Source organism: Nelumbo lutea, chromosome 3 (assembly GCF_056320005.1).
Source record: "Nelumbo lutea isolate HS-2025 chromosome 3, American lotus-T2T, whole genome shotgun sequence".
In the NCBI taxonomy this organism is placed as follows: Eukaryota; Viridiplantae; Streptophyta; class Magnoliopsida; order Proteales; family Nelumbonaceae; genus Nelumbo; species Nelumbo lutea.
Genome location: NC_142686.1, coordinates 48,083,470 through 48,150,000, shown reverse-complemented (window position 1 = coordinate 48,150,000; position 66,531 = coordinate 48,083,470). Strand labels below are relative to the sequence as shown.

At 35.9% G+C, this 66,531-nt stretch overlaps 5 protein-coding genes and 1 non-coding gene across 7 annotated transcripts; 3 read left to right on the top strand and 3 right to left on the bottom strand.

The window, feature by feature from the left end:
- Positions 1–791: 791 nt before the first annotated feature.
- Positions 792–4,018, top strand: LOC148864792 (RNA-binding protein). 2 transcript variants are annotated; one of them, XM_088981599.1, is made up of 5 exons: positions 792–1,741; positions 1,871–1,991; positions 2,072–2,333; positions 3,293–3,415; positions 3,727–4,018. In XM_088981599.1, the coding sequence occupies exons 1-5, from the start codon at positions 1,644–1,646 to the stop codon at positions 3,846–3,848; spliced, it is 726 nt and encodes a 241-aa protein (XP_088837725.1). In that variant the 5' UTR covers positions 792–1,643; the 3' UTR covers positions 3,849–4,018. The 2 variants fall into 2 exon arrangements, with proteins under 2 accessions (XP_088837725.1, XP_088837726.1); XM_088981600.1 differs by having other exon boundaries at positions 1,147–1,741; positions 2,072–2,255.
- Positions 4,019–5,066: 1,048 nt separating this feature from the next.
- LOC148864790 (guanine nucleotide-binding protein-like NSN1) lies at positions 5,067–19,195 on the bottom strand. The gene is made up of 9 exons (XM_088976189.1): positions 18,795–19,195; positions 18,364–18,608; positions 16,051–16,186; positions 15,778–15,951; positions 15,437–15,654; positions 7,484–7,751; positions 6,354–6,533; positions 6,011–6,222; positions 5,067–5,697 (listed from the first exon to the last, which is right to left on the bottom strand). Exons 1-9 carry the CDS (start codon positions 18,811–18,813, stop codon positions 5,320–5,322), a joined length of 1,830 nt encoding a protein of 609 aa, XP_088832315.1. The 5' UTR covers positions 18,814–19,195; the 3' UTR covers positions 5,067–5,319.
- Positions 18,867–19,006, bottom strand: LOC148864791 (small nucleolar RNA snoR77). The gene has a single exon (XR_016112012.1). It is a non-coding gene; the product is annotated as a small nucleolar RNA snoR77 (small nucleolar RNA).
- Positions 19,196–36,547: 17,352 nt separating the features above from the next.
- LOC148864789 (protein RESTRICTED TEV MOVEMENT 3-like) lies at positions 36,548–41,442 on the top strand. Its single transcript, XM_088981000.1, has 6 exons — positions 36,548–36,607; positions 36,711–36,840; positions 37,543–37,712; positions 38,943–39,228; positions 39,830–39,993; positions 41,167–41,442. Exons 1-6 carry the CDS (start codon positions 36,592–36,594, stop codon positions 41,328–41,330), a joined length of 930 nt encoding a protein of 309 aa, XP_088837126.1. The 5' UTR covers positions 36,548–36,591; the 3' UTR covers positions 41,331–41,442.
- A 7,423-nt stretch (positions 41,443–48,865) lies between these two features.
- LOC148864788 (uncharacterized) lies at positions 48,866–56,672 on the bottom strand. Its single transcript, XM_088981496.1, has 6 exons — positions 56,620–56,672; positions 56,311–56,440; positions 52,004–52,173; positions 50,942–51,239; positions 50,658–50,824; positions 48,866–49,195 (listed from the first exon to the last, which is right to left on the bottom strand). Exons 1-6 carry the CDS (start codon positions 56,654–56,656, stop codon positions 49,032–49,034), a joined length of 966 nt encoding a protein of 321 aa, XP_088837622.1. The 5' UTR covers positions 56,657–56,672; the 3' UTR covers positions 48,866–49,031.
- A 2,165-nt stretch (positions 56,673–58,837) lies between these two features.
- Positions 58,838–63,650, top strand: LOC148864787 (MATH domain and coiled-coil domain-containing protein At2g42480-like). Its single transcript, XM_088980436.1, has 6 exons — positions 58,838–58,958; positions 59,068–59,197; positions 59,826–59,995; positions 61,246–61,531; positions 62,087–62,250; positions 63,397–63,650. The coding sequence occupies exons 1-6, from the start codon at positions 58,943–58,945 to the stop codon at positions 63,558–63,560; spliced, it is 930 nt and encodes a 309-aa protein (XP_088836562.1). The 5' UTR covers positions 58,838–58,942; the 3' UTR covers positions 63,561–63,650.
- The last annotated feature ends 2,881 nt before the right edge of the window (positions 63,651–66,531 follow it).

The following is a 66,531-nucleotide window of genomic DNA, read 5'->3' as shown; positions in this document are numbered from 1 at the left end:
ATTGTATTGAAGGGTATTTTGGTAATTTGGTATGCTTTTGGGTTGAGATTTGGGTTCTTGAAGAAGTTATGATGGTCTGATGGGTGTTCGAGTGCGAATTGGGGGTTTGAAAGGAAGACTAAGCAAAAATCGCGTGTTAATACTCTCCTCTCCAAACACAAAAGCATATGCCTAAGAGAGGGTGACACTACACTATCCCAAAAAAGAATATGTTGTCATGCAATGGCATATTCTAGATTGAGTCTTGCCAAAAACCCAAACACTCTATTCTTTCCTACCAATTCCTAATAAATGGTTGCATCCTTGCTCTCTAAATGATCTATCTCCTACCATAAGGTTTTGAGGGCTGAAAAATAAAGCACAACAGTCTTATCTCCCTATTTAGTAGCAATCACCCGATTCCTCAACTGTTAGGCTCTAGTAACATTCTCACTCTGTGAATGAATCTCTACTACTCTAGATAGGGTTTAAGCCAATTAACTAGAATCTTGGATATTTGTGCACCACATTACATAGGCTAGTCGGCCTAAAATCATTGACATATTCTGGATTTTTCTTTTCAATGATGAGAATTATGAATGTTCTATTAATGGCTCTATTCATTTGCCCTAAATAGAAGAAAGCCTTTACAACGGTAGAGATAGATTCTTTAATTATGGACCAGAATTTTTTGATAAGTAAAGCATTCAATCCATTGGGCCTAGGTGCTTTGAGATCTTGAATTGATTGGAGAGTACTAAAAATTTCATCATCAAGACATCTTTAATAAGCTTCATATTGATTTCATTTGAGATACAAGGGTTACTCTCACCAATAAACTCTTCAACCCCATTGATGCCTTCAGATCTAAATCTATTCTCAAAGAAACAAGAAAAATAATTCATAATGTTTGTTTGATCGTGAATCCAAGTTCTTCTCAAACAAGTACTTTAGTTAGCTGATAATGCAGTGCTATTTCCAAGTTTGCCAAGGACATAATGGTATGCTCTTCCATCATGCATTTTTGGGCATCTTCAATCTAGCCAAGCTTGCTTTTTTCAGACTTAGATTCCCAAAATTATTTTTAATTGACATTCCAATCCCAAGCCCCCTTAACCACCTCCTCCAGACTAGTGTCAAGACACCACATAGCCTCAAGCAGAAAAGGCTTGGGGCCAAAACTGAAACTAGGGTTTGTTTCTAGCAAAATGGGGGTGTGATCAAATGCTAAAAATGGTAAATTCACAAGGTTCCCATTTGGGAATTCACACCACCACACACACATCATTGACCAGAACCCAATCAATCCTCTCTTTAGTGGTGGAATTCCTCCATGTATATTGTAAACCTTTCATATCTAAATCAATTAGATTACAATAGTGAATAAAATCATTGAAATCTCGTCTTCAAATCAACCCCCGATTGCCCCCCACAACGTCCCACAGCGTCCCATAGCTGATACTTTTCGCCTTTGAATTTGAATTGAATGATGTGGCGTAAGAGCCGTGATTTCACGTTTTAGCCTCTTGCTTTATATTCCAATACAGATATTATCGACCGGGAAAGGTATTTGAGCTTTAAAATGGTTGGCGTTTTGGCGCCAAAACCAAAAGAGAGTGGTTAAGAAATGCAGGCAGTGAAAGAGAGGAGAAGAAGTAAGAAGAATGAACTCAAAAGGGCCTTCTTCCAACGCGATCAGGGGATTTGGGCAGCGCTCCATTTCCTCATCTTTCGCCTTTCGCTCTCAGAGTGCGGATGCAAAGTATAAAGCCTCCTTTCTCCTTCCATTTTATTTGCTCTTTGATATGTTTTTTCTGGTTTGTTTGTTTTTTTTTTTTTTTCTAATAAATACCCTCTGTTTGTGGGTTGTCGTATCCGTGAACTAAACCAGTTCCAAACAATCGAATGAGGATGTGCAAGCCAAATCATCCAAGAAGAATTCCTGCATATCCCTCTCTGAATTTCTAGACCGGAAGCTCGAGAAGACTTCCAAGCCGGCTAAAACAGTTCAGGTATCTTGCATTTGGAAATCTGAGTTCTTTTTGTTTTGGGGACTTGATTTACTGAAATTCAAGAACCCAATTGTTAATAGGGCAAGCAGAGGCCGTTTTCTTCGCTGGTTGGAGGTGGAAATGATGCCAATGGGTCCACCGCTGAACGGGTTGAGGTCAGAAAAGGGGGAGATGCAGATAATGGTTTTATCGGTGAAGCTGCGTTTGAACAGTTCAAGTGTGCTAGAAAAGATAAAGAAGATTGTGAAGATTCATGTAAGGGAGGTGAGGTTGTCGGATCTACAACGATTGATGAGCAAGAATCGAGAAAAAGAAAAAACCCATTTGAGTTTTCTTCTGAAGGTTTTCTCTCCTGTCCTGGTTAACTAATGCAAATTGCTTCCCTACACCTGTTTTTTTTTTTTTGTTCTGATTGCTTTATTCTAGTATGGTCATGAATTGATATTCATTTTGTGAACTTGGCTTCAGTTTGTTCGTACAACTTCAGGTCTCAAAGAGGTTATTGTTAAGTGCAGCATGAATGAAATAATGTATTTGGCCTTATTCATAAAAAGAAAATAAATAAATAATGTATTGAGCCTTGTTGAAAAGGATAAGCTGGAAAGGCGGGTATCTAGACAAGTGAACTTTATTGAGGAGATGAATAGATGAATTGATTTTGTTAAGCTTCTTCATTGCTTCTAGTGCAATAGCAAATTCACTCTCACTCAACCTCAAGTGCTATGCAAGATACGTTGATAGGTTATCTTCAGTAAGCTAGTTAATTACAGTCTCTTGTCATTTTCTGCTGGATAATCCAATGGAACTTAGAAAATCTAAAAGAACCAATATCTCCCATTTGATGAATAGCCGGAAAGTAGCATTTAGATACTGAAAGTTAGCAAGTTATCAGTGGTTGAACACCCATAAAGGGATGCATTTGGAAGTATATAATTTGCATCAAGTGAGGATATAAGAAGATGAAAATGATTGTTCTAAACCTGGATTTTAATGATGAGGAAACAGGGAGAGGGGAAGAAAGATGAACCGATATAAATTTGTTCGACTAGACATCTACCGATTTCAGGTTTTCTGCTTGAATAGATAGGGAGTTCCGCCAATCAACCTTGTTTTTTATTGCATATTCAATCTGTGCACTTAAATTCACAATTCAGTTTTAGTTAATTTGAATTTTATTTCCTTTACGTCTTCCCATGATTGATGTGGTTGGTCTGATTCTTGCGTTCATTAGTAGACATTGGTGATTGATAGATAATGGAAACAATGCCCATCTGCCTGACCCTGTTATGCTTGTTTTCTAGACAATAAGCAACGTGGCAATCGAAGATATTTGGTAGTTCTTGGCGATGAACCAAAACCCAAGCAAAAGAGGAGAGAACAGAGTTTCATCAGGAATGAGAAATCAAGTCATCTGTTTAATCACTGTAAGACTATTTTTCACGGTTCATAGGTGGATCAGAAAATTTTCTTTCTACAGAATCACCCAAATGACGAAATTTCTTCTGTGCATACCAAATGTCATCCAGCATGCTTATATTTATTGGAATTTTTGGTGCATGTATTTCTTCCTGATGTTCTACACACATTACCACAGTTACGCTTCCTCCTTCCTGTCCAAACTGCATAAACCATTAAGCAAACTGGGATAGGCTTATTTAATTTTCCATCTTGTTCCAACTTAAAACTGGAAAATTCTAAATAAAAGTAACCGTGGTTTTTGTGTTGATTTTCACAGATGCAAATGGAAGTGGCTGGTGGGACTGCAATATGGAGGGCGTCGACAGTGAAGAAGTAGGTTGTCGGGAAATATGGGAAGGCATGGGCTCCACCACATTGGGAGGACTGGAATGGCATTGATTGGAGTCATTGGACCATAACATTGTTCCTAAATTCACTACAAGTTCATATTTCTTGAGTCCAAAACCTTCTTTTCTTGTGGGGTTATATTTAAATATGTATAAGAAAAAAATGGTTGAAAACAAAGAAATCCAGAAACTTGATAAATGATATTGATATTTTTCTAGTTATAAGATACGAATTTTAAAGCTGGAACACAATCACCACAGGATCAAGAACTCTTCCCAAGGTGCTGCTCTCCAGCACAATCATTCCTGTGCCATGTCATTGTCATTCATTGCTTGTTCAACTAAAAGCAAAAAAAGGAAAAAAAAAACGTCGATAATAATTATTACTGTTGTTTGATTTAAGGTAAATGTTTGCTTAATGCATCGAAGGCTTATCTCTTGGTTGGCCTGTCATGGAGTACCCAACAATATAGATACGTTTATTGGCGTGTGAGTTGCACCTCTTATGCATTCTGGACCAGTTTGACATTATGATTATGAATGGTTTTGAAATTCAAGACTTCAAGTACGAACTGTGATTGTAATTTTGTTCAATGAGAATTAAGTCTTGAATTCAATATAACGAATTACAGTCTAAAAAGTGCATGGCAAAGAGATTAAACTAAAAAAACAGCTTCACAGCCTGCCTAGTTAGGTCCTATTAGGTCTGTAGGGTGAAGTTCCCAATATTTCATATACTTCGTTTCCAGTTACATTGTCCACAAAATCCTTAATTAGGATTTCTGCCTTGGTGAGTAAGTGTAGGGGGCCTTTACATGATGCTCTGCTAAAATTTGAGGCCGACTAGTGTGAAAGTTCTTATCACAAAATCCTGAATGAAGCCACTTTGTGCTAAAGTTCTTATCAAACCAACACGCAACACCTAAGACTCCAGATAGCAAAGACCAGCATTAGGTAATGACTGGGAATTTTGCTTGGGCGTCACTCGTTTAGAGTTTAGACGTTTTCCTGGTGAATTTTAGTGTACTGAAAAATATAAAATCGTCTCCATTTGAAACTCCGTTTGTAGGACTTGGTAAACCTTAAATCTCAGGTGCTCCATCTAGTAACTCATCGGTAGATTAGTCACTAGTCAATCCTTGACATCGTTCTTATTTAAGGTTCAGGCAGTAACCGCAGTTACCTACACATCTCAGGAACAATTTCCATTGTTATTCACCAACTCGTTTTCATTTATCTTTTCAGTTTCCACAAGAACATGACTTGGATATATAAAATTATAAGTCAACCACTTTATTGGGAGGAAAAGATAACAAATCACAAAATTTTGGGTTCTACAACCCGTTGAAATTACTCGCAAGGTCCTCTCTTCTTGAACAAAGAACATCTGATCATTCGTCAATAAGGAGCAATCAACAGGGAGAAAACCTCAACCCAAACTCTAGGAGGGGCAACCAATGAGGAAGCCCCAGAGCCCAAGTATTGTACAATAATTTGCAGATCATAACCTAATCATGTTATCTTCACTCATCAAACTCGATACCAGCCATGGGCACCTCAGCGCTGATTTCATCACCATCTTCACCCTCTCCACTTTCATCACCAACATCCATTGTAGATCCTCTCTTAGCATAATCCACCTTAAAATCGTAGTCAGGATCCATGTTGTCTGTTCCACTTCCTTTCCTAGCTTTCTTCCGCTTCTTCTCTGCCTTGAGAAGCCTTGTATTCAATATCCCTTCTGCTGCATATAATTTTTCATTTTGCCTGCTATTGACAGTTTTGGCTTTGGTCTTTCCTGCATCATCTTCATCACATCCCATGGGTTGATCGCCATCATCTTCAGTCATTTCTCTGGGTTGGGCATCCCCTTGAATTAACACTTCAGGTTGTACATCATCCTGAGGGAGTATAGGTTTTGGTGAACACAATAATTGATAGCACAAAGTAGAGTTTAAAAACAGTAAATTTTGTTTCATATTTTATGAGATTCACCCTCGTTCAAAATTAAAAGCATATACATGAAAGGAGAGAAGGGCTCAAACTACAGTGCATAAAATTAGGTGCATATCCAAGTGCAAGGAATGTGAAATGCAGTTGGTGCAAATTGAACAATGATGTCTGCATATTTGGCTGGACAGCTCCTAATGTCATAAAACAATGGGAATGATGCATAGAAGTTTTTCATACATTAAAATGAGTTGGAGAGCAAACCTCTAGCATCTTCTTATCAAAATTTAAAGGACAACTTGGAGGAACTTCAACAGAATGGAAATCCTCTACAGATTTGAGGCTTCCAATGAATGATGTTTCACCCTTGTAAGCTTCATCAACATTGAACTCTTTCCCAAGTTCTGATACAATAGCTGCCTCAAAATTCTCCCCTTGATTCCTAGTTGGAGGCATTGTATAATATGGAATTTTACCTGAAACACATAAAGCATAAACTATATCACTTTTATGCAAGTGTACACATAATTCTTATTTCCCTTTTTCACTTTCTTTTAAATCCTGCACACAGCATATAATGAGAAGCAAATCCTCAAAATATACATACCCTCGTTCCAGTCATGAAGAACTATTCTTGCAGCAGCGTCAACATCAACAGCACCACCCTTCTTGAGCTTACCTCTAACAGTAGCTACCTTCTGTAGGAAGTCATCCACTGTATCGAAGTTTTGAAGCTTGTATATTGTTATCAATGTTTTGGCGGGGCAAAGCATAAGAATCTCTTTCACTGCAAAGTGAACAAACCGTTATAATATATTACTCCCTGCCTAAGTTTAGTTGTGATCAAACTCACAAAACAACTAAGTTGGCAAAATGAATGGTTTTAGGCAGTGTTCTACAACAATAATGTTTTTATTTATTTGTTCTTGAAATCACCACATCAGCAAAAAAAATGTTCTAGAACTGTATTTCTGTTTTGAGAAGCAAAAACAAGTTCATTTTGTTTCAAAAAACCATTAAATAATACCCTAGTTTTTTTTCAACTCCATCTTTGACAGAAATAACCAAATGGACTTCACCACTTTCTTAGGTTCCTCCTAACCTACCTATACAGTTAGAAGCTTATAGAGTTCGGCACTACAACAATTTGGTTCACCTCTACTCTGATATCACCACTAACAGTCGGAATTCATAAGGATCTAAACTTTGAGCACAATCACAAGTTCACAACACCTTTCCCAACTGTTCTCCTATGGACTCAATAAAACTGACAATCTTAAGGAATCAGAATTTAACCTACAAGTCTGCAACATACTCTAAAGAATAAGGGAAAATAATACAATTAAAATTACAAAGCTGTGGAATGACTCCAAATAATAGTATAATGACAGCATTAAAAAGAATAAGGGAACTTCCAGTCAAAATAATGGACTGATTGGAAGTAGGATGCATGTATTAAGATTTTAGGCAACTGATCCATTGGAAGAAAGTAATTTATTAAAGAAGTGACTGAAATGATAAGAAAGCAATATATCAAACATTATTACAGCAGTAAGAAACAGAGTTTCATAAGAAATTGCCAGCAGAATCAATGCTCAAGTCAAACTACAAGTGGACCAAGTATGGTATGTTTAATTGTTTCTGGTTCCCTATCATAACTTCTTTTTTCAGTTATCAAAGGAGTTATCAGTTTCCTGAGACAAATATGCATGAATAAAGATAAACATGTCATATTACCAGGACCAATAGGATCATCTAGTTTCTCAATTCTTTTGCAATTACGAAGAGCTATAGATGCATCATTTTCTGCAGACTTCAGCATTACTACAACCCCAGGACAGTCCAGCAATTTCACATTCTTATCTAACTGAACTTCTTGCATTGATCTTGTTAATCCTGGAGTAGCACCAACATTGACAACGTGACATCTCTTCAAGCTATTAATCAAACTACTCTTGCCAACATTAGGAAGTCCAATAACACCAACTGTAATTGACTTTTTTATCTGCCAAGTACAAAGGATATCAAATGTTAAGGTTTAGATGAAGTACAATACATTAGGCATCAAACTTGACCAAAGGCATCAATCAGCAATCTTAAAAATACTATGAAAATTAAGCAGATGTTAATATTATAACCCAAAAGGATATAGAGTATGAACAAATGATACTCGTTGAAGACACTCAATGTTATAGGTCCATCCATAAGAATAAGGGATGAGGATGTTGTTTTTACTCTACCCAGAGACAGAGCAACATGTCCTGACAGCTATCCAGCCCTGCTCTTAATTCATTTTGGGATGTCCTTTGCATGGATTTTATTGAGGCCATCCACTATTTTTTTCTTGGTGATGATTTGCCTAGATGCTACTTTGATTTTTTTCTGACAAGTACTTCCTCCATTATTTTGATTCCAAAGAATGAGAACCTCTTGCTATTCTTGGAATACAAGCCAATAATCTTGTGCAATCTTTTGTATAAGATTGTTTCAAAATCATGGTGAATAGATTTAGGGTCTGTTCCACAGATCATCTCTTAAGAGCAAAATGCATTTGTTAGGGTCAGAAGATTACTGAGAAAGATATACTAGCCGAAGAAGCTACCCAAGATATTGACATGAAGATGTAAAATAATGTGGCAATCAAACTGGATATGGGCCAAGGCATGTGACTGCCTGGGATAGCATTTTCTCAAGAAAGTCGCAACTCCTAAGATCTCTTGGTTTCTTAGAAGAATGGGTTAAATTGATGGAAAAAGTTATTTGAAATTATGGTTTTCAATCCAACATAAATGGCAAGAAGTTGGAAACTTCCCACTGTGTGTGCGCCAGGGCTACCCTTTCCCAACATCCAGCATTATATGTATTATCTCTTTGGAGACTTCTCTTGTATTAAAGAGGCATAGCATAACCCCTCCCATTGGTTGTACAAGGAATTTTATCATAGAAAGTTCTCTATGTTCAATTGCCTGCTCTCTCCCCAAACCCATAAAGGAGCCCCTAGTACAACCAAATTTTTAATCTAAAGGATATTCACCCAAACCAAGATGTTGTTGGCTACTCAGCTTACTCCATGAGTCCTTGTCTTGCTAGTGAGTCAGCAAGAAAATTAGCAATTTGGGGTACCCAGTGTTTTAAAAGTGCAAAGCGCAAAAAAGGCACAAGGGTCAATTTGTGCCTGAGGCGCAAGGCGAAAGGTGAGGCATGCGCCTTTTTAAGCAAGGCACAAAAACTAAAACAAAAGCTAAAAAATAAAAATAAGCCAAAATTTTTCAAAACAAAAAACAAAAAAATCAATAAAAATATTAAACACGACATTAATAAAAATATAAACTAACTTATTATCTAAAATTAAAATACATAAATATAACATGTAAAGCATATTCAAATGAGAATTTAAAAATAAAATCAAATACATAAAACATTTTCAAGCATACAAAACCCACAATCTCTTTTCTCTCAATAGCATTACTTCAAATAACAAATGTGATGTAAAACATATTACATTCATGATTCTATGAGATGCCTTTGTGCCACGCCCTTGAGGCAAGCCCAAACAAGTCCACGTTAGGTCTTAAATTCTTAGTTCTCACACAAAAAAATAATGACTTTATAGCTTTAATTGCTTTTTAAGAAGATATTTTATTAGGATGAATGAATGAACAACATTACCAAATAGGGGGTTCTTGAGGGGTGTGGCACAGGGGTCTAAAAGCGGAGCCCCTGACCCAAACGCTAGACACAAAAAAAAAAAAGCAAAAAAGCGTCAAATTTTTTAAAAGGTGCATGCCTGGGCTAAGGTGCAAAACTTTTGAAAGGGCTGTGCCTACGACCTGGGCGAGGCACCCACCCTAAAATGCACCTCGCCTGTGCGCCTAGGCGCACCTTTTAAATCACTGGGGGTACCCAATTAAAATCTGCTTCCATCTCATTAGCCAGATGTCTTGCTTCCCTAATCTGGTGCCTATGGTGCTCTGGCACTTCACATTCAAACTTGAACCATCCAATGATGGTTTGTGAATTAAAATCTGCTTCCATCTCATTAGCCAGATGTCTTGCTTCCCTAATCTGGTGCCTATGGTGCTCTGGCACTTCACATTCAAACTTGAACCATCCAATGATGGTTTGTGAATCCCCTTCTATATGCATAATTCTGGAACCCATGAGCAAGGGGCTCACTATGACTTTAAAAATATGAAGACTCTATTTGCAACCATTAATACTTCACTTCAAAATGAAACTCTGTTCTCCATGTTGACCTAGAGTAGACAACCCTCTCCCCTAGTTAGTAAGAAATCTAAGAGAGTGTGAATGAATGATTAATGCAGGAATGGACTGCCATAGCTGATGGGATTAATAGAACAGCCTAGAATTGAAAATTGACAGTCCCCTGTGTTAGAACTATTAAAACTAATTTTTGACAGGTGCAGCCTCAGTAATCCTGGAGCTTCTGGTATTGGAATGATCAAAGATGCTAAAAGCCAAATAAGGTTTAGCTTCTCCAGTCCTCTAGTTTTGGTAATGTTCTAAGAGTAGCATTGATGGCGGTAATACAAGGGTTAAGTTTGCACAGCTAAATTGGAAGGACTTGATTGTTTGCAGTTGAGGAAAAGATCAGATTGGCGCCCCACAGAGTGCACCCCACATGCACATTCAGTATGCATGGGGAACATCTCCCATACATGTCATGGGGAGATGTTCCCAATATGGGTTGTGGGACACACTGATACAAATTCGTTGAGGGGGATTGCAAGGTGGTGGTCTCCTGGTTATGCTCTGGAACTGAGGTGCTAGGGTCTAGAATTTCTGTAAGGGGACCACAGTCCTTGAGAAAAATCCTGACTTGCTTGTTCAGATGGGTTACAAGATGTACAAATGAGTTGGCTGCTAGATTAGCTAAAATCAGGAACTTCATTGCATTCTGTAGATTGGGGATTTACATGTCCTAAGATTGATGTGTAATTGTGTAATTTTTTTGAGCAAAAAAGGTAAAGTATAATTGTATTAATGAAAAGGTCCTTTGTACAATGAGAAGCTGTACAAAAAGCAAGGACCTGAAAAGAAGGTCATCCTCAAAAAATTAGTCAAAAGTAACCTCTTTAAAGTCAGCAAGAATAGACAACCAATTTCTAACAAAACCTAAAGCCAAATTGATGACTTCTTCCAAAGAGGATTTGAGATCAAAAACCCTGCTATTCCTTTCTGTCCAAACCACCCAAAAAATTGCTAAGGGAATAGCAGAAAAGCACCTCTTTCCTTTTTTTTTTTGCCATCCCTTGGATCTGCCATGCCTCCAGGCATGCTTTAACTGAGGTCGGCATACACCAACTTAACCTCAAACTTCTTAAGAAGTGGTTCCGGATTTTAGTAACAAACTTGCAGTGTAAAAACAGATGGTTTATTGATTCTGTAAAGTTGTAAACACACCACAGGCTACACCTCAGATCATTACAATTAAAACCTTTCTTCACCACCATCTCTTTAGAGAGTCATTTCTCTAAAGCTGCCACCCAAACAAAGAACTTGATTTTGGAGGGTGCCACAGTCCCCCAAATAGCCCTGCTAGGAAAGAGAGCTTCAGACCCTCCCACTATGGAGTTGTAGAAGGATTTAACCAAAAACTCCCTGCTTCTGTTCCATCTCCACATTAAGGAATCCTCTGATTGCAGATTCAACAACTGAGACTGAAGCGAAGCTAGGAGATTTCCAACCTGCTGAATCTCCCAGTCATTGAAATCCCTTCTAAAGGCCGGAAGCCCAGAACCCAGCATATAGCATTGTCCCTCAACACAAAGGTATCAGCTACCAATGCCTCTTAAACTACAGCCAGACTGAACAGGGTGGGAAACAGTTCCTTAAGAGATCTCTCCCCAGTCCAGGGATCCAACCAGAACCTGATCATTCTCCTGTCCCCAACTTTGAAGCCAATCCCCTTCTGAACAGATTTGAAGCTCTGCATATCCTCTCCACAGACCCAACCACTGTCATCCAGCCCATATGTTTCTGCTATTACTTTCCTCTAGAGGTTATCAGGCTCAGCAACAAACCTACATAGCCATCTTCCTAGCAGAGCTAGGTTGTGTAATAGCTGTTTCAATACCAATATTGTGGTGAGATAACCGGTCAGTTCGGTTTCAGTTCGATGTTTTAAAAAAACCGACAGTTTCGGTTAACCATTTAAAAAAATGGTGGTTAACTGAACCAAACGACATATATGTCAATAATATATATTTATATAATATTATATATTATTTATTTTTTTTTTTGAAAATCTAATTAAATTTTAAAAATCCGAACCGAGAGTGGTCAAACTCAAATGTGGAGGTTTCAGTTTGCCAGTCTAGCAGACTGGCAGCCAGACTGGCGAACAGCCTGTCTGACAGACTGACACCTGCCACGCAGGGAGCCAGGGACTTTTCAGTTTTCCCTTAATCCCTTTCTTTCCCCCTATCTCTCTGAGCTCTCTCTCTCAGATTCTCACTTTCTCAGACTCCCACTCTCCATCTCTCCCAGTTCCCTCATCTCTCTCTCTCTCTCTCTCTCTCTCTCTCTCTCTCTCTCTCTCTCTGAGTTCTATTTCTTTCCCTTTTCCCTTTTCCCTTTTCCCTTTTCCCCAACAGACTCTCTCTCTAAGCTCTCCCTCTCTCTCTCAAATTTTCACTCTTTCAGACTCCCACTCTCCTAGTTCTCTTCTTCCCCAACGAACCGACGGCCTTCAGTGCTCCACCCGCCAATCAAATCACCGACGGCCTCGGCCTCTGACACTGGTGATCTCTCCTGCTTCGGCGACACTGGAGGTTCGGCTGCATTTGCTTGTCAACACTGGCGATCCCTCTACTACATCTCCCAGTTCTCTTCATCTTCAATTATGTTTTTCCCTTTTTTTATTTTGAGGGCATAAAAAAACCGACAAACCGAACCGCGGTTAACCGGTTACATCGGTTCAGTTTCAATTCGATTAAATGTAAAAACAAACATATCAGTTCGGTCCAGAAAATTACCCCACGGTTCAGTTAACAGAACCGTGAGCACCCCTAGATAACATGTTTTCAGCTATTTTCTCCTTATACATATTATGATCAAGCACATGAAACTTCCAATCTGTTTACTTAACTCCTCATTCAAGTAGCTAATTTGATGCTAGACATCTTTTTTTTATCATCAACACAAAAATTGATTCATTAAATTTAAAATGAAGATATACAACAAGTTGTGAACAGAAACAACAGGCCCAAGAAGAACTATGCCAATATTTACAAAACAGCCCAGAACATTTGATGCTAGACATCATGTCTTCATAATCCTAGGAGACCGACCACTGTCCTCCATAAAGTCCCTTTAAGGCAAGTCCAAACAAGTCATGTATGGAAGCATTCCAACCTAAATTGTTGGTCCTACATGTATAGGCCAAATGGGCTACACAACAGGGGTGGCCTTCCCCCAACACCCAAACCACCCAATCCTTGGTCATGGCAATGTTCGATCCCAAGTCTCCATTACAACCAGCCAGACCTAACTAGGGCTTGGTTTTGTGATTTTAGTCGCAAATGCACCATAGGTTACCTTGGTGTATGGTGTAGGCCAGTGTTTTAAAAGCGCAAGGCACAAAAAAAGCACAAGGGCCAATTTGTACCTGAGGCGCAAGGTGCAAGGCAAGGCGCACGCCTTTTTAAGCAAGGCGCAAAATTACAAAAAAGCTAAAAAATAAAAAATGTCAGAAAATTAAAAAATGCAAAAGTTTCAAAAAATATTAAACTTAATGTTAATAAAAAATATGAACTTAAATTAAAAAATAAATGTTTCAAAAAACCTATTATCTAAAATTAAAACGCATAAACATAACATGTAAAGAATATTCAAATGAAAATTTAAAAATAAAAGCAAACATATAAAGCATGTTCAAGCATGTAAAACCCACAATCTCTTTTTTTTCCTTAATTGCATTGCTTCAAGTAGCTAATGTGATGTAAAACATATTGCATTCTTGATTCTATGAATCGCCCTTGTACCACGCCCCTCGAGGCAAGCCCGAACAAGTCTATGTTAGGGTCTGAAATTCTTATTTCTCACATAAAAATAATGATTTTTTAACTTTCTCAATGCCTTTTAAGAAGATATTTTATTGCAATGAATAAATGAACAACATTAGCAAATAGGGGGTTCTCAGAGCTTTGGTGAGCGTGTGAACTGGAGTAGAACCCAATGTTGTTCATTCATTCATTGCAATAAAATATCTTCTTAAAATGCAATGAAAGTTATAAAGTCATTATTTTTTTATATGAGAAATAAGAATTTCAGACCCTAACATAGACTTGTTCGGGCTTGCATCGAGGGGCATGGTCGGGGGTTTGGGGGCGGAGCCCCCCCCCCCCGGCCCAGCCGTTAGACTCAAAAAAGAAAGAAAAAAGTGCAAATTTTAAAAAGGGGTGCACCTAGGACCTGGGTGAGGTGTATACCCCAAAATGTGCCTCGCTTGTGCGCCAAGGCGGTCAGGTGCACCTTTTAAATCACTGGTGTAGATGCCAAGTGTTGATGCACTATAGGTTTCCTCCATGTCAACCTCCAAAGATCATAAAAGTACAAAAGCATGAGATTAGATGCCTGATAAAAAACTCCTCTAGGTTCCATTTTGTGCTGACATTTCTTCCAGTCCCTAGCTCCCTATAATAGGTCCAACCCTAGATCGAAATGGGAAAAGGGAAAACTAAAGGACAATTCTGAAACTGATCAACCTTATTCAGTCACACTGTTTTCCCTTTAATTAAACAGAAGCATTGCTCAACCCATAGCTTTTTTGTCATTCATAATCTCAGATGAGTTTAAAAATTAAAATGGAAGTTTCTGATTTCTGCCCAATTTCTTCTATCCTAACGTTTGATAATCTCATATCAGTATTTTTTATAGAATTAAAAAACACAATGGTATTAAAAAGAAAATGAATTTTTCTGATCAATAAAAAATAAAATGAATTTTATCTTATCATTTCTGCTTAATTTCTTTTCTTTAAATGCAATCCCGAAGCCTGGAAGTTTACTAATCAAAAAACACAATTCAGAAGTCCTGCACAAAGAAAATTGGCTATCTGAAACTCCACATTATAATTCTTTCCTATGTTCATTCTTTCTAACCACACTTTATAGTTTATACCTATGGGCCGCGGATCCTCAATGAACAATTGACTTCAGACAGCTTATTTAATCACAAAGAAGGTAATACTCCCATGCAGTTGACTTGAGTCTTTTCTAATACTGTTATTTAGGGAAAAATTATAGAGCTCTGTCGTTGGGATTAGTTGGAATGTTCCAACTTATTGTAACAATTTAAATTTTTTAATGCTTAATGAATTTCTTTGCTGATCAAAAAAATATAAATGAGTTTTCATTATCATCATACAAGCTTGCAATATCCTAAAGTTTTCTCTAGCATTACCTCAAATGAAGTGAATCCAGAACCTGAAGATTGAATAATATCACATGCTAACAAATTGTGCACATTTAGGCACTAATGACCTCAATCAAATAATGACAAATAAAAGTGTAATATTAACAACAGTAATAACAAATTAGAAATTTAGAATACATGAAATTCTAGAATAAGTCAAAATTGACATAAATTCTAAACTAACAAAAATAGCTGTTAGTTAACTGATTGCACAAGTGCATACACTTGTGAATCAGTAAATCATAGAAGTACCTCATGACTTCTTGAATAGTTTTTCAGCAACTTTAAAAGAGTCTCAGCTCCAAGACAGTCACTGGTTTGCAGAAGATTGCTTGGCTTTGCAGCCTTTGATCCAGATTTCCACCCTAAATTTGATCTCTGTTCTTGGGTGCTACACTTGAATGCTACTGCAGGTAACTCCTCCCGAAGATATTTGAGCCATTTCTCAACAGCTTCTCGGGGAACAAGATCTGAAAAGAATATGTATTGTAATTAGTAAAAAGGGGAGGCAAGCATAAAGATGGACTATATTCAATGTAAATGCTACAAATCAAGTGTACACACACACACAGAGTAACTAGAAAAGCAATTACCAATCTTATTCAGCAGCAAGACAAGATGCTTATCAGGACCAGACTTCAATACCATCTTTTCCATGTCAACACACCGGGTACCAAGGGGATCACGAGCATCAAGAACTTCTAAAATGACATCTGATGCTTCTATAACTTTAACCAACTCTTTGTAGAAAGCCCTGTCTGAATTATCTGCAAGCAGTTGAGGATAATTTTATATTTCAAGGAAAAGAAAATGAAACTATCTTCAGCATGGAGAATATGTTGCATGACCATTTGGTATCAACTCACCCCGGTTTCTACCACTTCCCAAGGAATTCTCACCAATGTTTTTCTCTCCAAACTTCTGTTCCTTTGCTGTAGCTGTATCAGCAAGTTGGGCTATATCATCATCCTCCTCAAGCAACCCCAATTTTCTCTTCTGGGCCTGCAAAGACATAACACACTCATTAGTTATCATAGCAAATGGGGTAATATATTATCCATAAGAAAAGTGAGGGAAACAATGTTTCCAAAGCAAATAATTAATAAAAGCATTGAATCCACTCCGAAGTTTGAAAATTACAGAGCAGCCTGGATCTGCTGACCACAAAATAGTGTACAACATCTACAGCTGCACAGTGGGAAAATCTCTTGTACTATTTATTCTCATTCACGGGGAGATGTTCCCAATGTGTGGCTGTGGTGTTATGTGCACACAGATGTGGTCAGTGTTTTGTTGTCAGAAGATCCGTTCTTATTACATCAACCAGTGCAGCATAGAATTTATGCATCAATAAATGCTCTCAGACCTCAATAATGATACATCCATGTGTATCTAACAAGTATGAAATACTGATAAACAAAAGTCCAGCAAAAGACGTGTACCATCTATAGTTCAAGAAGTACAAAAGCAACTTCTACTTAGAGGGTATTTGTATGCTTCAGGAAGTCATCAGCATGTTGCACATCTCATGGTTTTAAAAGGCTTAAGCCCTGAGGCAAGGCACTGAGATTTTGCCTCAAGGCTTAAGACTCATAACTTTGGTCTGAAGATTAAGCCTAATGTCAAAAAGAGGCATAAGACTCAAGCCTCAAGATGTGAGGATAGAAAGGCATAAGCCTCAAAAACCTATGGCAATTGAATTATTTAAAACAAAAAAAAAATTGCTTTTTGGTTTTATTATGTTTTTTGATAAGTAAATAACATTTGATTAAAGATAATAGATACCAAGTGAATAGTACAGATACCTAATACAAGCTTCCCACAGAGAGACACAAGGTGTGACCACTCTCTCAACCAGCAAAATAACATTTTTTGTTTTATTAAGTTTAAAACATATGGGAAGAGCACTTTGATAATTATGGGCCAAATAAAAAGATTAAAATGAAAAGCTGACCGAGCAAATAGAGCTCCTAATTTCTCTTAGGGTTTTAGAAGAGTTCAATGCAACAAAGGCAAAAAAGAACCTGCATCACTCTCTCTTCATTCTTGGTTATATCAAGTGGGATTTTTATTATTTATATACTTTTGGTGACTAGAAATCTGGCATACTAAGTTGGTCTTTGTTTATATTTTCTACATAATAAAATACTATCTACCCAATTTTTGCCTCTCAATTCTCTTCCTAATGGATTTCTTTTCTTTTTATTGATTTGTCCATAGATTAAAGCAAATAAGTTGTTTCAATTCTTCTAAAATGTTGGGTAACTAGAATCTAGTATCAATTATATGAATGATTCATTAGAAGATCTCATTAGTGATAGAAACTTTGATGATGGGGAATTTTTGATAATCTAAAACATATTATTGATCAACTGAACAATTCGAGAAATTTGGATTTTGAAACTTGAAATATAAAAGGCTTATAGTTATTATTTGTTGAATGCTAAAAGCCTAGAATTGTTACGTAGAAACTTCTACTTTATGGATATTTGTAAATTCTACCATTCTATTTTTTTTTTGATGAATAATTCTATCATTCTAGTTTAGTTTATCATATAATCATTTTTTAAATTCTTGAGGGTTAAACCTCACCGTTTTGAACAATTACTCCTCAACTACGCCTTTAGCATTATTTTATTAGTAGTGCTTTTATCGTTTTAAAACCTTGGCAGTTCTGCATTATTTGTGAGGCATTTTAACTTTCTTGCTAATTTATCTGCCAATTTGAATTCCACACACTACCAAATTTCTACCAGACAAAGAAAGACCTATATATTTTCTAATGTACAATCTTCCACAAAGAATATCAAACGCCCATCAAGAAACTTCTGCAAAAATGCACCAACATCTTTTTTTTTTTTTGAAGATAAAGAAAAAAAAATGTTAAACAAAAAGAAGATACAAGGAAGGTCATAAGCAATCATCCAAGAGATAGGAAACAACCCAATGAGAGTTTTTGGTCCGCCCATATGTACACCATGAAAAAAGGAGAGTTTTTTACTCAATGTAGAATTGTATGTTGATGCAAAAACACCATGTCTCTACATAAAATGTATGGTATTTTCAACATGATGCAAAACATGTAACCAAACTTTTAAACCCATGGCGAAACCCAATTGAGCCTCGGCCCAGTAGAAGTGTTTAACTTAAATAAAAAGATGAGAATGAATTCATTGTACCCTCTCCTTCCGTGCGGCTTTTTTCTGCTCCAGCTCCTCAAGAGCCCGAGCCCTACGAGCTTCAAGGGCCCTGAGCTCCTGCTCCTTGAAGGGCCAATCATTGGGGATGCCAGGGTCCTTCTCGACCTTGCGCTTATGCTTGAGACCAAGCTTCTTCGCTTCTTTAGCCTTCTTCTTGTGGTGCTCTTTCACCTTCCTTATGATCTTATACTTCTTCCTCAGCGACACTCTCTTACTCTTGCTCTCTGAATCATTAAAACATCAACTGTCATGTATAACAAGTGAATACAACCTACTTGATATGACAAATTATGGAATAAGTTCACTTAACCAATCAACAGAGAAGTTTGCTCCTATTCATTCACTGGTTCTTAAGAACATGAAATTATGATGTTAAGAAAAGACTAACAAATAAGGATGAATTCACTTACTCTTGCTCTTCTTCACCATTTTGTGAAAACTGAAAGCCCTAGTTAGGGTTTTTTTCCGGAATAGACCAGCTCAATGTACTTAGGCTTACTAGACCAGCTTCAGCGAAGGGCGTTAATTTAAAACCCAACTCAGCGAGTCTGAAGAGCAAAAGAATCCATGTCCGAGCAGAATAACGCCACACCTGCTATGTTCATTCGCAAGAGGGCTGCCTGATTGTCTACTCAGATGGTCAAAGTTTCCTTTTTTCAGGAAAGATGCATGGAATTAAACAAAGTGAAGGAACGTCTGTGGTTTTTCGTCGGCATTTTACGAGAGGGAAGACGATGTGCCTGCGCTTATACGAGAGAAAGAAAAAGGAAGTATTCGGGGTTTAGCCGTTTAGGGTTTTGAGAGGCGGCACATAGGGTATTAGGATAAACCCGATTTATACACTGAAATAGCGGGGACCCGAGTCCGCATACCATGTCGGCCAATGTATGTGGGAATGTGGCTTTGTGCTTTGTAAGTAATCGACTAGGGAAGGGGTGAGAAAAAAACCGAAAAATCGAACCAATCGAAACAGAATCGAAAAATCAGTTAATCGAAGGTTGATTCGGTGTTTTCAAAAAATCAAAGGTAATGGTTCGGTTTTGATTAACTAATATAGAAAACTGGTAATTAATCGAACTGACCGGTATATATATATATATATATATATATATATATATATATATATATATATATATATATATGTATATATATATTTCTATATATTTATACATATTATATATATTTTATATATTATAAATTAATAAATATGCATTATATATAAATATATATGTTTATAATATATTATTTATTATTTAAAATATAATATTATATATATATATATATATATTTATCATTTTTATTATATATTTATATATACTTTTTATAGTATATATTGTAAAAACTAAAAAACTGACGATTAACCAAACTGATCAACCGATTAACTGACTGTCTTCGGTTCGGTTCTGGTTACCGGTTTTCGAAAAATTAGTAGTACCGGTTCGATCAGTTCTAGAAAATGCCCCACGGTAACCGAACTGTGAGCACCCCTACTAGGGGTGGTCGAGTCGAGCCAAGCCGAATGCTTGGCTATTCGAGCTCGGCTTGCTGAAATAGGCTCGAGCTCTATTCAACACTCGCAAGTTCTAGCTCAACTCGGCTCGATCTCGACTGTAACCTAAGTTTTTTTCTAAAAAATAAAAAATATACATATAAAAATATTTTTTTATTTTACATACAAAAAATTAAGAATTATAAAAATCACTTATTATTAAACATATAAAAATAAAAAATATACATATAAATAATGTTTTGTTTCACATACAAAAAAATAAGAATTATAAAAATTATTTACCATTATACATAAAAATAAAAATGTTATATATAAAATATTATTATATAATAAAAATTATTTATTATATATCTTTATATATTTATATGTATGTATGTATGCATGTATGTATATATGTATGTATGTATGTATGTATGTATGTATGTATGTATGTATATAATAAAAAATTATTTAGTTATTATACTAGGCTCGTGAGCCTCACGAGCCGAGCTTCATTGGGTTCGAACTCAGCTCAATTAGCAAATGAGCCTATATACTAGGCTTGAGCTCGGCTCGAAGCTTAGTTTAAACCGAGCGGAGCTCGAATAGCTTGTGAGAAACTCGGCTCGTGATCACCCCTACTAATCATCTTAAGGAGGATAAGTTATATCATAACCATTGTAGGGGTGGCTACGAGCTAAGCTTATCATGAGTGATTTGAGTTCGACTCATGAAAAGCTCAGTTCATCTCGGTTTAAATCAAGCTTCGAGTTAAATTCGAGCTTAGTATATAGATTCGTTTTTCAATCGAGTTGGGCTCGAGTTTAATAAAATTTGGCTCATGAGGTTTTGCGAGCCTAATCGAGCTTTTGCATATATATACAAATGCATATACATATAAAAATATTATATATATTTTTTTAAATTTTATATATAACAATAATTAATTTTTTGTAGTTCTTAATTTTTTATATGTCAAAAAAAACTATATGTGTACTTTTATTTTTATAAAACATTTAATTCATAGTCAAGCTTGAGTCGAGCCAAGCTCAAACTTCAAGCATTAGACTCAAGCCAAATTCGAGCTTTTTTATATGTATACTTTATTTTTATAAAACATTCAATTCACAGTCAAACTCGAGTCGAGCCGATCTCAAACTTTCAAGCTTTAGACTCAAGCCAAATTCAAGCTCAAGTCTCTAGTTTGAATCAATTTCAAGCTCGAGCTCGAGCCTGATAGTCTATTAGTGAGTCGAGCTCGAATAGCCAAATATTCAACTTGGCTCAACTCGAATCCACCCCTAATAACCTGACTAAGCAAAACAAACAAACCCAGCTACACATTTAAAAAAGTAATTAATCGTCTTTCTACCTTGTAATGTGGTTGTTGCTAACATAGGACTCTTAATCCATGTTAGATACAATAAAAAACCAAAAGTAATTAATCGTCTCTCAATCTCCTGCTCCCTTTGTCTCTCATGCTCCACCTACCTCTCAATGTCATGCTCCCTTTGTCTCTCTCGCTCCCTCTGCCTCTCGATCTCACTCTCCCTTTGTCTCTCACATTCCCTCTATCTCTCCTACTCCCTTTGTCTCTCCCACTCCCTCTACCTCTTGATCTCCCTCACACTCTCTCACTCTCATAGAGGGAGTGAGAGAGAAAGTGAAAACCAATTTTTTTTTTCGAATAACCCATGTTGTGTTCAACATGGATTAAGAGTCACAAGTTGGCAACAATCACATAATCTTCCGATGACATGGCAGAGTTTTTTATAATTTGAAATGTTCAACTAGTTGTCAGAGTTTTGTTGGTTTATGAACCAACTTAGTGAAAGAATGGTAGGATCCATCGTATGGACGCCAAGAAGGTTGCGGAATGGGTGGGCGAATTTCAAAAAATTCCTACATTTTTTCCAACTGGGAATCATATTCCCTGATTTTAGAATAAAAAAAATTCAATGATCCTACTTGAACCAAACCAGACCAAATCTGAACCAAGAACGGAGGGAAGGGTTACACCTAATACAAAGAATCAAGGTCTCCCAACGTCGGTGTTCATGCCCAAAGAAAGATCCAAGATTTGCTCCCGCTGAAGATGACACATCGATGGTGGGGCAGAACCAACAGTGTACATCCCACGTACCGAACTCTTCACAAGAATCAATTGGAGGCTTAAAGCACCGAACCAAACCAGTCTTTCAGCAAAGATTGATATCATATCAAGAACAAACTTCTTGATCGTCCCTTCAAAGGAGTTCGAACCAAGCAGTAAGGCGGCGGCAGCTAGAGAAGTTCCTAAGGCTGAAAGTGGCGTGAATGCAAATTTCGGCTTAGGGAAGGTGAGATCCTATCTCATATTACAGAAGAAGTAACTGCAAAACCCCAGGTCAAATTATTGTAATACTAGATTAGGGTTTCCTCCTTTCTTAGTGATTAAGAAACCTCCTAATCCTATTAGGAGTTATCCCAATCCAATTTTGTATTTGGATAGGGGATAATCTTAATCATATCTGCAGATTAGATCAATCAACTCCTGATCTCATCAGGAGGTTAATCTTAATCCTATCTACAGATATGCCCCCTTAAGTGGGTGATCATATCAGCCCTGGTCGAAATGGGCTTTTAGGTCCATTAAGAGAAACGATGCTCAATAAGTTTCCAAACTGTTGCCTAGTTGGGCTTCTTTGTATGGCGTGGGACCAAAGCATTGATCTACACATCAGTCACATAGGTTTGGCCCATCCTTTGTTACAAGGCCTAGCCGAATTCACCAAAAAGCCCAGTGAACCCCTTGAGCCCATCACATGGACTCTATGGGCCCAACACTTACACTAAGTGGTCCCTGGGCCAAGCCATCTTATAAAAACGCAAGGATTGTGGGCAGATGCAAGATTAGCCTATCAGGTGCAACCCTAAATGGCCTTACACTTAACATCTCAGCCCATAATGATGAAACATTGCCCGATAAGAGATGACCTCTCCCTCGACTGCAAGGAACAATGTTGCACTCTCTACTCACATGGATTTCGGGAATTAAAACCATTTGCAAACATTTTGAAACCGTATATAAGTATATATCATATATATAAATTTGCAAAACAAATTCCAACGATTGAAATCAACTGCCATAGTTTGATTTCTATCAGAGATAGTTTATCCCTGATCATTACCTTTGTCCGACAAAGGGGCTGATCCCGTCACTATGATCACCCACTCAGATGAATTCTTAGACTGTCCCAACATACCCACGTTTTGACCCCCGCTAAGGATCTCACTAATTGACATATCAAAGACAGCCCAATCCAACACTTAGTGCAGTATCATAATCGAGTTTAGGGGTTAGGTGTAACTTTTCAGTTTTGCCCATCAATCTCCAAGGTCTAGGGCAATACTAGAAATCTGGTCCGGTTCAACGATTCAAGTAATCCTACACTGCATGTGCCTTGGGTCTCACCCTAGCGGCTGAGACAAGCCACCCCAACACTTGGCAGCACACCAATGTCAGCCTTGGCAGGATAAATCTCCCTAGACTTATCCAACGGCTATTAATGTTCTAAACTAACACGAGTCTCATTAAGTGTCCAGTTTAAGGGTCTTATACAGAAACATACCACACAACATGAATCAAGCATCTACTTTATTTATTTACACTAAATATCAAAAGTACATCAAACTGATAGGAGCTAAGGGCATACAAAACTGTCTAACACTTAAAAACGTTATTTAAATGTTGAGTCGACTTTGACTATAATTCCCCCCCTAGGAAAAAAGAAATAATAGAAACACATGTTCATATCGGCACATCACCCCATTCCCATTGCACGTTCATATGTGTATGTGGGGCGCTGATGTGGTCTCTAGAAATACATAAGCATAGAGAATATTTTATACCTTTTTTTAAATAATTAATAATTATTTATGTGTTATACACTACTTTTAATAAAATTTTTATAATACAAAAATAACAACAATTAAACAACTAAATTATTAGTCTAATCTCTAATAAATAACAATAGTTTAATTTTCAAGAATTATTGAAAATTTATAGTAAAGTCAAAATCCACAATTATTGAAAATAATTTTCTAATGAAAATACAATAAATACTAAAAGTACATTAAATTAATTAATAAATAGTGTAATCTCCAATAGTAGTTTAATCTCTAATAAACATTAATCAATAAATTACAACAAAAATAAATAATTACTGAAAATATAATTATAAAAAACAATAAATATAATAAGTACAATAAATGAAATTTCAAAATTTTAACCCCCAATAGTTATTGGAAACTTACTATTAAATAACAAAACAAAAATTATATTTATACATAATTATTTAAAATATATTTATCACAAAAATACAATAAATAATTACCTATATCCTTTATTGAAAATATTAAAACTATATAGATAAAGATTTTGAAACTATTATTAATAAATATTAACTTTTTTGGAATTTGTTTTCTAGAATTATTAATTCATATAAGTGAAATAATTTTTTTTGTTATTAGTACAATAATAAATGTAATTATTATTCTATTTTTACATATCTATTGAAAATTTTTTTTCAAAGTTATTACATATTTTTGTTATTTGGAAGCTTCAATAGCTCTGAATTATTTAACCTTTTTTTCATTATTTTTTCAAATTATTTATATTTTATATTTTTATTATCAAATATTATTAAATCTATTATAATTATTGTTGTGTTTTCAATAAAAAAAATTATAGTTATTACATAATTTCGTTATTTAATCAAATTCTTGTTATTTAAAGTATATTTAAAATATGAGTTAGTTACTAAATTATTTATATTTAAAATATTTAAAACTTAGTTATATTAATTATTTATAGAATTGAATCATTCACAAAATTATAATTTATATTGTTATTAGATAATTTACTTATTAATTTTGCAAACTATGAAATTACTATTAATTCGAATATTATGAAATATATTATAATTATTTTTTGTTATGTTAAATTCTATTTATTTTAGAGTTATAACATCATATTAAATATTTAGCTATTTTTAGTACTTTGTTATTTAAAACATTTAGTTACTAAAAATTTTAAATAATATTTTAATATTTTAATTCTTAATTCATTAAATTGAATAACCTGCAAAATTATAATTCATATTTATAATTTAAAATATTATTTAGTTGTTAAATTGAATAAAAAGAATATTATTAAATCTATTATAACTATTTTTGTGTTTTTAATAAATATTTTAAAATTGTTACATAATTTTTTTATAATATTTAAGTATTTCTTATATATTTTAATTCAAAGTTTCTTTAAATAATTTAGGAGAGAATAAAGGGAATGCAGCTTCTTAAAACATTTCCTTTTTTACGAGAAAGTAGAGGAGATAATATATAGGAGAGTTGGAGTGGGACTCTAGTAAAGGGGACACTAGTGCCATGTGGCTAGATATAAAAAAGCAACTCTCTCTTTCTTTATTGTTAGTTGTTTGTAAGAATGACATTAAATAAAGGGTAAAATACAAAAACCGCCCCTAGGTTTTCTGGTAATCATAAAAACCTCCTCTATGTTTATACTTTAGCAAAAACTTCTCCTGTACCTTTTAGAAAATATGCAACTACCTCCCTTCCTAGACAGAAAAGCCAAAATAATGTATTTGTTTTTTTATAATACCTATTTTGCCCTTATGCATATCTATTTAGATGTAGATTTATTAAACTTTCCTCCAAAACACTGTTCATTTTCTTCCCAATAACAAAGAACCAAAGTCGTCAACTCTCTCTCTCTCTCTCTCTCTCTCTCTCTCTCTCTCTCTCTTCGCCTTGGCCTTCTGTCTGGCCTTGGCTACATCTCGGCTTTTACCTCCTTTGCCTTCCTAATCTTGTGCACCATCTCCACTCGATCAAGTCTTTGTTAGTTCCTTCTTCGCTTGCAATTTCACAAACACCCACCACCACACAAGGAAAATGAGAAACATGGTGTTATCTCAGCCTCACCAGTCGCTACAATGGGGCCAGCTTGAGTGTGTTTCAAGGTATTTAACTAACACAACTTGCATTTTGACCTCTTTGTCTTGTGCCAATAATTCTAAAGTTGAATATCGGATAAGATTGTACTTGTATAGACGAATAATTGGTGGAGGACTACATCTACGATAGCTAACAAGTCTGTGTTGAGTGTGTCTCAAGTGGACATGTTCATGGCCGGGCCGGGCTCGGGCCGAGCTTTCACTCTGTATTAACAAATTTTTCTAAGGACCGGATCGACCATCGGGCCTACAACTTGGGCCCGAGCCTGGCCCTCATAAAAAGCTTGAAGCCCGGGCCTAGGCCTGAGCTCGAAATTTAGCCCATATTGTTACTACTGCTGAAGCGGCTGAATAGAGAGAGGGAAATTATAAAGAAAAGAATAAAAAAAATGTATATATTAAATTATCAATATATATTTAATAAATATTATATTATTTATATATTTTATATAATGTATAAAATACATATTATATATTTTATAAAATATATAATGGTGAGTCGGGCTCGGGTCAGGCTTTTTTGACAAATCCCGAGCCCGACCCGAAACATAGTTGGGCTTATTATGTTAGGCCCGAGGTCAGGCCCGCGGGCCTAATTACATGACCAAGCCCGACCGGGGTGCGGGTCAGGCTGGGCCATTGAGCTACGCAGCCCATGAATAGGTTGAGTCTCAAGGTATTTAGCTTATACCTGTCAAGCATGTAAAAGTTGAATGTCCACAAAAAGGGGTGATTTCGAAGACAAAACATGAATTGGTCGGAAGCCCAATCCGACCAGGACACGAATCTTTGACTATAAAAAGGTATTCCATGATCGAGGTAAGGGATCCAACTTCTGAGACCTAGACCACTACTTAACTCGGACTGACATCCTTATATCTCGACTCGACCATCCTACCACCTCATATTGACTTGAGTAGCATTAGATTGGCACTACCTCAACCAAGGTAAGGCCGAGGAACACCAAAGGGGCCACACGCCCATCCAGACATCAACTTGAAGTTCTTCAACCGAAGAACGAATTGGACTACTTCATTCATCGACTTCATAACTGGGGAGTGGTGTTCGGGTCATGGCTGAGCTAGCCCTGCGAGACACATGGCCGCCCAGCTATCGCCCTGCCATGTCATCCTAGCTTGGCCACGTCAGCATAGCTCGACCAAGCTATGCTATTATTGTGGCACCCCATCTTATCCTTCCAGCCACATCAACTACACGTCGTATGGATGAGCACAATTACGGATAAAGAGGAATAAGGAAGACAACTCCGCTGGGGAATGAGACTCTTTCTCGAATACCTTGGTGGCTAACCTCATCCCGACAGGTATAAGCTGAACATGAATGGGACTCTATCACGTGGATGACGCCGACTGGGGGGCCTCGGGGCGGGGGCTACCGAGCTTCGTCCGCTCTTCGTTCTTTTTGGGCTGACTTCTCTTTATCTATGAAGTTGCTGAGATAGCCACGCCTAATTAGATCTTCAATATGGTTGCGCAGGTCGAAACAGTTCTCCGTATCGTGGCTGTGGTCCTTGTGGAACTTGCAATATTTGTCTCAGTTCCTCTTATTACTTTGCGTCTTCATCTTCTTGGGCCACCTAAAAATAGTTGCGATCACGGATCTGCCACACAACTTCAGACCATGGAATATTAAGTGGCGTGAAGTTCCAATAGGTCGGTAGAGGGGTGCAAGGTCTATGGTCGGTTCGACGATCTTGTCTCTTGTGATCCTTGTCCGATCTCTCGAACTTCTACTCATCGTTCTCTCTCCTTTTTCTGCCGGGCTTCTCATCCTGGTCTCTAAGCTACGCCTGGGCCTTTTCTACATTGATATACTTCTGTGTGTGGCTCATTAGTGCGACCAACGTTTAAGGAGGATTCTTGGAGATGGAGAAGTTGAATGGGGAAGGGCGGAGTCTGTGTTGTATGGCCGTCACCGAACTGATTGATTGAAGTCCCTGACTTGAAGTGCTTCTTTGTTGAACCTTGCCAGGTAATCTCTAAGGGACTCCGCCTTTCTCTATCGGACCTGCATAAGGCTGGCTGAGGTTTTACAATGCTTCTAACTGGCCGTGAACTGTGCCAAGAACTGGGTCTCCAGTTGGGCCCATGACACTATGGACCTCGGCGGTAGGGAGGAGTACCATGCCAAGGCTAGGCCTTGCAGCGTGGTTACAAGGGCTTTGCACATCAATCCATCCGACCCACCATGCAGCATCATCTGGGCTTTGAGCATCGCGACATGGTCGAAAGGGTCAGAGTTCCCGTCATACTTGCCGAATTGGGGGGCTCGCCATCCGACAGGGGGTACCTCGTCCACTATGTCCTAGATGAAGGGTGGCTCCTTGGTGATATGGGCGGTGGCCTGCACAGGTTGGTCTATGGCGGGAATTGCACTCTTATGGGTGGAAGTGCGCTCTAACTCTTCCAGACATTGCCAGAGCTCTTTAATTTCGGCACCTCTGTTGTCTGGGGCTGCAGTTTGTATGGCCTCCCTTTTGGGTCGTGTGGGTGATCCTTGACCAAGCTTGACTCGGCGACTGAGGCTACAAAGGGCAGCGTCCTTTTGCTGAGCCTTTCTTTGGCGGGGATGTGCGCTGACTAGTATGTTAGGCTATGGTAGTCCCATCCTCGGGAACAAGTAGTGGCAGTTGGCCTTCGGGTGCGCTTTGGGGTCCTCGTTCCGAGGATTGTCCTTCGTGTACGTCGGGGCATGAGGGGGGCAACCCGGTTGGGTGGCACTGCAGACCCTAGTGTTTGCATGAATTCAAAGATATTATCAACATTTTCCTGTATGGCTCGGAATTGTGCTAGATCTACTACGACCGAAGGTTATGGGACTTCTTGGTTCTCCTAAGATGGGGAATGGCCAGCTGATCGTTCAAACTGGTTTTTAGGCATCTTAATTGCTTCCTTAATTGTGTGGCGAGGAATGAGATTTTTGGGAAAGGCTTTTTGTGTCGTTCCCACAAATAGCGCCAATCTGATGTCGCTCAATCTGATGTGGTGCATGAATTGAGGAGAGCAACCTGATAGTCCTTGCTGGCAGGGTGGGGTCGAGCTATAGGGAAATAGAAGTCAGAAGTCGGAGGAGTTATCCCCGGGTAAGAACTCCAACACTCAAGTCAATAGAAGGTGGTAGGATGGTTGGGTCAAGCTATAAGGATGTTGGTCCGAGCTAAGTAGCGGTGTAAGTCTCAGAAGTTGGATCCCTTACCTCGAGCGTGGAGTACCTTTTTATAGCTGAAGATTTGTGTCCTGGTCAGATTGGGCTTCCGGGGTTGTCGGAATGAAGTTAGCCGTTGAGGTATTTGGGATAGAGTCCCATTCCCCAGCGGAGTCGTCTTCCTTATTCCTCTTTATCTATAGTTGTGCTCATTCATATGACGTGTAGTTGACGTGGCTGGAAGGATAAGATGGGGTGCCACAATAATAGTGTAGCTTGGCTGAGCTAGCCCGACGTGGCTAGGCCAGGCCGACGTGGCCGAGCTATACCAACGTGGCCGAGTTAGGATGACATGGCAGGGCGATAGTTGGTCAAGAATTTTTCTCCTTTTTTTTGATTTTTTGTTTTTTTATTCCATGTTATTTTTGAAACAATCAATGAGATGCACTTTCTCAATAATCTCTTCTCCTAAAATTTATCTTAAAATACCTCTCCCACTTTCTCCAGAATTATCTCTAATTCCTATTTATCTTCTAAATCATCTCTAATTCCTATTTATCTTCGCAATTATCTCTAATTTAGTAAAGAGTTTCTCTCATGAATTATCTCTAATTTCTATTTATCCTCTCCTCTAATTTTTATCTATATCTATCTAAAGAAAGTTTGGATTAAGAAAATTTAAGAATTATTTAAATATTCTAACAAAATTATATAATAACTTAAAAATATTTATTGAAAACACAAAAAATAATTTTATATTTTTACAAAATATATAAAAAAATATGTATTAACAATTTAAATTATGTTTTTCCATATTATCAATTTAAATGCGTTTTAAATATTTAATAATATGTAATAGCTTTAAATAAATAAAATTCAAATAATAAAAAAATTTAAATATTTTATAGATTATTAAAATATTTAAATAACTAGATATTTATCATAACTTGATTTCAAATAGTTAAAATAACGAAATTATGTAATAAATTTAAAAAGTTCTTTAAAGTCATAAAATAAATATAACATAATATTGAAATTAATAATAATCTAATGTATTACAAATTCGTAATGAAATTATGTAATAACAGTATAAATTATGATTTTATGGATAATTAAATTCCATAAATAAATAATATATTAAAATTTAAATACTTTACATTTTACTTAAGTATTTAAATAACTAGGTATTTTAAATAACAAAATATTTAACATAAATATATTTTAAATAGTTAAAATAAATAAATTATGTAATGAATTTAAAAAATTGATGAAAATAGAAAAATAATTATAACATAATATTGAAAATAATAATAATTTAATATTTTACATAATATTGTAAATAACTAATTTCACTTATATCACATAATAATTTGAAAAAGTAACTTTCAAAAGATTAATATTTATTAATAATAATTTTAAACTCTTAATATGTCTTAATTATATAATTATATATACTAAAATTAATATTTATTGTATTTTAGTAATTATTTATTGTTTTTGTGATAAATATATTTTCAATGATCATGTATAAATTTATTTTGTTTTGTTATTTAATAGAAGACTTTCAATAATTATTGGAGATTAAACTACTATTAGTGAAATTTTTAAATTTAATTTATTGTACTTATTGTATTTATTGTATTTTTCTTATAACCTGTTGATTAATATTTATTAGAGATTAAACTATTTATTGACTAATTTTTATATATTTGCAATACTTTTTGTATTTTTATAATTATTGTATTTTTTTATTATCAATATATTTTCAATATTTGTGTATTTTTGCTATAATTTTTCAATAATTATTGGAGATTAAAGTATTGTTATTTATCAGAGATGAGACTATTAATCTAGCTAAAATTATGAGTGTTCATGAGTTAGTTTGGTTCGGTCATAGGCTATTTGGTCAACCAAATTGACCTAGTCAGGTTGGGGAGTTGATTATTTGAAATCATCTGACATTTTGTGAAAACCACCCCACTTAAGTTGTATTAGTTTGGGTCAATTTTTTGGTTTGGTCAGTCATTTTAAAAGATTTGAACATAAAAATTAAATTAAAATTTAAAAATTATAATGCAATTATTAAAAAATATATTTATGATATAAAACATTTTAGAATAAGAAATATGGGGAATTTCCCACTTTTCCATATTAAAAATTATATTTAAAATATAAAATATTAATATATATCCATGGTTAGGTTGCTCGATTTTGGTTGGTTTACAAATGGCCAAAGTGAAATTGATTCAACTTGGTCGAATTAAGAAATTTTTGACCTAAAGCCGACCTAAAATACTAAAAAGGCGACCAACTCAGGTCGAGTTAATCGGGTTGGTCTGTTTCATTAGTTTGATGAATAAATCTAACTAAAATTAATTATTATTATTTTTGTATTATAAAAAAATTATTCAAAGTAGTATATAAAATAATAATAATTATTAATTAATTAAATAGTTGAAATTATAAAACAATTGTATACTCTTATGTGATTCTATTAGGGTCATTTATTAGAACACATCTTCTAGTTTTACTGTTTTACATATTTACTTAAACCTACCTTATAGTTTTTATTTTATTAAAACATCCCATATATTTTACAACTTATTTACTTAATCAACCTTTCATTAAGGAGTGTTTATTTTGTCATTAGGCCCATGATTTTTTATTCCAAAAATACCCTTAACACTTTTTTTTGTACAAAAAACAAAATTAACCAAATATAGTCAATATAGTGATTGTTCGTGTCTTATAAAGGGCAAAAATGGTATTTTTATTTTGATGAAATTTATTTAAATGAACATTAGGGTCAACACTGTCATTTTCCACTGTCATCTAATTGAAGATTGGTTAAATCCATTGCAAATTATAAGCGGTGTTTTAGTAAAATTTTAACTATAAGATAAATTTTAGTAAATCCATGAAATTATAAGGGGTATTTTAGTAAATGACCATTTCTATTATTTAACTTTTGCTTAATAAATCCTGTACATCACACAAGTCCCTGCTATATATATATATATATAACCCTAAACCTTAGATGAACAATGAGGATTTCTAGGTGAGGAGCCCTTCCAATTTTTTACATTAAAAATTAATATTTGAGGTCAAAAAAGGCATTTTTAACAAAAATAACATGGGCAAACAGATAGATTTTGAAAAATTACCCAAAATCATCAACAATGTGTAAATTTATGGCCTGCCAAAGTTTGTATATAACGTAAGATAAAAAGCCATATTATAGAACGCCAGAACTAATTCATTAATTCCCATGTTCTATTGATGGGTGAATAGACATGGCAAAAAGTTGACCCAACCTGCGAACCCGACCCAATCCAATCCAAAAAATAGGGTTAGGGTCTCACATTCAACAAGCCGAATGCGAAAATGGCCCGACCCAACCTGACCCGAAGATGGGGTTGGGTTGGATTGGGTCATGGGTCAACCCATCGACCCGATTATCAAGTCTAATTAGGATTATTTATGCATTATTTATGCATTGTTAGATGTACATCGACCTGATTATCAAGCCTACTCCGGCAGCCGCAGGGGCTGATGATGCAAGGAAATGGGCGCCTCTGCAATGTCTGCCGCGACAGCCTACAAGGGATCTTCTATGCTTGCCCTCTGTGTGACTTCGATGCTCATCCCATCTGCACCCAGTTACCTTCTACTGTCAAGCACGCAGTGCACCCCCAACACATCCTTTCCTTGCAACCTGGGGGACCTAACAACTGTGCTATTTGCGGATTTGCCTGTAACTACTGGCGCTATGGCTGTGCATATTGTCATGTACATCTTCACTTTGAGTGTGTTTCCGCTGCCGCCACCGCCTCCGTATTACCCCCCAGAGAGCCCAAGGATGCGGATGCCCGCTGTTGTTGACAGACTTAAAGCCGGGGTTCAAGCTGCTGAAGTTTTCGGAAATTCATAAACCATGGAGGCCGGACGATTTCAGAGTTTCATTTTCTGGGAAGAAATAACGAATTGGAGAATCAAGCACATGAGTATCATATGTATGCTTTCACATAACAAGATTGGAGAGTGTCTGGTGATGAACATGTGATGAGAGTAATTTGGTGAGCATTATATTCACTTCTACCCTCATATTCATATTCAGAATCTGAAATCTCAGTACTCTTACAGGAATGAACTATGAAGAATCTGCCTTCAGGGTTTTTTCCCCTCAAATTTGGAATCGAGGACACATGACATGATACATCTATTGAGTGGGTAGATGGGTCTCTATAGTTGATTAAACTTCAATTTCTATACTAGTAATGCATTGGTGAAAATTATGTTGATTCATTGTATGGATTTTTCACCTGTGGTGGTGATGGGTTATTGTCAGCTTGGTCAAAAAAACTGTAGAAATATGAGGCCACCCACCCTATCATTGTTGGATAAACCCTCAACAAGAATGCATCTTTTTCAAATATGTAAGTATAGACTGCATGTTATATTTATATTTATGTAGCAATATGTATTTACAAGCTCAAAGGTTGTTTTCCTATTGGGGATCCAACAATGGATCTCACTAATAGATAACCAAGCAAATCCAAAGTGCAGTGCAAGTCAGGCCTATTTAGGTCGGCTTGATGCCAACGCTAGGCAATATAATCAAGTGGTTGAAGCCCCAATCCAGCCCTAATTAAGTTAGGCTCGGGTTGGTCTATTTCTGCACTTCCATCTATACTATTATAAAAAAAGGGAAAATTCCAAGTTGTTATCCTGTACTTTGGCTCTAGTGATAATTTGGTCCCTAAACTTTAAAATGTAATAATCCAATACCTAAATTTTCAATTTGCAACAATTTGGTACCGGACGTTAACTCATTGTCAGTCAAGGTCATCACGTGAGATCAGGTACAATTTACATAATTTTGTAATGCCAAAACCAACCTTAATCATAATATTCAGACCATTTTACCCATTTCCTTTCTTTTTACCTTATTCCTCTTTCTCTTCGATCTGGGAAAAACAGAGGAGAGATGGCATGATCAACCGTTCTTCATTCAATGCATGCGTAGGTGGTAAGAAGTTATTCCATTCCGTCCCTTTCTCTTGAAACTGGGTTGAAGGAAAGGCAGAGGTTGAAGGAAGAAAAATTCCCATTCAAGGGAAGAAAGAAAGAGAAACAAACGATATTGGTGTTGTTTTGAACATTTTTCTTTCCTCCACAAATAAAATTCTGTTTTCCCTGTCGCGGGAGCTTCGCTCGGTTCTTTACCTTGGTTGTTGCTTGCGGTTCTCTTCTTTCTTAGCATCTCTTCCGGGTTCTCGGAATGGATAGCAGGATAGGTGATAAGGGCTTTTTAGGTTCTTGTTCGTGATATGTCCGAGCTTTTTTGATTTTCTCATTTGACAAGTTGCAGAAGAAATTTATGGATGGAATTGCGAATGTGTTGAACTCGACCACTCCAGAAGGCAACAACGGGAATTGTGGGCGTTAGGTATTACTGAATGCCTATTATCTAACCCCTCTTAACAACTATGTTTACTGGTTTTAGGCTTGGGAATTTTTCATTCTGGGATTAATAATTTTCAAAAATTAGTTATCATTAATTATTTAAAAAAATTAATGTCAATAATAATTATTTAAATTGATCAGTACTTTGTCTCTTTATTTAAAAATAAATTATTATTATTAATTATTAAAAAATAGTTGTAATTTTTGAAAATTACCAAAAAAATTCATTAATAACAGTAATTAATTATTGAAATGTTCAATTACTGTTAATTACTTTATTGAGAGTAATTATTGAAAATTTCCACTAATTAAACATAGTTACTTATTAATAGTAATTAAGAGTGATTCTCATTAAGTATTTCCAAAAATTACTATTTAACAATAATTGTAGTAATTAATTATTGAAAATTTCAATTACTGAATCTCTTTGTTGACAATAATTATTGACAACTTTAACTAAACAGTAATTACTATTTAATAGTAATTATCAGTAAGTAGTTATAAATTCTATCAATTTTAAAAAATAGTTATCTTTAATTATTTGCAAAAATTATAGTTAGCAGTAATTATTTTAATTTATTCAAATTTCTAGCTTGCGCCACTCCCAATCAGAGCAAGTTTTTAGATAATTGTCTAGGTTTGGGGAAACACAAAATTTTGGTGACTAGATGGGAGTTGGGGTAGTATTTATCCACCCTAACCTGTTCCCAACCTTGAATCTAACCCGATTAAAAGTATTTGATTTGAAAAACTAAATCATCAGTAATACCCTTTAAGATATATATAATGATATTAGAACTTTTAGAAGAATTTGCAAAAAAAGAAAAACATAAAATAATTTATAATATATAATATATTAAAAGAAAATGAAGTAGAATCCAGAAGGTGGGGAGTGGGGCAAGGTAGGGCAGGGCAAATTCTGGGATCCCCAATGGCCCATTCTATGCAAGAATGGGGATGGGGTTGGGATTTTTAGCCCCGTTTGGGGATGGGGCAAGGATAGAGTGGGGTACTTGAGTTCAGGGTCATGGATGGAGTATGCAAAAATTGGCCCTGCCTCTGAGAGAGAGAGAGAGAGATTTACTCTCATTCAAATTCCATTTAATTGTTAATTGTCATAAAATTATAAAAATAAAAATAAAAACAAACCATTGCATTTCGCATACAAATAATTAAAATAGTAAAACTAATAATAGTTCAATTGGAATTTTAATAAGGATTCTTCCACTTAGGCTATGTTTGGTTTAAAGGAAAAATAGGGAAAGACAAGGTAGTCTATGCAAGGTTTTTATAAAGGTTTCCCTACCTTTTCCTTCATTTCCTTGCATTTTCCTTCAAACCAAACATAGTCAGAGATGATCATTATGACCTAGCCTGTCTCCAGATCAACTTAATACATGCTCATCTATAGTTCTACTTTGATTTAATAGACTATAGTGGTGGTCATTTAGACTGCCTCTTTAGATAGCACTATAGTGGTGGTCATTAAGACCGCCGGACCGTTTTTCTTGTAGTGACTCCTTCTCCATTTTAATTTCATTCAACAAAACCCATGCATCACACGGTCCCAGCTATTAAGTTATATACTTATGTTTGGTGAAAAATCCGGAGGACTTAAATGGGCTGTTAGTCAGTCATTCAATTGAAAGGTTATCCGTTTCAGCCTCTTGGAATAAATTATCTGGAGACCTTCAAAGCAGCTGAACCAGCTTAACTGAATATTCATCTTAACACTCTCAAACAGACCCTATATAGGGTACAAAGTGGGATAGAACTTACCGACTTGGCATCAATTCATTAGTAAAGCAAATCAGAAGTAGGTGCGATTAGGTTTTTATTGATCCAAGTTTATCTTAACACTAGAAAAGCATCTTCCAACCCGGGTGTTAAGAAGTTGAGCATACGGTATAAATAAGAAAGGCATATTACCAAATTAAAAGAAGAAAACAAAGTAGGGAAGGAATAAAAGTACCAAAATGGCTTAATATTTATGTTTAACAAAATAAGGAAATCTCCCTTGCGAAGGCAATACAATTTGATTGCTTTCTATCAACTGTGCTCTGCAAATTCATGGATAATCAACATGGTTCTCTCTCTCTCTCTCTAAATACATATATATTGATCACAGGTTTGTAGTATTAGTTATTTCTTGAATTAACTTATTCACCTTGTTTATTCTAAATTTACAGGAACCAGAAGAACCTTTAGGAAAGATAAGCCTATTCATTACACCTTCAAGATTCAGTCATTTTCGAGCCTTTCCAAGAATTCAATAGATAAATGGAACTCTTGTGATTTTGAAGTTGGAGGCTACAAATGGTTTGTTTAATTTGCTTCCTCGTGCACTTCTTTTGTTTAAATGAAATCGAGCTCAGTCTGCTTCTATAATAGAAGTTAAAACACTTTAATTCAGGGAAAATAGTCCAGTCTCATCATCATCCATGCCTTATCCCAAGTCCCGACTCCCAACTATATCGGGTCAGCTCCATGGATCCCATTTCATCAGTTCATTCTATTTAAAGTCATATCCACCATTAAATTATTAGTACTTAAATCTTACTATTTTTAGTTTTTTACCAATGTCTTTTTTAATCTATCATGAGCTCTTCTAGTCCCTTCAATACAAATTACTTCTTTCAACTGATGTAATTATTAATCTTCTTTGCACATACCCAAACCATCTTACTCTACTCTCTCTCATTTTATCACCTGTTACAAGTCCAGTCTATATATCATATATGATTACCAAATATGGTTTGAGAACCAAAAGGAATGTGAAAATATGATTCAAGCATTGTTCTTGAAGCATGACCCTTGCCCACACAGAAATACCATCTGAACTTAAAGTCAAAATGCTCAACCACTGAGCTATGGAGTTGATCAGGGACAGAGGATAGGACAAGGCCAAAGTTGGCCCTGTGGCACTGTGGCCCTAGGCCTGGATTGGACTATGAAACCCCCTAATGGGGAAATCTATATAAAGAAGTTATGATTATTGTTAATTTGTTATTGTTATTGCAGGAAATTGTCTCTCCATCCGAAGGGGAACAAGAACAAGGGTGTGAAGGATCATTTATCACTGTATTTGGCGGTTGCAGAAACAAGTTCTCTCCCTTCTGATTGGGAGGTCAAAGTGATTTTCAAGCTCTTTCTTTATGATCAGCTTCGTGACAAGTACTTGATGCTTGAGGGTAACCTGACACCCTTATGCCATTTTTTGTTCATACCCGTTAAGACTTTTTCTTTATTTATGGTGTAGTACCTTTAAAATCAAATTACCACACAAAAAAAGTTCTAATAACTTATTTCGGCTACAGGTGTAAAGTGGGCACTGCCAGGCCAGCATGGCATGACCCTCGGGCTGTCATGAGCTGTGCTGTCCTCCCCAATGAATAGTTTGGGGGTCGGCCCGGCACGGCCCACGGCCCAAGCCCGTGCGGGCCGATGTCGTGCCGTGCCGTGGGCGGGACTGGCCCGTGGGCCAAGCCTTGGCCCAAGCCGGGCCATGGACCGGGCCAAAGTTATTTTTGTCTATTTATTTAAAGACTGAAAAAAATTATAATTATAATTTTATATGAATTTTGATGTATACAATTGCTTATATATACAATAATTAAATAAATTAATATAATAAAATTAAAAACAATTATTTATTTTATTAATATATTATATAATTATAATTTATGTAATATTATATATATATATATATAATATAATATAATATAAATAGTATATATGAGTCATGCCGTGCCGACCTGGCCCATGGACCTAAAACCCTAGGCCCAGCACGGCATGGACCATCATATCGGGCCTGACACGACCTGTGTGCCATCATTCTGGGCTGTGTCGGGCCGGTTCAGCCCGATTTACAACTCTATTTCGAACAATTAGATCAATAGGTCCAGAATGACGTCCCACAAAGCGCACCCCACATACACATCTCAACGTGCATCGCGAATATCTCCGGTACTTGTCATGGCGAGATATTCCCAATACACGGCTGAGATTGTGGTGAGGCGCTTGTGGGACTCACTCTATGGGGTAACCCATGGGAATTCACACAGTGCACTCTATATTCTTTTCCCATATTTATGTGGGGGCCGGGGAAAGCTTGTTTTTTTGGGTATCACTTACCCCGTGGGTAAATAACTTTCCAACCTGGGAGAAAAGTTGCCATTACTTGAATGGGACACAAATGTCCCTTTTAATAATAGATTTTTATGGCTAAAATAGTCATTATCTTATTTATCTGGAAAATAAAAGAACATAGAAAAATGCACTTACCCGAGTAAGTGCTTCTCAAGAAGGCAATTACATTTACCTGGGTAAGTAACTTATCGAAAAACAAACGGGGCTTAAATGTTATACCAATATAGTAACTGCATTAAAGAAGATTCATAATCGTTATTGGCTGTGTTTAGATGCTGATAGAAGAGTCAGACGCTTTCATGGGATGATGACAGAATGGGGTTTTGATCAATTCCTGCAGCTCGCAGTCTTCCATGACTCTTCATTTGGATATCTTGTAGACGATACATGTGTGTTTGGAGTAGAGATTTTTGTCATGAAAAATACAGGAAAAGGCGAATGTTTGTCTCTGATAAAACAGACCAGCCCATCTACATATACCTGGAAGATCGAACAATTCTCACAATTAGTCAATGAATTTTACTATTCAGAAGAGTTTGTGGCTGAAGACTACAAATGGTATAAATTAATGTTGGACATGAGACATTACATTACTTGCATGAATCCCTATTTGAACCTTACACTGCTCTCAGCATTCTTATATTGGAGTTTTTTTCAGCCCAAATCATAAATGGGTCTAGAGTTTTCTGCTTGTTGTTGTATGTTAATTTACGTTCAAATCATTAATTCTATTGGAACATTTAGGTCTGCACCTTGGGCAGGCCTGACCTGGGACCAGTATAATCTAAAATTTGATATGGGCTGAGTTTTTTATGCTCGGACCGGTCTTATGCTAAAAACCTCAGAACTTTTGGGCTGGGCCTGGACCTCATCCTTGAATAGTCCAACAGAGCCCATCCATGCTGCACCCATATTGGGGATGCAAGTTTGAAATTTGAACCTCGGATTCCCCAGTTAAAAGAATTTTAATTATATTGAGCATTTGAGCTTAAGGGTCCATTGAAATTTAACAAATTCCAAACCTAACCCAACTCAAGTTGCACCCTTAACCCACATGGTTAATTGGCACCATACTATTTTGCCTTCATTCATCACATGTATGTTTATCTATATATATCTATATATATATAGATATAATTTTTTCTTTTTCTTTTCGCAGGAAAATTCTGGTTTATCCAAAGGGTTATGGGCTCAGGAAGGACAATAGTCTTTCAGCATTTATGTCCTTGACAAATTCAGAAACCCTTTCCTCTTCCAAGGAAGTGTATGTGAAATGCAAATTACGGGTGGTGAACCAGTTTGATGGAAAACACATTGAAAAAGGTGAATTCATCATTTCTTTTATTATTTAGTTTTATCTTCCTTAGACAGTTTAGCTTTTGAGATATGAAAGAAATGGAGAATATATAAATATGCATACAATAATGGTCTTTAAATGAAATAGACTTAAAGACCATTTTTTGTGTTATTATTCTTTATATAAGTGGGATTTGGGATTTAGATAAATGTAATTTTTATTTATAATATATATTTATTATTTTATATTTAATTTAGTAAATTTATAATAATTGTATATAAATTTATTGAGATTCTAATTAAGTCTGAAACTAAGTAACAAGTCAATTATTTCTTATCAAATTAAATTTGGATACAACCCCTATTCAAATTTTGTTCAGATCAAGGCTCTAAATATTGATACAAGTTGATACATCCCACAATACAAAACTAATTTGACCTATTATCCCAGTAGAATAATTTTCAGATTAAACTTACTCCCTTTTCTAGCACCGATTATGTGTAAGCTCAATTATTAATTGGAAACAAGTTTTTTTATTCAAACTGCACATTAAACTTTTGATATATGCATAGCAGTCACAATCCAAGAAAAAAGGATACAAGAATGATCAAACAGGGATTGCACCCCTCTTAGCAGCAAGGCCTGTATTGTTGGGTGCTTTTATTTTTATCCTTTTAGTTTTTTTTTTTTTTTTTCAAATTAAACCTGTTTAGGGAGGTCGGTATAAGGCCTGTTTACCCCATGAAACAAGTCAATTAAGCCCCGAAACCCAACTTAAAGAGGCACCGATACAAGACATATTGGCCGGTACATTGTAAAATTTTGATACTTGGTTCAGATATTATAAATATATATTTATATATAAAACATATTTATTAATTTATAATATATAAAATAGACATAAATATATATACAAATGTATGTATATCGGTCGATTCAGTTAATCGCTAATTTTTTATATTGGTTAACTGAAACCAAATTAAAACCTTTAATTTTTTAAAAATATCAAATCAAAACCAAACCGACCGACTTAATTAACCGATTTTTTAATTCTGTTTCAGTTGATTTTTTGATCAATTCAGTTTTTCGGTTTTTTTGCTCACCCCTAACCCTAGTGTTTCTTTCATCCATTTTAGCATCATCATTACATGGATGTAACACTCATTCCTGTGGGTTTTATTCTTCCCAAATCTTTGCAGCTCTTAATCTTCAGAAATATGTTTCCACAAGTGGTAACTGGGGTTGGTTTGATGTGGTTTTTCTTAACGATCTCAAAGACCCAAAAAAGGGTTTTCTAGTGAATGATACTTGCATCCTCGAGGCAGAGGTTACTATTATTGCAGTAGTTGATAAAATGTCGTGAATTGATTTCATGTATAGCTTGAGCTTCACAAATCATGGATATCTGTAAAACCATCTGGGATAAGCATGTTAAAGTTGTATAATGATCAAATGATGTATAATTGGCGACACAATTCAAAACCCACCCTGTTTCAGCAAAATAACCGGTTCATTTTGTTCCTCAATGACTAAACATATTCCTAATAAAAAAAATTCTTCTTTTGTTGTTATGTAAAAATATATCAAATGCAAATACCAATCTTGTCAATGCTTTCAATTGGATTGGTTTTAGTCCAATCTGATCTAGTCCAGTATGAATTTATTATAAATGGATCAGGTCCAATCCAATCTAATGAATCCTCTGGACCATTTTGGACCAGTCTAAGGTTATGTTTGGGAGTGCTTAAAAATAAGTGCTTATTTGGACTGTGAGAAAATGAAAGACAAAAGAGTCACAAACTTATTGGAGAAAAAGACTACCAAATGTCCAATATAAAATAAGTGCTTATTTAAAAAGAAATAAGCACTTAAAAAAGCTACGTGCCAAATGTAAATAATTGCTTATTTAAATAAACAGTTATTCTATAAACACTCTCAAACATGGCCTAATTCAATGCCTAGACTGTTCAATCTGTTCAAGTTGGTTTTAATTTAGATTGGTTTAACCCAATATTGGTCCACTAACACCAGTGTTCTTATCTTTTATCAAGGGACCGGATATTTATTCAATTTGACCTAATCCAATATAAAACCATTACAGATGGACCAGGCCCAATCCAATCCAAAAAATACTTTTGGATCATTAAGTCTAGACTGGACCAATTCAATATGTTTTATTGGTTCATTCAATCCATTCAAATTGATTTTGATTTGGAGTTTGGACGGATCCAACCCAAAATTAGTCCTTTAACTTTACATGCATGCGAAGTGATGAGAGGTTGAGTGGTTGTAGGGCTTATACACTTGATGACTGGCATGGCGTGTTATTATTGTTAAAAGTTAAAACAGCCCCTACTCTGGATTCCTTAAAATCCAATGTTGAATTCTTAATAGGAATACACCTTTTTTTTTTCCTTTTTTTTTTTTTTGAGAAAGATAGTAGTCAATTCATTTCAATAAATCATTGATGAACACAAGCAATAAAAATCAGAAACAAGACACCCAATACACGTACGTGCAAAATGCTTAGGCTCAGTTTGAAAGGAGTACAAATACAAATATGTAGGGGGGCAAAACCTTGTATTTTGTATTGTTTTTTTTTTATGTATTTGCACTATACATATTTGTATTTGTACTCTTTCCAAACTGAGCCTAGGCTTGTAAAGTACAAATACAAATATGTAAAGTACAAAACCTAGTATTATATATTGTTTTTTTTTTTGTATTTGCATTGTACATATTTGTCTTTGTACTTTTTCCAAATTTAGCATTAGCAACAATACAAATACAAATATGGAAGGAGTGCAAATACAAATACAAATATGTGCAAAATAATACACTTTGAAAAGAGTACAACTGTACAATATAATACAAAATGCAAATATTTAGAGTACAACTGTACAAATACAAATATATATTGATGGAGTACGATCTAGGTGCTCCAAGTTGGAAGTAGACCTATTCATGGGCTGGGCCGGGCCAGGCTTGGGCCGGGCTTTTGCTCTTCATTAACAAGATTTCTCGAGACCGGCTTGACCAATGGGCCTACAACTTGGGCCCAAGCCCATCCCTCATAAAAAGCCCAAAGCCTGGGCCCGAGCCCGAAGCCTGACCTAACAGAGGCTGAAATGCAGGGCGAATGAGTTCACCACTACCGATGCTTGAGTTCACTAGTTCCTAAGAATATGCAACAATGCATGAGAGTAAGAATTGTGAGAGAGACAAGAGAGAGAGGAATGGTGGAGAGAGAGAGAAGATTCATCGCCAGAGAGAGGGGCGACTGAGTTCACTAGTGGCATAGCTGGCGCCAGTGCCTGAGTTCGCCGGTTCCTGAATCCTGAGAATATGCGAGTGCGTGCAAGTGAGAACTCTATGTGTGTGCGCTTACTAGTCACCTTTGAGACTGAGAATAGTGGTTGCTTGCTTGGATTCACGCTGGTTATTGAGAGTGAGAATGATGAGAGAAAGATAAAAGATGAAAAGAGGGAATATGAAAGGTTAATCGGCTAGGGTTTACGATAAATTACAAAATGTCAGGTCGGGCCAGACTATTGTGACAAATCCCTAGCCCGACCTATAAATTAGTCGGGCTCGGGCTATTAGGCCCGAGGTCAAGCCTGCGGGCTAAAGTTCATGCGCAAGCCCATCCGGGGGTCAGGCCGGGCCGGATCGTCCCGTCGAGCTACTCGGCCCATGAACAGGTCTAGTTGGAAGGCAGCTCAGACGTCGATGCTCAGTTGGTCGATTGAATTGCAAGGGAAAGTATCAGAGAACCCGGGGTGGCTAACCCGACAAGGTCGCTCTGATGCTTAAGTTAGTACTTAGTGATGAATTGCGAGCTGAAAATCAATAATCTTGAGAGCTAGAATGCACTTAATCACGCATACCTTGTGCTACTGAGGTAGATGCCCTTATATAGGCATTGCTTGGTGTGGGTTTCACGCATTGTGTCCGAGGTCTCCAAGAAGACGTGCTTAACCGACCCGATGTTCTCGGAGGTAGCCGTGCACGTAGACCAGTCTTCGCGTCTTGTTTAGTTTCGTCCAGAACATTCGTTACGGGGGCCAACTTCCGAGAAACTCGGGAGTGTCGAGATATGCATGCCGAATTGGTTGGTGAGCACGTCTCGTAGGTCACCACCTGGACCTCAATCAGGTAGGCAAGCCCTCAAGGGAGGTCGCTCCTCATCGAGGTCACTTCGACTATACTAACAAGGTGCCACAGGTTGGCCTTGGACGAGCTCCTACAAGCTGCTCAAAGTTGTGGGCGAGGTCCCTAGGTCAGTGGCAAAGGTAGGTTGCCAGGTTGGGGCGAAGATGAACCGTGATCTGGGACTCCAAATCATCGCTTTGGTGATGTTTGTGTGCCATTTAGTTGTTCCATGATGTCATTGTAGGGCTAAATCCACCCTCATCAATTGCCCCCCACTCCTGAGTTGAGGGCAGCTCGACGAAGGGAGTAGATTGTTCCTTTTGGCCTTGAGTGACTAATTTGATAAGCTCGCCGTCTTGATTATCGGGGCATGATAGTGAATTCATCCGCTCGAGGACATCTACCTTATTAGGATGCAACCATCAAGGGGTTCTACAATTTGACGAAGTACCTCAAGAGCGAAGTTCGTCATGCCACCCTCAAGAGGGGGTTTCAACTGTGTGACTGTCTTGTCAGGTCACTCCACTTAGGTAGATTTTGACGCAATGTCCCTTAAGCCAGTTCTCAAAAGAGTAGCTAGCAAGGTCAATGAGGAGCCTAAAACCGAGGTGGAGGTTGGCCATGAAGAAATTGACCATTTTGCATATCTACCATGGTTTCGAAAGTGAACTAGTCTTCCCTTCCTTCATTTCTTTCTCTCTCTCTCTCTCTCTCTCTCTCTCTCTCTCCCTTTTTCTCTTCTCTCTCTCTCTCTTTTTTTTTTCAGGTTGGCGATGAGATGTCGACGTCCTTTGAGGTCAATTTATGACCAGCCAACTTTAATTCTTTCACCTATTCAGATGTCTTTGTAGCAATAGAGAATTTTTTTTTGGTAGGAAAGGTAAACTTTATAATCAAAGTGAAAATACAGAGGAGGTGGAAAATCCACCCAATTTGCTAGCCAAAGGGGTATCACTTAACGACTGCTTAATGGCAAGTACTAGATTGTCACGCTTCAAAATTTGGGTACTGGCTATCGCATTTTAAAGTTCGGGGACTAAATTGCCACTCAAGCCAAAGTACAAGATATTGATTGGAAATTTTCCCTTAGGATAAAACACAAAGATCACTTTTATTTGTTCATAATTGCAAAATAAGCCAATGCCAAAAATATCATTTACATTCCCACTAATGCTTGTTACACAAAAGCCCCTCTTTTTGTTCAATAATTGGAAACAAGCCATGGTAATTGCTAAAGCCTCCCTTGAAGTTTATGACTATTGCTCAAATGTCCCCTGAAGTTTGATAATTGCAACCACCTCCCATGAAATTTCTGACATGATTGCAAGTAGACCCCTTTGTAAAATACTCTAACAAAAGACACGAAAATGTCCAAAACACCCATGCAGTTATTATTGATATTGAGGCTGATTTATATAGAAAAAATAACACGAATGTTATGAACAACGAAAAGAAGAGTTTGAAGTTGCACTTTTACCTCTGAGTAATTGATAGGAAAGGAAAATTTTGAAAATAAATCAGTTTTGGAAAAGAGATTAGAAGGGTTGGGGTAGTGGTTGATATCAAGAAAAAATTTAAAAATAAACATTTTGGTTAAAAGTAATTGCATGGGTATTTTGGTTTTGTGCTTCTTGTTAGAGGATTCTAACAAGGGGGTTTACTTGCAAGTTGCAACTGTGTCAAAAAGTTCTTGGGAGGTAATTAGGATTACCAAACTTTAGGGGACATTTCAACAATGATAAAAAACTTTAGGGTAGGTTTTAGCAATTCACACTTTCATTTATTTAGACTTGAAGATGACCTGAAAGTACATCTTTTGTTCTTGTATATGGACAAACAATTTATTCTTTAACGTGTTTCTTTTTTTTTTTTTTTTTTTTGAAATATCTTTGACCTATTTTCACTGGTTCAGTTCTTGATCATTAAGGTAGTGGATGATTTCATCTTCTTTATTCCCACCAAATGGTGGGTTAATTCTTTATTTTTGTTACCTTAAAACCCATATCATCATATGGCATGTTATTTGCAAGAGTAAATGATATTTTTGATAGAAGTTCATTGTAAGGTTTTCAATGGTCGAAGGAGCTAGAGTTGGATTTATCACAGAGAAATTTATTCTTCCAAAAGCAACAAGAATTCAAATAAAATTCTGATGAAGGTAACCAATAAAAAATATTGTTGTATTTATTTATTTATTTATTATTTTACCCCACAACTTTACTCTAAGTGGAGTAGGCCATATAAAAATTTGATTATGCATCATAGAAAAAAGCAAATATAGGGGAGGACATAGCCCACCTTGTTTTAGCCTGATAACAGATGAACTCTTTGAGACACTCTCAACTCCACCTTAAGAAAAAGAAAACTAATACAACACATTACACCAATTTAGGGATAGGAGACTTTGTTTGACTTGGTGACTAGGAAAAAACTATAAAGACAATAGATAATCCAGGTCTTTTACATTCGTCCAAAATATTTTTATAAATAAGAAAAGCATCAAAAGCCCCAAACGGATTCTTTGAAGCTAGAGCCTGCACTAAAACTTTGTTATCGCTTTCAATCACTAAAGGACCCCTATTGTAAAACTTTGTCATAAAGAAAGTTTGCCATGAGGAGAAAGACAAACAAGGTGTTATTCAAATATTTAATTTTGAAAATTTAAATAAGAATGATAAATACAATAGTCTTATCCATCTTTCCATTAACGGATGCTAACAATATTGGGGGAGGGGGGGATTTACTCAATTGTCAAATACTTTAAGGCTGCATTTGTTTGAAGTGTAAATTCATTTTTACATCGATAAAAAAGGTGGTGCCAGTTCAGTAGTCGATGGAAAATGAAATCGGATGGATTTGAATTTTTACATTGATGACGTTTGATTGTCACAGAGTAAAAGTGAAGCTTTCCACTTGTTTCTGCTCTGTCACTCTTCCTTTCGTCGGACCTAGATTTTTCTCTGTAGAAGACTAGAGCTCTCCTTGAAATTCTCCTGGCTCCTGTCTTGCAAATTTTCCACTCTGAAACGTTGGAAACTTCCACTCTATTTATGCGTTTCTACTCTGAAATAAACCTGGCTTCTGTCTTGCAAATCTTCCACTCTGAAACGTTGGAAACTTCCACTTTGTTTTTGTGTTTCTGCTCTGAAATTCTCTTGGCTTTTGTCTTGCAAATCTTCCACTCTGAAACGTTACAAATCTTCTACTCTGAAACATTGGAAACTTCCATTCTATTTCTGTGTTCTTTCTCTGAAAATCTCCTGGCTTCTGTCTTGCAAATCTTCCACTCTGAAACGTTGGAAACTTCCACTCTGTTTTTGCGTTTCTGCTCTGAAATTCTCCTGGCTTTTGTCTTGCAAATCTTCCACTCTAAAATGTTACAAATCTTCTACTCTGAAACGTTGGAAACTTCCACTCTGTTTCTGCGTTTCTTCTATGAAATTCTCCTGGCTTTTGTCTCGCAAATCTTCCAGTCTAACGTTGCAAATCTTCTACTCTGAAACGTTGAAAATTTTTACTTGCAGTGGAGGCAGCCGCAGCGGAAGGGGTTGATGGGACTAGCGTTTTTCTTCTTTCTAGGTTCTCTTTGTCTTTCCCTTCGGAGGTGGGTTCAGATCTGTCACTGCAACTGGTTGCAGCGATAGTGACGGAAAGAGAAAAAGGGGGGCGGGTGAAGAAGAAGAGAGAGAGAGAGATCACTCGCAATGGAGCCAGTCGCAGCCAGAGGGGCCGACTGGGTCCTCTCCGGCTCTCCCTTCGGAGGAGGGTTCAGATCTGCCGCCGGTTGCAGTGGCCGTGACGAAAAGAGAAAGACAAAAAAGGGGGAAGATGAAGAAGAGAGAGAAAACGAGCGAGAGAGGAGAAGAAGAAGAGAGATAGAGGAAGAAAGAGACGTTAAATTTAAATCGATAATTTCGAAGTGTATATTACATCGATTATTGATGTAAAGAAAATTCAAAATGACATTTTACACCGATTTTCGGTGTAAAATTACATGTTTACCAAACACATTTAAAATCGAACCGGGGTATAAAGTTTACCCCAGTTCGATTTTCTACCCCAAACAAATGTAATCAAATTTCTAAACAGTAGAGGTAAGTCAATTTTCTAAAATTTAGGGGATATGTTTAATACATTATACATAGTAATATATAACATGCCCAAAGATGTGTTCCTATTGGGGAATCACACTGAGGGATAACAAGTTAATCCTATTTGCTTTTAGATTTTTCATATCATACAACCAAAAAGAGGGTATGGACCTATTAAGGGCAAGCCAGGTCTAGTTTAGACCCCCCAAGGCTCTATACCTGTTTTCCGTAACTCTAAGGACCAAGTGAAGCAGGCCAATGATTCAATCGCCTGAGTCAAGCAGGTTTTGACCAAGTGAACGGTTTTTTTATTTTTATTTCTTTTTTCGAATGATGGGTTTTAGAGAAACTAAACCCGAAGAAAGGGTTAGGTGACACTTCGACCATCTGGATCAACGGGGGTTAAAAACATTGATATATTTTTGCCTCGTATATGGGGTGGTGAGGATCAAGGCCTGTGCTACTTGGTTAATGGGCTTTGATACCATATTAATAAATCATTCAACCTAAAAGCTTAAGCTGTGTCTATTGAATAATGTTGCTTTGATTTGGATGAATTTCAACGCCGTTTTTTTGGCTTAAAAAATCTGAATTCATTGCTCAAAAAGAAACTAATAATGAATGGAAAATTACTCTGGTTACAATGCATAAAATAGTTCAGTGAAAACCTGGTTTTTAACTTTATTTCATGGACAATTACAGAATATCCCCAATACAATACATGATCAGTTATATATTCCTCTTTGCTTCCCAAACAGTAATTCAGCAAACGTAGATGTCCTCAACCATTTTATACAAGGATATACAGTGATGATCTTTCTCTATGTTTTCGATAATGTGGTACTCACTCCAAAGACAGTAATCTCTGCTTCAACAATGCATCTATCTTCAACTAAATATCCCGAAGTTTTTTCATTGAGATGATCAAGTGCAATGAACCTCGACCACCCACAAACCCGGCTTGATCCACTAAACCAATGATTAACTGAAAAAGTGAAAAAAAAAAAAAATTAAAAGCTAAATTTTATATATAGCTGGCACATAGAGCAAGCTTATTTCACTACTCTATTTGGATCATCAATTGCATTTGGAGTAGATAATTCTATTTTAGGCGTTTGATCCATATAGTTAGTCATCTCATAGAGCAAAAAAAAAAAAAAAAACCCTACTATTCCCATACTTAAGCGTTTGACAAATATGATGTTTATGATTGGTTAGTAAAATTTTAAGATGGCCATCCCTCCGTCTGAATAAAATTTGGAGTTGAAAAAAAAAGAAAGAAATAAAAAGAAATGAGCATCAGCCCAGCCCTTAATTAGATCAAGTAAACTTAAACCATGTGTTAATCTGCTGGTTATTTATTAGTGGGATCCATCGCTGAATCTCTATATTAAATTTTAGGATAAATTGTTGAAACTTCCTTTCAAGTTTCTGACTTTTGCTAAAACCCCCCTAAAATTTCTGAGATAGTAGCAAGTAGGCCCCGTCTGTTAGAATCTTTTTTACAAGAGGCACAGGAATATCTAAAATATCCATGTGGTTACTATTGAGGCTGGTTTACCCTTGACCGATTGGTATGAAGGGAAAAATTGGAAAATAAATCAATTTTGGACAAGAAATTGGAAAGTTTGGGATATTAATCGATATGAAGAGAAAATTTGAAAAATAAGCATTGTGGTTAAAAGTAACCAATGGGTATTTTGGACATTTTCATGCCTCTAGTTAGAAGATTCTAATAGAGAGGGGTCTACTTGCAACTAATTGATATGAAGAGAAAATTTGAAAAATAAGCACTGTGGTTAAAAGTAACTAATGGGTATTTCTGAACCTTTTCATACCTCTTGTTAGAAGACTCTAATAGATAGGGGTCTACTTGCAACTAATTGATATGAAGAAAAAATTTGAAAAACAAGCATTGTGGTTAAAAGTAACTAATGGGTATTTATAGACATTTTCATGCCTCTTGTTAGAATATTCTAATAGAGAGGATTCTACTTGCAACTGTGTTAGAAAATTCAGGAGAGGTTATTGCAATTACCAAACTTCAAGAGAAGTTTCAGCAATGATCAAAAACTTAAGGGAAGTTGTAGTAATTTACCCTAAATTTTATGTGGCAGTATATATTTACATATGGTGGAAGGTGCCTTTCCATTCCAACTTAAGTGGCTTGAGCCCGGAATAACCAAACTAACCTGGGGTCTATGTTTTGCTTTCAGTCATCACAACTGGTACCAAATCTGAACAGTAATAGAATAATTTGACCTATTAATAAAATAATCGAAAATTTTCCCTAAAATTCCAAAACTTGTAACAATAATTTCATTTGAGCTATGTATCGGGTTTGAAATTTCCAAAATTTAAAACTAATTCGATCCAATATTCAGCAATTTATATATTTTTCCCACAACAACAACAATAATGAAATAATATTCTTCCCATATCTTTACCTCTACTAAATTGGTGTCTCTCGTATATTTGGTTAACTAGGCGCAAGGTGAACTCCACATAAACTTTGCCACCAAGAGGAAGGAGTTTGGAATTAACCAAAGCCAAGTACAAAGAAAGGCTGTTGGCCATGCCATCATCTTTTCCCTGGGGATAGAGTTTCACCTTCCTGCACACCAAATCAACTCTACATAAAGACATGGAGCTCCAACTCCAACAGTAGTAAGTGAGTAAAAAGAAAAAAAGGAGATAGAAATATCAAGTGAAATTGTGACTTCATTCGTACCATTTGTGATCAGCTGCATTGAACTCTTTAGATTCAGCACATTCTTTATCTATAATTGAGAAGTTGTCGATCTTCCAAGTGTGTTTGTAAGTGATAGCGTCCCTTATCATTGATAGACATTCACCATTGCCTGTGCTTCTTTCTTTGCAAACAAACACCTCTGCTCCGAACACACAGACATCCTCAACCAGGTATCCATTAGAAGCCTCGTGGAATTCTTTGAGCGTGATGAATTGGTCAAAACCCCACTCAGTCTTCATCTCACGAAAGCGCCAACCACTCACAGTTGCCTTTGTTTCTGTAAGGAATTCAAGCAATGTAAGACGAGAATTTACTGGTTGACCAGTTAACTTACCCCCAACAGGGCCACCCAGAAAAAGCGGTTGGTTGTGCCAACTTTCAGGGGTTGTTGGGCTGAAACTACATAACCCATCAATATATGGGTGGAAGCGGAACATATGGAGGCCTATTGGCCCCATCAAAATGCTTTCTAGATATGAATAGAATAAATCCCACTTGAAAGAGAACTTCGGCTCCTTCAGGTAAAGAAGGAATGCTCCTTTTGATGGTGGATGACAATGCCACATCATTCATGGTTATAGAATCTTAACCTTCTCATGATAATACAGGTGACATCGTTTTAATATACAGCCCCCGTTCGTTTTCCTTATCTGGGTAAGTAAATTTACCCAGGCAACCGTTTCCCAAGTAAAATTTGCCCGGATAAGTGACATTACAGTATTCTTGTGTGTAACAATTACCTAGGTTAAGAGGCGGTGGGAGAGAGAGAGAGAATTTATCAGTGTGCAAGTAGATTGTTTATCCACTTTGCAGGAGGGTATGAGTTACCCGGGCAAGTAACTGATACTTTCTGTCTCTCGTATCCTCAATTACGAGAAAAGAACCGGTCCCTGCTAAACACCAGATAAGAACCGGCCCCATGAAACTCCTTTATAATATGAGCAAAAGCGAACTCGGCCCATGTTGGCCCATACTTTCAACCCTGCCGAATGGGAAAGCACCTAATAATTCAACAGGCTATTGTGGTAGGGAAGATGGTACCTTGAAGCATCAAGTATTTGTCTTGCACCTGATCGAGCAAAAACAATCGAAACACAGCACTAACCTCCCAACCAGGGTGGAGTGTATTCGTCTCTGCCATCACTAAGTAGAGAGAAAGATGATCTTTGGCATTTTTGTTCTTGTTTCCACTTGGGTAGAGTGCTAATTTCCTTGAAAAAAAAATTTAAGAAAGGGGTAAGAAAATACAGTTCTGAAAAACGTGTTCTTAGCTATTGCCAGGTAGAGGATTTTTTTAATGCCTCACTAAATTAGCTGAAGATTATTAATGCCTAAAGCCCAAACGCTTCAAGGCCAAAGTATAGAAGATTTTATGCATTGATGAAATCTAAAGAACAAACCCTAGTTACGCTTCTTTTAAGGCTCAGTTTGGGAGGAGTACCAATACAAATATGTAGAGTACAAAATCTTGTATTTTGTATTATTTTATATGCATTTGCACTCTACATATTTGTATTTGTATTCTTTCCAAATTTAGCCTAATATACAAATATTTGTATTTGGAAGCAGTACAAAGACAAATATGTATAGTACAAATTTATACAAAATACATAGTTTTGCATTCTATATATTCGACCTGGTTATAATTAGACCAAATATAGACCCACCTATATCTAATTTGATTTAATTTAAATGTGTATTCTTATGTACACTTAAAATTTATCTTATTGGTAATGTTGGTTTGAATGTTGCATTTTTACTAGACTTATCTGTTCAAGTTTCATAAAATTTATTTTGTTCATGATTTACAATATTAATGTCTTTTTCTGTTAATTCTTATTAATAATATAAAATATTCTGAGTTTTTAATTTAATTTATTAATGCCATTCAATGTCCTATTTGAGACCGGATTTAGTCAGTGCAAGGCCCGTTCCAACAGCTTGTATAGCCTTGCATTGGGTATATCTTCCCATGAAATAAAAAACAGAAGTATGGAAATGTTCCCAATGCAAGGCTGTAAAGAACGGGTATGACACTGACTGAAGTCCATCCCATCCTATTTGAACTTGATTCAAATCCTATATAAATCAGACTGATAACATTCTGTTTAAATCTGAAATTTGGATCTACCTATATCCAATTCAATCCCATCTATTTGCAGCACTATCAATTGGCACGGTGGATCAGGTTGACGTTCTTTGAGGAAAGACCAATCCCATATGGCTGCTAATCAATTTAGGGTTGTAAGTCAGGTACCCCATTTGAAGAATTTGCATTATTGCATGATGCTTGGACCCCTCGAATTTTGACAAGTCCTAAAACCAAGACCACCCAAATTACATCTGTAATTGATCATTTTTCAATTGAGGATTGTTCTGGTTGAATAATAAAATGTAATAAGGAAGAATTTACGACTCTTTGGTTACCTTTATAGGTTTAATTTTGAAATTGTTTTTTTTTTTGTTTTAATTTGCTTATTAATCTCATGCTAAGCACATTTTTGGCTTTATAGGGTTACGTAATGGGGATAGTACATCCCCTAACCTAGGTCTCTGCTACAACTATCTACATAACATATCAATTGAGCCACCCTCAGTTTATGTGCTTCTCATAAGATATAAGCTATATAAAAAGGAAAATTTGAAGTTCAATTACTAAAACATAAAAGATAATTATTTTTTCTACTATTCTACATGTAAAAAAAATAAATATATAAAAAACTTTGGTGAATAACTGTTGCTTCATTTTTCTCCCTTAAAAATTATGTTTTTAAACAGGATCCCATGCATCACACCAGTCACCACTAGGAGGGAAAAATGGTCTTATAAAAGTTCAAAACTGATTGAATACCAATCATGGGAGCAATGTATTGTTGGAATCCAAAAGTACAAGATAGCTCTGTCACAAATGAAAGTTTAGAGACCTAACTATCACTACCCCTTAGGGCTGTAGACAGATCAAATTTGGATTGTTCCAACTGCATCTACATCCGATTATAGAACCTCTAGATCCGCATTCGCTTCCAATTATCATGTTGGATTTTGGATTGGACTCGGTTTTAATGTACAACCATCTTATTGTGTTTAAAATGACCAAAGAAAATAAAAAAGTTTTAAAAACCTAAATATTTTTAACTTATATATGTATAATAAATGTTTATAAATATAAAATATTTAATTTATCAATTATAAACTTTATATAATTATATTACATATATACATAAAATAATAAATTTTATCTGACTTGGATTTTAATCGCATCCAATCTGATTATTAATTAGAAGCAAGTTCTAACATTCAAATCTGGGATAATCAGATTCAGAGTTGAATTGGGTTTTGAACTCTCCAAGTCCATTGACATTCCTACTACCACTCTGTATTTTACCCTTTTGTTCAAAAATTTATCATCTCAACAAGGGTTTTCTTTAGAAAAAAAAAAAGAAAGACAAAACACCCAAAGACCATTCGTTCATCATGCACACTAAGAGAGTTTGTCAAAAGTATAGAAGCAAATCTGACATTACGACTCCATTTGGAAGGAGTACAAATAGAAATATGTAGAGTGCAAAACCTTGTATTTTGTACTATTTTGAATGTATTTGTACTGTACATATTTGTATTTGTACTCCTTCAAAACTGAGCCTACAAACCAACTGTGTACCCTAAAACAATGTTTTAAAAACCGACCTAGAATTAGAATTGCTTTGGCCACTGATTTCCGAGTCAGTAGATGGCCCATTCCAAATTAAAAAAAAAATAATTAAAATAAAAATGGCAAAAAGCCATTGTCCAGATCGAACATGTCAATGATTCAACCACCCGAATCAGCAGGTTGCTGACCAACTCAATGGTTTTTGGCCAAATAATGGATTAAGGGTGAAACAGAACTAGTTTCCTAGATGATTCTCTGGCTAAAATATTATCTAAATATAGTTAAGAACTCAATATTATCTAAATATTATCTAAATATAGTTAAGAGCTCAATATAATGCATGCATGAATTTTACTCGATTTGGTTCGGTCCAATTACAAATGTCACATTGCTCGTAGGGATGCAACTTAATTGGGTTGGGTCAGGTTGAGGATCAACCCAAACCCAACCCAAAATCTTAAACCTTGAGCTTAGGCTTAAATTAATTTAATTATGACTAAAACCTAATTTTATACATTTACTAATATTTATTTTAAATATTTAAGTAATATTTGCAAAAAGATATAATATTTAACATTAACAAAGTAAAATAAATAAAATAGAACACTAATAGATCATATGGAAAAGCACTTATTTTATTAAGTAATTAGTAGTAATTTATTATTATTATTGTTAAAATTTATTAATATAATTAATCCAATACACTAAATAACTAAATTATTTTTATAACAAATCACTAAAATAAAGATTGATTAAAAAGTAAAAAAAAACTAAGTGCACTTATATTGATTTTCTAATAATAAGAATAGATCCCCAAGTGTCCCAAGTGTCCTTATAGATCACACTTCTAAAGCATATATATGTGTCTACCCGCTTGTATTTTTTTCTATGTATATACATTATGTATGGTCTTTTCAGATTTAAATTTAGCACTATTGATGAATTTTCCGGGATTTACTTAGAGTTATTCTAATGTATCCATGTCTATCCACCCTATTCATGCATTGCTTTTTTTGACACTCTTTTCCTCTTCTTTTTTCTCAACAATATTAGCAAGTAAACTCATACAAATACATGGGTTAAATAGAAATTTTATTAGGTTTGGATTGGCAAAATTGGGTTTTGAAATCAGTTAATTTCCAACCCTAGGTTCTACGTTAAGGTTGGGTTGGCTCTCAACCCTGACCAAACCCATTTGATTTGCAACCCCTGCTTTATTAAGAGAGTTAAGAGAGGTCAATGGAGATTTAAAAGGAAATTTGGGAGGGGGGGGGTTGTTACAAACATTAACTATGAAGGGAGGGGGTTAAGTATGATTTTATTAGAGAATAATGATGGATTTTATTAAAAAAATTAAGACTAAAAGAGGGCTTTTTTCTTTTCTAACTTACATTTTTATAGTTTAATTAACTAAAAATAGATAACCACGTATGTGAAAAATGAGAGGAACAAAAGATGCGTGCGAGCTCTGTGGTTAGAGGACCCCTCACCTATCATCTTTCCTCTTTCTAAAATAGATAAACAGAAGTGTGTGAGCTATATATGTGGTTAGAGGATCCCTCACCTACTCTCTTTCCTCTTTCTAATATAGATATAGAATTTTACTAAATATATGTTTCTATTAAGAAATTGGTGATTACAAATGCCTCCAAATCAAAGTCATTAAGGGAGAGAGAGAGAGGGAGAGAGAACATACCATTTGTAGCCACCAGCCTCAAAATGGTCAGACTCATATCTCTCCATCGAAATCTTTGAAAGTAAAGAAAATGACTGTATTTTCATTGTGAAATGAATGGGAGTTTCTTTTCTAGTTGATCGCGAAACTCCTGGAGAAAACAAATTTAATATTGATAAGAACGCCAAACACAGAAGTTAAAGAAAGGTGGATACATAGCACAAAAAAAGTTGTTGTGGTTCAGAGGGTTTGCACTATAGAAGAAGAGAAATTATACAAAATTGAAAAAAAAAAAGAGTACACCCATAGATCTAGAGAGAGAGAGAGTACCATCTTCCGGGCTGGAGATTGCTTGTGTGGTTTCCATAATGTTAAGAAACTTATTGTATACATAAATTAGTCAAACTTGAGTTTGTTTTATAGGAATAAAACTTACTGTATATTGATAGTAGAAAACGAAAGAAGAATCTATTGTATACCATCTTCATTACTTCATTGAAAAAGAGGCAACTTTATTCCACTCTTAGTCCGAGACCGAGCTTAATAATAAAGAAAAAACTCCAATTCTGTAGTAATTAAAGGGCCATTGATAATAGAAAATTGCTGAACTGAACAACTTATTACTTTGCCTTATAGTGCATAAAAAATTAATAATTCAAATATATAGTAATCTATCCAATTTAAGATTCAGCCATTAAAGAAACCACAAGAAGAACAAAATGATAGGTATTTCAATTCAGCCACTCCAGCAGTCAGCAAATGGCCCCTAACTGTGGGTTTTCCTTAAAATGACAAATAACATTTTATTCTAATCTTAGCTTAAAATCCTGGACAGTCATATTGCCTGCAAACTATGAGTATTAGGTAGGGATAGAATTGGATCCCTTGAGCTTTGGCCAAACCCGGGTTGCTTGGCCTGGGTTTTATTTTATTTATTGATTGATTCCATGGAACTACAAAAAGGAAGTAGCCCATCCCCATGATCCATAAACCCCTTAACCCTGGTGAAGGTAGGATTAGATCCCAACTCTCTGCCACAAACAACCAAAGACCTTACTAATTGAGCCAATTAGCACCTTCTGTGCTTTGGAATATGTCCTTGCCTTAACAAGGTGATTTGGGTATATCTTAATACTAGAAAAGAATCTTATTCCAACATAAACAACGGCATAAAAGTACTAAATGGCTTGATATTTGTACGACCCATGCGATACATAAGCATTGTTAAGGAAAATTGAGAGAAAATGAACCTTATTATAGATAGAGCATTTGATTGACTAAAAAGTTAATTTGAAATTGAATTTAAATGAATGTTAATTGTCTTATTTATTAATTAGTATTGGCAATATATGGGTTTTGTTTTTCTCTTTAACAACCTTTGAACTTTTCAAAAAAAAAAAAAAACATTATGATAAATTGGCCACTTTAAGGTAAAAACAGATGACATTAGCATTAGCAAATCTGTTAGACAATGAATAAAAAAATAAGAGCGTGCTTATGTGACACAGCTCAAGTTTGAAAAGGCCACTTTCATAAAGTTATTCTTCAGGATCTATGATGGTATAAAGTTAATTAATTAAATTAAATAAATCACAGTAAGATAATTAAGTAAATGAAGCCAATTATGTAAATTAAGCAATTGAATAAATAAAGTAAATTATTTAAGGAAACTAATTTTCAAGTTAGTGATTCGATCATTTGGTCTGAACAGATCAGCCCATGACATTTTAAATAATAAAAAATAAAAAATTGACTTGAAAATCTTTCACTGGGTCAAGTATTTTAGTGGTTCAATCGGGTCAATGGTTTATAGGGAAAGGAAGGGAAAGACAAGGTAACCTGTGCAAGGTTTATAAAGATTTCCCTACCTTTTCCTTCCTTTTGTTGCATTTTCCCTCAAACCAAACATAGTTAGGGATGATCATTATGACCTAGCCTGGCTCTAGCTCTAGATCAACTTAATCCATGTTCACTTATAGTTTTACTTTGATTTAATAGACTATAGTGGCGGTCATTGAGACCACCTCTTTAGATAGAACTACAGTGGCGGTCATTAAGACCGCCGGGTCTAAACCACCGGCTTAGACCATTTTTCTTGTAGTGACTCCTTTCCCATTTTAGTTTCATTCAATAAAGCCCATGCATCACAAGGTCCCGGCTATTAAGTTATATACTTATGTTTGGTGAAAAATCCGGAGGACTTAAATGGGCTGCTAGTCAGTCATTCAATTGAAAGATTATCCGCTTCAGCCTCTTTGAATAAATTATCTGGAGACCTTCAAAGCAGCTGAACCAGCTTAACTGAATATTCAGCTTAACCCTCCCAAACAGACCCTATGTAGGGTATAAAGTGACATAGAACTTACCAACTTGGCATCAATTCATTAGTGAAGCAAATCAGAAGTAGGTGCCATTAGGTTTTTATTGGTCCAGGTATAGCTTAACACTAGAAAAGCATCTTCTTACCCGGGTGTTAAGAAGTTGAGCATACGGTACAAGTAAGAAAGGCATATTACCAAATTGAAAAAGAATGAGTAGAGAAGGAATAAAAGTACCAAAATGGCTTAGTATTTATGTTTAACAAAATAAAGAAATCTCCCTTGCGAAGGCAATACAATTTGACTGCTTTCTATCAACTGTGCTCTGCAAATTCATGGATAATCAACATGGTTCTCTCCCTCTCTCTCTCTCTCTAAATACAAATATATTCATCACAGATTTGTAGTATTAGTTATTTCTTGAATTAACTTACTCATCTTGTTTATTCTAAATTTACAGGAACCAGAAGAACCTTTAGGAAAGATAAGCCTATTCATTACACCTTCAAGATTCAGTCCTTTTCGAGCCTTGCCAAGAATTCAATAGATAAATGGAACTCTTGTGATTTTGAAGTTGGAGGCTACAAATGGTTTGTTTAATTTGCTTCCTCGTGCACTTCTTTTGTTTAGATGAAATCGAGCTCAGTCTGCTTCTATAATAGAAGTTAAAACACTTTAATTCAGGGAAAATCGTCCAGTCTCATCATTTCATCAATTCATTATATTTAAAGACATATACACTATTAAATTATTAATACTTAAATCATTTCTTACTATTTTTAGATTTTACCAATGTCTTTTTTAATTTATCATGAGCTCTTCTAGTCCCTTCAATACAAATTACTTCTTCCAACTGATGTGATTATTAATCTTCTTTGCACATACCCAAACCATTTTAGTCTACTCTCTCTTTTTATCACCTGTTGCAAGTCCAATCTATATATCATATATGATTACCAAATATGGTTTGAGAACCAAAATGAATGTGAAAATATGATTCAAGCATTGTTCTTGAAGCATGACTCTTTCCCACATAGAAATACCATCTGAACTTAAAGTCAAAATGCTCAACCACTGATTTATGGAGTTGATCAGGGACAGAGGATAGGACAGGGCCAAAGTTGGCCCTGTGGCAGTGTGGCCCTAGGCCTGGATTGGACTATGAAACCCCCTAATGGGGAAATCTATATAAAGAAGTTATGATTATTGTTATTGCAGGAAACTGTCTCTCCATCTGAAGGGGAACAAGAACAAGGGTGTGAAGGATCATTTATCACTGTATTTGGGGGTTGCAGAAACAAGTTCTCTCCCTTCTTATTGGGAGGTCAAAGTGATTTTCAAGCTCTTTCTTTATGATCAGCTTCGTGACAAGTACTTGATGCTTGAGGGTAACCTGATACCCTTATGCCCTTTTTTGTTCATACCCGTTAAGACTTTTTCTTTATTTATGATGTAGTACCTTTAAAATCAAATTATCACACAAAAAAAGTTCTAATAACTTATTTCGGACTAGAGGTGTAAAGTGGGCAGTGCCGGCACAGCCCGCAGGCTGTCATGAGTCATGCCGTACCGCGGGTTGGACTGGTTCATGGGCCAAGCCTTGGCCCAAGCCGGGCCAAAGTTATTTTTGCGTATTTATTTAGAAAAATGAAAGAAAAAACTTAAAATTTTAATTTTATATGAATTTTGTTGTATACAATTGTTTCTATATATAATAATTAAATGAATTAGTATAATAAAAATGAAAAAAAGTTGCTTATTTTATTAATATATTATATAATAATAATTTATGTAATATATTATATATAAATATATATAAATAGTATATATGGGACGTATCGTGCTGGCCCGGCCCACGTCAAGCCTGGCACGACCTGTGTGCCATCATTCCGGGCCGTGTCGGACCGGTCCAGTCCGATTTACACCTCTATTTCAGACAATTAGATCAATAGGTCCAGAATGGTTCCCCACAAAGCACACCCCTCTTACACATCCCAACGTGCATTGTGAACATCTGCGGTACTTGTCATGGGAAGATATTCCCAATACATGGGTGAGATAAGTGGTGGGGCGCATGTGGGACTCACTCTATGGGGTACCCATGGGAATTTCCACACCACACTCTACAAGGTGTTGTGCAATTTGGTGTTCTGCCCCTATGCAACATTAGTGGTGTTTCTGTTTGAACAATTTAAGGGGCATTATTTTTTTGGATTTTGAGAGGGGGAAAGTTGGTCAATTGGATTTTGGTTCCCATTGACCAAGAACTCCATATTCTATTTTTAGATTTATGTTGGGGCCAGGGAAAGTTTGTTGTTTTGGGTTCACTTACCCGGTGGGTAAATAACTTTCCCACCTAAGAGAAAAGTTGCCAACACTTGAATGGGACAAAAATGTCCCTTTTAATAATAGATTTGTATGACTAAAATAGTCATTGTCTTATTTATCTGATAAATAAAAGAACATAGAAAAATGCACTTACCCGGGTAAGTGCTTCTCAAGAAAAACTTACCCAATTAATTGCATTTACCCCAGTAAGTAATTTATCGAAAAACAAACAGGGCTTAAATGTTACCTCTATATACCAATATAGTAAGTACATTAAAGAAGATTCATTATCGTTATTGGCTGTGTTTAGATGCTGATGGAAGAGTGAGACGCTTTCATGGGATGAAGACAGAATGGGGTTTTGATCAATTCCTGCAGCTCGCAGTCTTCCATGACTCTTCATTTGGATATCTTGTAGACGATACATGTGTGTTTGGAGTAGAGATTTTTGTCATGAAAAATACAGGAAAAGGCGAGTGTTTGTCTCTGATAAAACAGACCAGCCCATCTACATATACCTGGAAGATCGAACACTTCTCACAGTTAGTCAATGCATTTTACCATTCAGAAGAGTTTGTGGCTGAAGACTACAAATGGTATAAATTAATGTTGGACATGAGACATTACATTACTTGCATGAATCCCTATTTGAACCTTACACTGCTCTCAGCATTCTTATATAGGAATTTTTTCAGCCCAAATAATAAATGGGTCTATAGTTTTCTGCTTGTTGTTGTATGTTAATTTATGTTTAGGCCTTTAGGGCTGCACCTTGGGCAGGCCTGACCTGGGACCAGTTTAATCCAAAATTTTATATGGGCTGAGCTTTTTATGCTCGGACCGGTCTTATGCTAAAAACCTCAGAACTTTTGGGCTGGGCCTGGACATCATCCTTGAATAGACCAACAGAGCCCATCCATGTTGCACCTATATTAGGGATGCAAGTTTAAAATTTGGACTTCGGATTCCCCAATTAAAAGAATTTTAATTATATTGAGCTTAAGGGTCCATTGAAATTTAACAAATTCCAAATCCAACCCAACCCAAGTGGCACCCTTAACCCACATGTATCTTAATCATTGGCACCTTACGATTTTGCTATCATTCATCATATATATATATATATAATTTTTTTCTGTTTCTTTTCGCAGGAAAATTGAGGTTTATCCAAAGGGTTATGGGCTCAGAAAGGACAATAGTCTTTCAGCATTTGTGTCCTTGACAAATTCAGCAACCCTTTCCTCTTCCAAGGAAGTGTATGTGAAATGCAAATTACGGGTGGTGAACCAGCTTGATGGAAAACACATTGAAAAAGGTGAATTTAAATCTTTTTTAAATTTGATTCTGGTTATGTATATAAACATGCATATATAATATACATATGCATACAATAATGGTCTTTAAATGAAATAAACTTAAAGACCATTTTTTGTGTTATTATTCTTTATATAAGTAGGATTTGGGATTTAGATAAATATAATTTTTATGTATAATATATATTACTTATTTTATATTTAATTTAGTAAATTCATAATAATTGTATATAAATTTATTGGGATTCTAATCAAGTCTGAACCTAAGTAACAAGTCAATTATTTCTTATCAAATTAAATTTGGATACAACCCCTATTCAAATTTTGTTCAGATCAAGGCTCTAAATATTGATACAAGTTGATACATCCCACAATACAAAACTAATTTAACCTATTATCCCAGTAGAATAATTTTCAGATTAAACTTACTCCCTTTTCTAGCACCGATTATGTGTAAGCTCAATTATTAATTGGAAACAAGTTTTTTTATTCAAACTGCACATTAAACTTTTGATATATGCATAGCAGTCACAATCCAAGAAAAAAGGAAACAAGAATGATCAAACAGGGATTGCACCCCTCTTAGCAGCAAGGCCTGTATTGTTGGGTGCTTTTATTTTTATCCTTTTAGTTTTTTTTTTTTTCAAATTAAACCTGTTTAGGGAGGTCGGTATAAGGCCTGTTTACCCCATGAAACAAGTCAATTAAGCCCCGAAACCCAACTTAAAGAGGCACCGATACAAGACATATTGGCCGGTACATTGTGAAATTTTGATACTTGGTTCAGATATTATAAATATATATTTATATATAAAGCATATTTATTAATTTATAATATATAAAATAGACATAAATATATATACAAATGTATGTATATCGGTCGATTCAGTTAATCGCTAATTTTTTATATTGGTTAACTGAAACCAAATTGAAACCTTTAATTTTTTAAAAATATCAAATCAAAACCAAACCGACCGACTTAATTAACCGATTTTTTAATTCATTTTCAATTGATTTTTTGATCAATTCAGTTTTTCGGTTTTTTTGCTCATCCCTAACCCTAGTGTTTCTTTCATCCATTTTAGCATCATCATTACATGGATGTAACCCTCATTCCTGTGGGTTTTATTCTTCCCAAATCTTTGCAGCTATTAATCTTCAGAAATATGTTTCCACAAGTAGTGACTGGGGTTGGTTTGATGTGGTTCCTCTTAACGATCTCAAAGACCCAAAAAAGGGTTTTCTAGTGAATGATACTTGCATCCTCGAGGCAGAGGTTACTATTATTGCAGTAGTTGATAAAATGTCGTGAATTGATTTCATGTATAGCTTGAGCTTCACAAATCATGGATATCTGTAAAACCATCTGGGATAAGCATGTTAAAGTCGTATATTGATCAAATGATGTATAATTGGCGACACAATGCAAAATCCACCCTGTTTCTGCAAAATCACTGGTTCATTTTGTTCCTCAACGACTAAACATATTCCTAATAAAAAAAATTATTCTTTTGTCCTTATGTAAAAATATATCAAATGCAAATGCCAATCTTGCCAATGCTTTCAATTGGATTGGTTTTAGTCCAATCTGATCTAGTCCAGTATGAGTTTATTATAAATGGATCAGGTCCAATCCAATCCAATGAATCCTCTGGACTATTTTAGACCAGTCTAAGATTATGTTTGGGAGTGCTTAAAAATAAGTGCTTATTTGGACTGAGAAAATGAAAGACAAAAGAGTCACAAGCTTATTGGAGAAAAAGACCACCAAATGTCTAATATAAAATAAGTGCTTATTTAAAAAGAAATAAGCACTTAAAAAAGCTACGTGCCAAATGTAAATAAATGCTTATTTGAATAAGCACTTATTCTATAAGCACTCTCAAACATGGCCTAATTCAATGTCTAGACTGTTCATCTGTTCAAATTGGTTTTAATTTAGATTGGTTCTAACCCAATATTGGTCCAGTAACACTTGTGTTCTTATCTTTTATCAAGGGACTGGATATTTGTTCAATTTGACCTAATCCAATATAAAACCATTACAGATGGACCAGGCCCAATCCAATCCAATAAATATTTTTGGATCATTAAGTCTGGACTGGTCCATTTCAATATGTTTAATTGGTTCATTCAATCCATTCAAATTGATTTTGATTTAGATTTTGGACGGATCCAACCCAAAATTAGTCCATTAACTTTACATGCATGCGAAGTGATGAGAGGTTGAGTGATTGTAGGGCTTATACACTTGATGACTGGCATGGTATGTTATTATTGTAAAAAGTTAAAACAGCCCCTACTCTGGACTCCTTAAAATCCAATATTGGATTCTTAATAAGAATACACTTTTTTTCCTTTTTTTTTTTTTTTGAGAAAGATAGTAGTCAATTCATTCAATAAATCATTGATGAACACAAGCAATAAAAATCAGAAACCAGACACCCAATACATGTACGGCCTATGCAAAATGCTTAGGCTAAGTTTGAAAGGAGTATAAATACAAATATGTAGGGTGTGAATCCTTGTAGTTTGTCTTGTTTTTTTTTTTTTTACGTATTTGCACAGTAAATATTTGTATTTGTACTCTTTCCAAATTGAGCCGAGGCATGTAAAGTACAAATACAAATATGTAAAGTACAAAACCTAGTATTATATACTGTTTTGCATTGTACATATTTGTATTTGTACTATTTCCAAATTGAGACTTAGCAACAATACAAATACAAATATGGAAAGAGTACAAATACAAATACAAATATGTACAAAATAATACATTTTGAAAAGAGTACAATTGTACAAAATAATACACTTTGAAAAGAGTACAGCTGTACAAAATAATACAAAATGCAAATATTTAGAGTACAACTGTACAAATACAAATATACATTGATGGAACGCTATCTGGGTGCTCCTAGCTAGAAGGCAGCTTGGACGTCGATGCTTAGTTGGTCAATCGAATTGCAAGGGAAAGTATCAGAGAACCCAGGGTGGTTAACCCGACGAGGTCACTTCGATGCTTAAGTTATTACTTAGTGATGAATTGTGAGCTAGAAATCAGTAATCTTGAGAGCTAGAATGCACTTAATCATGCCTACCTTGTGTCACTGAGGTAGATGCCCTTATATAGGCGTTGTTTGGCGTGGGCTTCACGCATCGTGTCCGAGGTCTCTGGGAAGACGTGCCTAACCAGCCCAATGTCCTCGAAGGTAGCCATGCACGTAGACCAGTCTTCGTGTCTTGTTCGATTTTCTCAAGAACATTCGTTACGTGGACCAATTTCCGAGAAACTCAGGAGTGTCAGGATATGCATGCCGAATTGGTTGGTGAGCACGTCTCGTAGGTCGCCACTTGGACCTCAATTAGGTCGGCAAGCCCTCAAGGGAGGTCGCTCCTCATCAAGGTCACTTCGACTGTACTAATGAGGTGCCACATGTCGGCACTGGACGAGGTGCTAAAAGCCGCTTAGAGTTGTGGACAATCCCCAAGTCGGCGGCAAAGGCAGGTTGCCAGGTCGGGGCGAAGTTAATCGCGATCTGGGACTCCAAATCGTCGCTTAGGTGGTGTCTGTGTGTCATCCAGTTGTTCCATGATGCCATGTGTCATGATGTCATTGGAGGCCTAAATCCACCCTCATCAATTGCCCCCCACTCCCGAGCTGAGGGCAACTCGGTGAAGGGAGTAGATTGTTCCTTTTGGCCTAGAGTGACTGATTTCATAAGCTCGTAGTCGTATGCACCAGTCCGATTTGCTCCTCAGGTCAGAAGGGCCCTAGTGTTTGAAAGCAGCCTTATGCAGGACCTCACCGTCTTGATTATCGAGGCACGAGAGTGAATTCATCCGCTCGAGGACATCTACCTTATTAGGGATGCAACCATCAAGGGGTTCTACAATCCAACTAAGTACCTCAAGAGCAAAATTCGTCATACCGCCCTCAAGAGGGGGTTCCATCTGTGCGACTATCTTGTTAGGTCGCTCCACTTACGTAGACTTCGACACAATGTTCGTCGAGCCAATTCTCGAAAGAGTAGCCAGCGAGGTCAATGAGGAGCCTAAAACCGAGGTGAAGCTCGATTGTGAAGAGATCAACCATTTTGCATATCTGCCATGGTTTTGAAAGTGAACTAGTCTTCCCTTCCTTCGTTTCTTCTCTCTCTCTCTCTCTCTCTCTCTCTCTCTTTTTCTCTTCTCTCTTTTTTTTTTCAGATTGGCGATGAGATGTCGATGTCCTTTGAGGTCGATTTAAGCATAGTGATGGCAATACTGCCGAGATAGATAAACGG

Excerpts from the sequence above, each read along its gene's own strand:
- LOC148864788 (XM_088981496.1), bottom strand. The coding sequence starts at position 56,656 with ATGGAAACCACACAAGCAATCTCCAGCCCGGAAGATG. Across the intron at positions 56,441-56,619 it reads AATCTCCAGCCCGGAAGATG|GAGTTTCGCGATCAACTAGA; the intron begins GTACTCTCTCTC and ends TGTTTTCTCCAG. Across the intron at positions 49,196-50,657 it reads GAGACACCAATTTAGTAGAG|TTAATCATTGGTTTAGTGGA; the intron begins GTAAAGATATGG and ends TCACTTTTTCAG.
- LOC148864792 (XM_088981599.1), top strand. The coding sequence starts at position 1,644 with ATGAACTCAAAAGGGCCTTCTTCCAACGCGATCAGGGGATTTGGGCAG. Across the intron at positions 1,992-2,071 it reads AGCCGGCTAAAACAGTTCAG|GGCAAGCAGAGGCCGTTTTC; the intron begins GTATCTTGCATT and ends AATTGTTAATAG. Across the intron at positions 2,334-3,292 it reads ATTTGAGTTTTCTTCTGAAG|ACAATAAGCAACGTGGCAAT; the intron begins GTTTTCTCTCCT and ends CTTGTTTTCTAG.
- LOC148864787 (XM_088980436.1), top strand. Across the intron at positions 61,532-62,086 it reads GTGGCTGAAGACTACAAATG|GAAAATTGAGGTTTATCCAA; the intron begins GTATAAATTAAT and ends TTCTTTTCGCAG. Across the intron at positions 62,251-63,396 it reads TGGAAAACACATTGAAAAAG|CTATTAATCTTCAGAAATAT; the intron begins GTGAATTTAAAT and ends AAATCTTTGCAG.
- LOC148864789 (XM_088981000.1), top strand. Across the intron at positions 36,841-37,542 it reads GAAGTTGGAGGCTACAAATG|GAAATTGTCTCTCCATCCGA; the intron begins GTTTGTTTAATT and ends TTGTTATTGCAG. Across the intron at positions 39,229-39,829 it reads GTGGCTGAAGACTACAAATG|GAAAATTCTGGTTTATCCAA; the intron begins GTATAAATTAAT and ends TTCTTTTCGCAG.
- LOC148864790 (XM_088976189.1), bottom strand. Across the intron at positions 15,952-16,050 it reads GGGAAGTGGTAGAAACCGGG|ATAATTCAGACAGGGCTTTC; the intron begins GTGAGTTGATAC and ends AACTGCTTGCAG. Across the intron at positions 15,655-15,777 it reads CTTGCTGCTGAATAAGATTG|ATCTTGTTCCCCGAGAAGCT; the intron begins GTAATTGCTTTT and ends TATTCTTTTCAG.